General features: G+C 37.0%; 5 protein-coding genes across 6 annotated transcripts in view; 4 read left to right on the top strand and 1 right to left on the bottom strand.

The window, feature by feature from the left end:
* Positions 1–23,918: 23,918 nt before the first annotated feature.
* Positions 23,919–25,106, top strand: LOC110451273 (cell wall protein IFF6-like; the record flags this gene model as incomplete). The annotated part of the gene is made up of 2 exons (XM_021499192.1): positions 23,919–24,025; positions 24,457–25,106. A coding segment is annotated over exon 2 (636 nt), but the record flags the coding sequence as incomplete, so codon positions are not given.
* A 47-nt stretch (positions 25,107–25,153) lies between these two features.
* Positions 25,154–32,696, top strand: LOC110451296 (loricrin-like). 2 transcript variants are annotated; one of them, XM_021499229.1, is made up of 7 exons: positions 25,154–25,278; positions 25,774–25,938; positions 27,953–28,219; positions 28,708–28,926; positions 30,491–30,625; positions 31,127–31,468; positions 32,291–32,696. In XM_021499229.1, the coding sequence occupies exons 1-7, from the start codon at positions 25,176–25,178 to the stop codon at positions 32,383–32,385; spliced, it is 1,326 nt and encodes a 441-aa protein (XP_021354904.1). In that variant the 5' UTR covers positions 25,154–25,175; the 3' UTR covers positions 32,386–32,696. The 2 variants fall into 2 exon arrangements, with proteins under 2 accessions (XP_021354904.1, XP_021354903.1); XM_021499228.1 differs by having other exon boundaries at positions 28,705–28,926.
* Positions 32,697–37,312: 4,616 nt separating this feature from the next.
* On the top strand, positions 37,313–38,615 carry LOC110451291. The gene is made up of 2 exons (XM_021499223.1): positions 37,313–37,651; positions 38,473–38,615. The coding sequence occupies exons 1-2, from the start codon at positions 37,363–37,365 to the stop codon at positions 38,565–38,567; spliced, it is 384 nt and encodes a 127-aa protein (XP_021354898.1). The 5' UTR covers positions 37,313–37,362; the 3' UTR covers positions 38,568–38,615.
* A 4,541-nt stretch (positions 38,616–43,156) lies between these two features.
* LOC110451272 (CD209 antigen-like protein C) lies at positions 43,157–46,356 on the top strand. The gene is made up of 3 exons (XM_021499191.1): positions 43,157–43,237; positions 43,648–43,830; positions 46,130–46,356. Coding segments are annotated over exons 1-3 (411 nt in total). The 5' UTR covers positions 43,157–43,236.
* Positions 46,357–51,854: 5,498 nt separating this feature from the next.
* Positions 51,855–54,836, bottom strand: part of LOC110451271 (fibrocystin-L-like) — a 56,530-nt gene continuing 53,548 nt past the window's right edge. Inside the window, exons 44-47 of the mRNA XM_021499189.1 lie at positions 54,145–54,523; positions 53,667–53,842; positions 53,208–53,346; positions 51,855–52,279 (exon numbers count right to left, since the gene is read on the bottom strand). Coding sequence (XP_021354864.1) covers positions 52,029–52,279; positions 53,208–53,346; positions 53,667–53,842; positions 54,145–54,523 — 945 coding nt within the window. The 3' untranslated portion in view covers positions 51,855–52,028. The remainder of the gene's footprint in view (positions 52,280–53,207; positions 53,347–53,666; positions 53,843–54,144; positions 54,524–54,836) is intronic.

Here is a 54,836-nt window from a genome sequence, read left to right as displayed (position 1 = left end):
AATGTACATGCAGGGGTTACGCACAGAATATATGTTAAAAGTAACAAAAAAAACTCGTTATGATATGACGTGTACGTTTATTGTTGGCCCCTTGAGAGAGCGAATACAACTAGTCACAGTGATTGAGGATTTATTGGTTCACAAGGGCAAATGCTGACATTCGAAACAAATTGTATAAACATGAGACATTAGCAAAAACGAAGTGTTATATCAAAAAGCAAATGACACAAACATACCCAGCCTCCAGCACATATACACGCGTACACAACACGCATGGAGGCACGTCCTTAAATGACCTTAGCTTTTTATAGAAACAACATTGTTATTTTTTTAACAAATAAAACCAAACCAATGATACTAAAACCACCGATCAAAAAGCATCATAAAAGATGTGGGCTATTTTGAGAGCCAACGCGTAGAGATACATAGAAGCATGCGTCATATCAACAGTTAAGGTCATTTAAGCACGTGTCTCATTGTGTGTAGTAAATGCATGCTTGCGTTTGTGTATGCAGGTTTTGTTGGTGTTCTTTACTGCAGGTAGGCCGCAAGAATTGCATGATCGTCAGAGGCGACTAAATTTGGGATGTTATCTTTTCTCTTCTTTCCAAACAACTTTCTTTTTCCTAATGTTTCCCTTGACAATGCTTCACTTTTGGCCTTTAGTACCAGCAATAAAACAGAATATATCGATTAATCAAAAGAAGAATGCGTGACACTATCTACTCCTCCCAATGCAACATTAATGACTGCCGTCTTTTTTGATCTTGTCGATTCGTTAATTACAGCGTTGTTTACCCGATATATTTGTCCTCATATGACAATTGCTCTTGCGAGGACGGCAAACCCCGATCAAAAAGCATCATATATGATGTAGGATATTTTGAGAGCCCAAGCGTAGAGAAACAAAGAAGCATGCGCGAAGCGTGAAACTGGTCGACTGTTATGTTATTAAACTCAACCAAAACTAAAATGTACGTAACTTTAATTTACGTTGAAATATCAGCTTTGGAAAAGGTTTTGTTTAGTTTGGTTTCATTTTGTTTAACGTCCTATTAACAACTAAGGTAATTTAAGCACGTGTCTCATTATGTGTAGTAAATGCATGCTTGCGTATGTGTATGCAGGGGACAGGTTTTGTTGGTATGCTTGTCTGCAGGTAGGCCGTAAGAATTGTACCTGCTGCCCCCATTGTATGATCGTCAGAGGCGACTAAATTTGGGGTCTTATCTTTTCTCATCTTTCCAAATAACTTTCTTCTTCCTAATGTCTCCCTTGACAATGCCTCACATTTGGCCTTTAGTTGAGCGTTCGCCCCTGTGAGGAAGGCTTTGGGTTCTGTTCCCTGTCCGAGACATACCAAAGTCTGTAAAAATGGTAGTTTCTACTCCTGCTTAACGCTCTTTGCAATTTAGGAGTGTGACGACTGGTTCGCCCGTTGTCAGTATAATGTGATCGGGTTGGGTGTCCTGCTGTGTGTCTTCGGCAGTATATTTCAGTGAGGTATCACTATAAAGTCGGCATCAGTTCCGCGCTATCACAAGGAGACAAACACGAACATAATTCATCGCAGCCTCCAAAAACACGCACGCATACACTACACGCATGCATCCTGCACACAGGGGACAATACTAAACCAAACCAAACCTCCTTTAGAGTGCTATAACACTAAAATGCCATGCCGAAGGCACCCAGCACATCATCCCGCCCGGTCACATTATACTGACAACGGGTGAACAAGTTGTTGCCATTCCCCTAAATTCTGAACGTTAAGCAGGGAATAACAACTACAATATTGAAAAACTTTGGTGTGTCCCGGCCTGGGGACAGAACCAATTGTCTTTCTCATCTTGGCATACGCTCAACATTCAAGCTAAAAGTGAGGTGTTACCAAGCAAGGCGCTAAGAAATAAATGGTAGTAAGAAGTAGAAAAAAAGATAAAGATCCCAAATATTGCAATGAGCGCGGCAGATTATTTTTTGTCGGTTTTGAGGGCAAAGCAAATCCCCCATTCTGCAGGGTTCCAACATTAGTCGCCGCCTACGATACACGGTGGGTAACAACGGGCGTATTCTATTCACCTTTGTACAATTTCTTCTACCAAACATGATGCGAAGGTGATGTGGATCAGAATTGATACTCAATAAGGGGATGACCCGCAGAGGGTTTATAGGGGGTCAATTAGTTCAAAACATGTAACAAATATGTTTTTATTCTTTCAGAAACTATATGTTATATTTTGATGAAACTTGGTTGTGATCATCAACCTTTGATTGGGATAAAACTGTTTAGTGGCGGATCCAGAAGGGATCAAAATTGGCTAAAATTAAACAATCTTCTTCGTCAGACCCAGATACGTTGGAATAAAATCCTTTTGATGCTGGTTAGATACACGAGTGGTCTATCAAAATTGTATAATCCAAGTCCCCGGGTTCACCCATTCCCCTCTTTCACTTCCCCCTTGGCAGGTGTAATGTTTACTATGGTTGAAATAGGGAATTCAGTCTTTGAGATATTTCGATATGTTTAGTAGGTAATCATTCAAACTCAGATGGAGTTCTTATCATATGATTGCAGAGTAATTATTCCTCTTTAGGTAATACATTTTAATTGATTGCAGTAGTATTTAACATTTTACAGCTCTTAAATAAAATGTATGTTAGACATTCTCTAAAAGTCAATCCACAGTCAAAACAACATTTCTAAAGAATACGTTTTGACCCTCATCAACTAAGCATTATTTAATAAAAAAAAATGCGGACATCCACTTGTGTGTTTCGCAGAAAAAGTCTTTGGTAGGTGTTGCACTCTGTGGCCAATTATGGCCCCCGCCCATCAGCTCGACTTGGAGTAAAGATTCTGACCCCAACCTCAGACTAATGATTACCACTAACTTGTATCAAATGTGACAGACGGTGTCTGAGGAAGCTGGTTGTTTAGGGGTTGCATGTCCTATCAACATCTAAGGTCGTTGAAGGACGTGCCTCAATATATGCGTTCATGAGTGTATGTGTGTGGGAGGCAGGGTATTTTGGTATAATAGCGCAGATTTGGTTTCTATATAAGGTGTTGTGTGCCCTCTCAACCTATTAACACTGATGTCTTATGATATCATATATTGTAACGATTAATACCACAAACAAACATTCGGTAACTGATTACCTGAACAACAAAATACCAATTCGTTTTTGTAACTGGATAACACGGGAATACAAGCTGGAAGTAATCAACAATGTCAACTGCAACGCAATACAATCGATAAAACTACCAGTATATAATTTTGACAGATCTGTGTAAACCAGTTGAAGAAAGGCGCCTGCGTACAGGTAACGTGCATCTTTTTATTGAAATTCGCATATTGGAAACTTTTAATTTTCAAATGTGAAATACATATTTTAATAACGTTTATTTTGGGTTTTGCTTCAATATGCTGTGTGTTTTTCTTTGTTTTGATTGTCAATATATTCCTAGACACCGCGGTTTACTATTGTATACTACAACGTTCGCTTGTTGTATTTATTTGATTCTAACGATGCTATTGAATCGCAAATACTGGAGAGAAACGTATTACACTCGTATTACGGAACAACTAGCAAATGTTTTAAATGGACTGTGTTTAAACTATTCGCCATAAGTACACTACATGAAACTACCCTAAATACTAGGCCATACATTACCTAAATCACACATAATTACATTTTATGCCAAGAAGACCAACCTCTTTGTCACGCATGCGACAAACCTCTTACAATAAAACATATTATGATTGCTTTCATTGATTTCAAACACATCCGTGACAGATTCTACAATGTACCGTGTTCGAAAAGTGTATTTGATAAGGTTTTGGAGACACAGTAGTCTAGTTGTAGGACGCCGGGCTCGTGACTGAGGGGTTGCGTGTTCGAGTCGCGCCACGTATCTGAGTTGTATCTTTGAGCAAGATACTTTACCCCGCTTTCTCCAGTCAACTCAGCTCTAAACGAGTACGTGGTTGGGCTGTGCTAGAATTGTTAAATGCTAGCTGTTATTGCCGAAATGGTAGCTCCGGCTGTATACTCTAGGGAGTTGAGAAAGGTATTGGCTGAATGCAAAGGCCCTATAACCTCGGATAATAATTTGTGAACCGCTTTGAGACGACCTACGAACTAGGTTGTGATAGAGCGGTATATAAGTACCTCCAATTATTAATTATTATTATTTTGTGCAATTGATATTCGACGATCTGCACTTAATCGATCTAAACAATAAGATTATGTTTGAATTGGTTTAGTATTGTTTAACGTCCTATTTACAGCAATATGTACAGATGTATTTTTCTACAACCAATCCATCGCTGTTGATGGGTTGTTTAACTTATTTTACGCTTATTGGTTTTTTTATGCATTTCCTTTATAGTGGTGTTTGGCTTTAAATGACTGGCATTACCGATGGCCGTAAAACAGCGCAAAATTAATACACTAAATATTGTTAGACAAAGTGGCTGGAATCGGATTTCAAGGACACACCTCCCACTCTCTAACTATTTATCAGTGCTCTGAAGTCTAGTCGTACATGTTACAAAATGCATTTCAAACCAGATATGTTCGTTCTAAATAACAAAATAACATATGGAACAGTAATTCTGCAGGAGTAATGTCTATTCGGGAATTACTATCATGCTTCGAAAAATGAACAAAACACACACAAAGTTGGTTGGAAATGCCAAAATGAATTACACTGCATCATCTCGGCTCAAATACCTGAATAACTCATTCGTCATTTAATTCTTGTAATGGGCTTACCAGAGGTGACTAGGGAAATACCATAGAAAGAAAATCAGAGTAAATAGGGAACAAAGTTTTTCAATGAGTTCAGTCTGTAAATAAATCTATAAAGGACCAAACACAACAGTTATAAAGTGTGCATCATACCCGTGCTGTCAAAAGGAGGCAAGCACAACAACATACCCTGTCTCAAGCACACATACACACATGCACGCATCCACCAACTGCACGGAAGCACGTCTTTATATGACCTTAACTGTTAAAAGGACGTTCACTAAAATAAAACCAAACCGTACGTTTTCCTATCTTTACTGACTTATATTTCCACTCTTAATTTTTACGCTTCGTAATGCCTCTCTTGGGTTCACCTCACATTTAGTAATACTGCAAATTGTGTCCATCTGTGAGAAACGCCATGGGCAATCTCCCCATACCAGAACATAAGAGAATCCTGAAAAATGGTAAAGTGTTATTCCCCGTTCAAGGTTATCATTAGAGTAAGCGAATTGCCAGTATAATGTGAATAGGTGCAGAACTTTGTTTCTGGCATTTCATTTCACCAACATTTTTAAAAATGCATTAATAACATTTAAACGACTTCAGCTGTTAATGGGTCGCACAACACACACGTATACGTTACCCTCATTAGAATGTGACCGGGTGGAATGTTATGTTTGGTGCCTTCGGCATGGTATTTCAAGTGAGCTTATAAAAAACGGCATCAGATTCTTGCTATCTAAAGGAAGCATAAACACCAGCATTACTTGTCTTAATCACACTTGCACGCATACACAACATATTATGAAGGCACGTTGATAGGACTTTAAATCATTTACCAGCAGCAAAGAGGCCCATCTTTCAACTTCTTTACTTAATAAAGCAACAACCGGTCACGCTATTCTTCTCAATAACAGAATAAGAAGTTACTATTGCTCTTTATGCATCCCACGCTATTAGACCACCAGGCAATGTATCATCAATTACTATATATGCATGCGCATTATAACTTCGGATTTCAACTTCATAAGTAATCGCAAATGGGATTTATTCACCTAATACAATATCATGAATACATTTTTTAGGAGAAATGGATTTCCGGGTACCAGTATCTTTGGTGGTATTGGTGTTGTTGGAACTGCCTGCAGGTCAGTACTTTACATTGTATTAAAATAAGTCTGGACGGCGATGGCCGATTGGTTGACGCGTTTGACTGTTTACGATGTCTAGCCTTTCAACACTGTGTTGCGGGTTCGAGGACTTAGTAATAGGGTACTCCAGATAATGCAATGTTCCTCAACTGCAAAATTGGCACGTCCTCATATGATCATAGCTTTTATAGTGACGTAATAGGTAATCAACCAAAACCGAATCTGAATTAACCAACAGTAATTGAGTGTCTTTTTGGGTTTTTTTATTTTAAGTTTTTCGAGTGTTGCATTGATGGCTAATTAGACTGTTTCTAATTTTGTTGTTTGCTCGTAGGCCTTAATCTTATTGTGCTGTTATGATCTTACGACTTTATCTTATGGTGTTGATGGGCTCCCCCGTATTATTGTATTATTTAATCTTGAGTAGTTCGCGCTAAGGACATTATGTTGTGGTGAAAGTGGGCCCATATGACTTTATCCTAGACTATTGGGACTGTTCCTTGCTGTTTTGATGGCTTTCATCTAAACTTGTTGATCAGTTTCTACGAATGTATTTAAGCTTATCTGTTGAGTGTTGAGGGGCTCTTAAAACATATAAAATGGATCTTAAGCCATACGATATCGACTTCTATTATTTATAGCTCCTGAAGTAAAATGTGTATTGAACAAAGATTTCGGCTCGTCAGGCTTAAACGCTCTGTAGTATTGACAAATATTTATTTTTCAGAAAAAAATCCTGATTCAGTCAAAATACGTTAAAATTACCTTTATCAAATGTTACCGTGCTCTTGGACACTTTTGGTGTCGCCAGATTTAGGTGATTCGGTACGGGGATTGAGTGATAAAGTTTCGGCACTTTAAAATTTGGTGTTTTATCATTACTTTGTGTTTAAATTCAATGTTTGTTGACCCGATTAGTTCGTTAGGTTTATCTAAGTGACATGTACATTTTAGACGTTGAAATATTAACGTACATACACGTCGACAGGTCCATGGTCTTAATAATTTACAGCTTTTGAGTTTCCTAGTAATTGTGTCGGTATAGGTTGTTTTTAGATTTAATAGATAGACAGCTTTTGCAATCGTCATACCTTGCTGCACAGGAACAAACACGTATACTTACCTGTGTCTTATCGATCGGTAACTGTGACAGGGACTTCCTGATTAACATTGAAACAAATTATAGGTGAAATAAAATCAAAATTTTAAATTTTTGTGGCGTTTTTATATGAAAACCATGGATTTTCAAAATTAAAAATCTGAGCAAAAACTCTTCCGGAATATTTAAAAAAAATGTATTTGTAATTTAGGTTTTATGTATATATATATATATATATATACATATAGGTGTGTTGTGCAGGATGAATCCACTAAACATGTGTATCTGAGACATGTCCTTTATTTTCAGGGTCAAGCCATTTCTACTTAACACTCCCAAATTGATTCCAAATCCTTCAACACCATAGCAGATTAAATACTGTTATACAACAATGACTATTATGGGCCGGGAAGGCTTTATTGGATTTATACTTTTAACGTCTGGTCCGAAACGTACATTTAAACAGTTGAATAAGATAAGCATTGTTTTGTACATAGTCCAGATAGCTTACGTCCAACCCAATGTAATGATTTTTAATATTTTTTGTTCTTGTATCTTATAAAAATAAAAGTTGTTTATCATTCTTTTTTGTTACTTATAGGTGTACAGAGCACCATATGGAAACGTGACGTGGAATTGAGTAACAATGAGTTCAAATCGTTCCTGTTTAAATCAGTAGTGAGAGTTCTGCAAAAAAGCATTTTGATTTGTACTGTCACACAGCATTGCCTGTTTGCAACATTCAACAGCTTAACATGAGAATGTAAGGTGTACTCATTCCTGGAAGGACCAGTACCAGTAACCAACACGTCATTATGGAAAGGTATTACATGTATGACTAATTGGCGCCCCGCAGATGTAGGTCCCCTATGGCAATCACGGTGTCCATCTGTCTGTCCGTCCACGCTTCAGTGTCTTGAAATTTCTGGTAATATGATGGACTTATCTATTGAACTTTCACGTGCTGATACACTGAAATATAGATGTGAAATACGGGTTTTAAAATTTCGAAGGCCAAGATCAAGGGCATCGTTACTAAAATACACAATGAGGGTACAGTATTTATCACGGAATCCAAAAGACAGATATTTTTTTCAAACCCCTATGCGGCGCTAATCTGTAAACACTTTGTCCACTTCCGGTACTTCTCCATGCAAGATAATTGAAGCGACGGTTGAATAAGTGGTTCGCTTTGCATAATACATCATGGTATTTACATAACTACAAAACTAATATCGTTTTTGTTTGAAAATATTACCAGATAATCGATGAATGGCATCAAAGCTACAGAGAGAGGCGCCGAGACGAAGTTGCCATTGCCTGTCTCCGGATGGATCGTTCATACATTACCCATTGTTATCTATTAAATCATTAAGTCCAGCCTCAATGCATAGCTAGTCAGGAACCATTTACAGTAACGCACTTGTTACTAGATTGTATCGACTTTCAGTCAACTCGAGAAAATATCTATAATAACATTACATGTCTTAAATCTCTTTTTGAAAACATAACTCTTTCTTCAATTTTAGGCTACTAAAAGCTGTTGGTCTTTTAAATAAAACTTGAGTCACCATAGCTACTTTCAATATTCAAATTGACTTTTTTCATTTACCTTTAAGCTTGTTTGATGTTTTTATTTTGTATTTGTTTGACCTATCCTGTGTTGATGGGCAATTAAGCATTAATTATAATGATATCTTACTAGATAGTAGCAGCAAACGACAAATCTGCATTGAAAACCCCATTCGAAATTGCGCTCTGTAATGTTGTCAAGCGTGACGTCATCATAATCTGGCGTCAAAAATTACTATACAAATTCCCGCGCTTTTCTGATGTAGCAATATTTGCGTCGCATGGCGTGAATAAACACAAAGTTTTAATGGTTTTCCCGTCGAACACGATATACATATTTCACTCATATAAAACGACTATGTGGTAGCAACTTAAAAAACCCACAAGACAGATGATATCTTATCCAAAGGTACATTGTCAAAAGAAAAATGTGTAAAAATCGCGACAGACATAAATTATATTTTATGTAGTCTTTTCTCTTTCTCAGTAGATTACGTTATGTGCAGTGAAAATGTACATTTGCGTGCTTTGTGACAAAATAATGCCTTTTACAAACATATTCGAGTAACAAATTCAAGTATGTATAATCCGTTCCCTCGTGGTTGTTGAACTGTAAGTTAGTTATTTAAGAAATGTTTTGGTGTCTAGCAGTTTTGTTGCATTTTCTTGTTTAATTTGATATTGGATATGTAAATGTACAATCGGGGCTCAAAAAAGGTTAAGGTCAAAGTTACTGTTGCTAAAAATAGATCATTTGGAGGGGAGTACGTTTATACACATTGTTGATCTGATAGTGTTTAAGTTAAAGACAAAATTGTCTGATAAACGGAAAATTTCCGCTTTGCCTTGCATCGAATACTATCAGTATAGGTCCTTGCTGATATATATATGTCCTACTGGTATGGTTATTCATTCATTTTTTTCATCTATTATCTTTTTATACATCATTTATAGTTTCATTCGTTCTGATCCATTACCGAATATGTATTATATTTGAATTACAACGAAAGGGGCTTTTTTCATAATGAATTAATTAGATGCCTGGTATAACATGCTGTTCTTGTAAACCACCCTTGTCGATCTGTGCTTGTTAATTGTCGAAAAAATATCCTGAAACGTTCATCGCAAAAAATATCGTATCAAAAAACCGAAATGCTGACTTTAATGGTTTTAATAGTAACCACAATGATCTAATAGGAATAATCTGTTTCCTTGCACAATATGAAAATCCACGTGTTCCATCATACTCATTCGTGAACTTCGTGTATTGTTACAAATCTGTGACATTATTTGGTTTGTGGAGCTTTATATGGTTATTTACATGGTATCGTTCGTGAACTCAACGTCCCTTACCTTTCCAGAACACTAGGTATTATTCTTTTGGACGTTCTCAAAGATCTTCGTGTAATTCTTTGCATTGTTGATATTCGGTATTTTTGTCCACTTTGTGGTTTGTGCTTGGTTTTGTTTACTCAAACTTGTGTTTATGTTTCAGCTTGTCAGCAGTGTTCGGTGGTAAAGAATGGTTCAGGGTTTATCGTCTTTGTCGAGTCTAAGGTGACCCATGACCTGGCTAACAAGATATGTGTTGCCCTGGGGGGACATCTTGCTACACCGGCCTCCATTGGAGAAATAGAACAACTCAATTGGGTCATCCATCATAAATTTGGTAATTCACCTATTGGGTAAAATACACAAATACATATACCTTAGCATAGTCGCACATACCACAAAGTATTTCTAGCTATTTCTAGCTTCACGTGGCAGGAGTGATCATGATGCATTTTCTTTTTTTTTTTATATATATGTGCACTGACATTAAGGAAGTGATAATGGCTTACTGTGTACATGTACACTAGTTAAAATGTGTCTAAGAAATGAATATCAAGTTATTTCTATAATTTAACAGGATAGATATTTTGTTGTTTTGCATTATTTTTTCTTTATCTTGTTTTGTAGTACACGTGCCAAGTTGATGGATAGGTGGTCGTGAAACCGCCAGTGGCTGGGAATGGATGAACGGACGACCACTGAACACTTCGGATGGATACTGGGCTGCCGACAACCCTAGTGGTAACGGAAAATGTTTGCAATTTTGGAAACGAGGCATTGGATACCGGTACGATGATGTTCCTTCCTGACAATCATTACTCTTTCGTTTGTGACCAATCTCCTTGTTGTTTATAGGATTCATACCTTCCCATCTTTAATCGAACAAAGGATAATATCGGGATAGTGATGAGAAGTAAAATAACAAATGGAAGGAAATATGAAATTCATTATATATTACAGCTCATTAACACCAAAAACAACCAGAGCACAAAAACAAGTTCTATTGTAAAAGGAAAATAATGTCCTCAAAGCGATTTCCAATGCAGTTTTATCGAACGGCACACTATTGAACATAATTAAATATATCGATTCAAATATCATATATCAGAAAATAAAAAGAATTAATGAGATCATGAGTAAAACTCTCGTTTTGTCTTCATCAACCTGCATACAGTGTATCAGGAAAATTGCACTATCACAAATATCAACTACAATTACAAAGATACACAATTGCACAGAGTAGTGCATGTTTGTTTTGGAGCTCTTTATGGATCTAGTTTATGCAAAAAAAATTAGTGAGATGACGTGAAAGAAAGACGTTACAAAAGAACTAATGAAAATAACAAGCATCACATACAGTAACATGAAACGCTTTTTAGTTACACAATTCAAATTTGATCTAAGCCCATTCTTAAAAATATACGAATTGACTTGAATAACACTGTTACATGTGATTGTTGTAAAACTTGATATAATAATTAAAAGTGATATTCAAAGTCGCTTAATTATTTCTGTTTGAACAGTTTGGCTATAGTTTGTTAAATGTCCTTCCAACAGGTAAGGCCATTTAAGGACGTGCCTCTATGTATGTATGTGTGCTGGAGGCAGGGTATGTTGGTGTATTGTGATAATGCGGATCTGATGCTGACTAGTCACTGAAGTACCATGCCGAAACTGCAGGAGTCTTGTTCCGCTATACATAGGCTTAAATTATCTTGGCTGTTAAAAGTACAATCAACAAAATTGGAGGCCCATAGGCCCTAACGGTCACCTGAGTTATGAAAAAAACTGATGTTATCGAGGTTTCCAAATGAAAAGGAAATAATTTTGTTACAAAGGTTAACTTGAACTACATGTAATGCAAAACAAGTGTGAAAGATCTGGGTAGTATATACACTATGTACAAATAGTGGTTCTGTCAGTCAGCTGACAGGACATGTCCCTTTAGCTCAGTGGTAGAGTGTTGGCCTCCGGAGCCTGACCTTAGCTGTTAATAGGACGTTAAACAAAATCAAACAAACAAACAAACAAACCGGGGTCGTGGCTTCGATCCCGGCTGGGGCACCTCATCTTTCCACTTCTTTCTTTCCTATAACAGTTGAACGAGCTGTTGGATTTGTTTTCGTTTATTTGAGTAAGGTTACTGGCTAAAAAGAAAACAGCTGTCCTATCAAATATCAAATACATTTATTCAACAATGAAGAGTTTTTGTGTATTGTAATTTACCATTTGGAAGCTTTGCATCTTTTTATACCGAACATAAATTATATACAACTAAATTGCCGTGGGTCATGAAATTTCACAAGTTTGATAAAACACATAAATACCCTTCCATATATGATGAGTATTGGTTTCCAGCCTATCTCAGTCTGGAGAAGATGACTTTTGAAATGTCTAGCTTATGACCCCAATAGGGCTCCGCCCCTCAGCCCCTGGGGATGAGACTGGGTTAAAAATGTCACAGAATCAAACTGTCATCTCATGGTTATGATGTAAATCAAATTTGAATGATTTCCAGTAGAAAATGAATAAAAAATACCCAAAAGTTGCATTTTCCTATATAAACTAAAGTAAATTTCACCTTCTCCCTAGGGGCAAACGTGAAGCTAGAGGGTCATAACATTTTCAATTTTGATCAAGTACCTCTTTCACCTATGAAGAGTATTGGTTTCCAGCATATCTGGACCTGGAGAAGACGATTTTTAAAGTTTAAGCCAATTTGACCCCTTTTAGCCCCGACCCTCAGCCCTTAGTGACGGGCCCGGACCCAAACTGTCAAAGTATCAAACCGTCGTTTCATAGTTATAATGTCTGTCAAGTTTGAATAATTTTCAATTGAAAATGAACCAAACCTACCCAATAGTATCATTTTCCTATTTAAAGTATAGTAAAAATCGACCCCACCCCAGGGGCAAACATGGAGTCTGTGGGTCATGAAATTCACAATTTTGATAAAGCAATCAAGACCCTTCCATCTATGATGAGTATTGTTCCAGCCTATCTCAGCCTGGAGAAGATGACTGTTGAAATTTCTGGCCTTATGACCCGATTGGCTCCGCCCCTCAGCCCCTGGGGAAGAGACAAGGTTAAAAATGTCAAAGTATCAAACTGTCATCTCATGGTTATAATGTAAATCAAGTTGAAGTGATTTCCAGTAGAAAATAAACAAAAAATGCCCAAAAGTTGCCCAAATTTTGATAAAGTACATCAATACCCTTTTCACCAGCATATCTGTGTCTGGAGAAGAAGATTTTTTAAAATTTAGGCCAATTTGACCACTTTTAGCCCCGCTCCTCAGAGCCCCTGGCAATGGGAACCATATTATTCACAATTTTGTTGCATATTTGACCAAGGAAGGTTACTGCAAAATCTTTTTGAAATCGGATGAGCGGTTTCTGAGAAGAAGTCGAAAATGTAAGTTGTTTACGGACGCACGACGGACGACGCACGACGAGAAACAAAAGGCGATTAGAATAGGTCACTTGATACTTTGTCTCTGGTGACCTAATAAAACCAAATCATGCCGACAAAAACACACGCGTTTTGATACGCCATTCAGTGTTAAATGATTTTTGATTGGTTTATAGCTCACCTGGCCCAAAAACCTGGCCCAAAAGGGCCAAGTAAGCTTGTGCCGTGGTGCGGCGTCCGTCGTCAACTTTTTTACTTTAAACAGCTTCTTCTGTATAACCAAATAGAATGCAGGGATGAATGCTACGCAATTTGTTCAAATGAATAACCTTTGCATATTTTCAAGGTCACAGGTGTCAAATATGTTTATGTTGAAGTTTTTTTTTAGTTACTGATTTTGGCTGAAATGCATCAGTGCGGTAATACAGGGTACAGAGGACGTTCACACTATACGCCTTTTTTCATCGGAATGCTTTTACGAAACTGTTATAATAGCACAGAAACATTGTGATACATTTTTAGGTCACCTGAGCTTTAGCTCAAGTGACCTATTGCTATCCGTTTTCGTCCGTCGTCGTCCGTCGTCCGTCGTCATTTAACATTTTACATTTCAAACTTAAAGTCAAGTTCTGCTAGGCCGATTGAACTGAAAGTTGGTAGGAATGATCGCCTCATGGTCCTGACAAAGTGTTGTTATTTTTCGGGTCGATCAGAAATCCAATATGGCCGCCACAGCCGCCATTTTGAAAAACTATTTCAAACTTAAAGTCAAGTTCCGCTAGGCCGATTGAACTGAAAGTTGGTAGGAATGATCAGCTTATGGTCCTGACAAAGTGTTGTTATTTTTCAGGTCGATAAGAAATCCAATATGGCCGCCATGGCTGCCATTTTGAAAAACTATTTCAAACTTAAAGTTAAGTTCTGCTGGGCAGATTGAACTGAAAGTTTGTAGGAATGATCGACTCATGGTCCTGACAAAGTGTTGTTATTATTCGGGTCGTTCAGAAATCCAATATGGCCGCCATGGCCGCCATTTTGAAAAACTATTTCAAACTTAAAGTCAAGTTCTGCTAGGCCGATTGAACTAAAACTTTGTAGGAATGATTGACTCATGGTCCTGACAAAGTGTTGTTATTTTTCGGGTTGATCAGAAATCCAATATGGCCACCACAGCCGCTATTTTGTAAATACCTATTCTAAACTTAAAAACAATTTCTAATAGGCCGATCTCATTTAAAATCGGTCTAGGAATGATCAGCTCATGGTCCTGACAAAGTTAAGTTAACATTATACTTAACTATTTTTTACTCAAATTGGTACATATTTCGACAACAAAAATAAATACTGTAGGACTCAGGTGACCGTTAAGGCCCATGGGCCTCTTGTTAATTAATATTGTAGTATTTCTTGAAATTTTGACCTAAAATAACCACGGGATGCTTTTACGAAACAATTATGAGCTAGTATAACAGTTCGTAAAAGCATTCCGAGGGTTATTTATGGTTAAAGTTTTAAAAAATAATACAATATTGTTTAAAAATTTATCACTATGTTTCTGAGCTATTATAACATATTCGTAGAAGCATTCCGATGGTTATTTTAGGTAAAAAAATATTTAAAAAAATTACAATATCGTTTAAACATTTATCACAAAAAAGGAGAAACCCGCATGCATCATTAAATTGTCGATTCCCTTGCTACTTCAGTTCTATTTGTTGTCGGTAAATATCTGAAGGCGTGCCAAGTTTGTGACATTCACTATGCAGACATCGTCTTCATATTACATTTGAAACTTCCTTGCCTCAGCGTTAATATTGTCTCATTGTTGTTTTTTTGTATCTGTGCCAACACTGTCATGTCAAAGTGTTTATGATGTAGTCAATATTAGTTTGCAGGTTTGTATGTGTTGTTACTATTCCTTGCACTCTTTATATGTGATGTTTAGGTGGGTTTTTTTACCTAGTTGTCCTACCAATTTGTCTAAATTGGTTGTTGTGTTTGTTTTTGTAGGGCATAAATGTACTTTTGTTTCATGTTTGCTTTTTATATAGTAATTGCCTGTTACGTAGTTCGTATATTCGTAAACTATTGATAGGACGTTAAATGTACTAAAACTAAAACCACGTGTTCGTAAACACCTTGTCCGCACCATATCTTCTAAATGGCCAAACCGTCCCTTGAACTACTTAACCAATTTGATTATTATCACCCGGTACATACAAACATTCACGTTTAAACAACACACATACAGGCAAGTCCTTAAATTACCTTAGATGTGGATATTCAACCAACTCACCTGACAAGGAATCACTTCTCCAGGTCAATGTTAACAAGAGTAGATGTATTTTACAGGTATTAAAAGGTCCATATAGTTCAGGTAGGTCCCTATAGGTCCCTATAAGGTCCCTGTAGGTCCCTAAAGGGTTCCTATGTATAGGTCCCTTTATAATAAAAGGTCCCTGTAGGTCCCTTTGTTAGGAATATAAGGTAATAAAAGGTTCCCAATGTGAAGGTCCCTATGTATAGGTCCCTTTATAATAAAAGGGTCCGGTCCCTGTATATAAGGTATCCGGTGTGTAGGTCCCTTTGTTAGGTCAAATATCCCCCATGTGTAGGTCTCTTTTTTAGGGGGTCGGTCTTATTTCCGGTCCCTGAGTGTATGTCCCTTTTTAGGGGTATATATACACATGGAGTGAGGGGAATTTTCGACACATTCAATGGCTCAAGCTCACATCGATCAGATCAAGAAAGAATGAAATAGTTCTTAATCCCTTTTTCTCAAAACTTCTTTTTGTTTGTATTTCGTGTTATATATTAAAGTATTGGATAAAATGTACTTTAATCAGACGGAGGTGTAGGAATATTTTTTCCATTAAAAGGAAAGTATTTGATAACATATACTTTAATCAGACCTCAATAGCTCGATGGTACGACCCGACTATCATTATCAAGATGAATCCGTGTACTAAAATGTACCCGAAGCCATCACACCTGGCCACACTCGATATTTGTTATTCATGAGATGAAAAAAAAGATAAGTGCAAATATTCCGTACCATTCTTATATACTGTAGGACACACATGTTTAAATTTAACATACACAGCCACAATTCTACTCACTTTCTAGATCAACAAGGATGGTGAAGCACGTCCTAAATGTCTAGAAAGGTTCCGACGAGCCATTTTGCTCCTTCACAAATTAGGGCTGCATCGTGATGCAGCGCTACATAAAAAGCTCAAAATATGTGTTCGCAACACACAGAGAGGATATAAATGCTCCCTTTTATGAGAGGGAGCACTCCGAAAAGTGATCAAGTAACGTTCATATACTACACGGTAAGGTTGTTAACTGAATCAAGTACGTGAACCATTTTTGAATACGTCTAACCCTTGAGTGCTCTACTAACTCCAGTATGCACACAACATCATAAATAACTACGTTTTATCGACTTTTTTCATATCGGTCTGTCGTCGATTAACGTCAGAACTCCGGCCCTCGTTAATATGCGGGAAATATGCGACCCGCGCCCGGAGCGCACTTCCAACTGATATTTTAGAAACAAATCGTCACTTTCACACACATGTCGCACATGGATCGAAAGATCTATTCTTTATGCACAAGATGAACATACATAACATGCCCCAAACAACCAATACAATCACTAAAAACATATTTTTTCAAACTTACTCTGTTTTACTCTAGTTTTTTAGAGCCCCGCCTTCTAATGCCACGTGACTAAAATCTCGCCGTCCTACGTCATAACGTTGGGAAATACCTTCGGTAATGCGGGATCTCGTCAAGTCATGTGACATTGCTCATGGCCTAATTTCCATTAAAAACATGGGTTGGTATAGAAAACGTTGGAAAATACTTTTCGAAATGATCTTTGAAACATGTTATTGATACCACCTAGTGCATAAAGAATAGATCTTTCGATCCATGTGCGACATGTGTGTGAAAGTGACGATTTGTTTCTAAAATATCAGTTGGAAGTGCGCTCCGGGCGCGGGTCGCATATTTCCCGCATATTAAAGAGGGCCGGAGTTCTGACGTTAATCGACGACAGACCGATATGAAAAAAGTCGTTAAAACGTCAGAATAATTCGGACTAGAGAAGACCCTATTCTTAAAAGTTGCAGTCGAATAATAAAAAATAACAGTTTTCAAATTTAAACATTTATCTAGTATAGTAAATAAAAAGACAAACATTTTCCTGTACATGATTGATATGTATAATTAGAAAATATCTTAAGCATTGATATAAGCACACTAAAGTATAGATATGAAAACATTGGTATAATCACAGTAAAATAGAGACACACATTACCCTGAATATCATTAATTACATGTATAATTATAACAATAAAAATGTATATTTTAATCATTGATGTTATCACAATAAAAAAAATATAATAAAAAAAACCCATAAATATTTAAACATTATAAAAAAAATTATTAGAACAATTAAGGTACATCACAAAAAAATTGCTTTAACATCACAATAAAACATAACTGAACTAAAAAAATAGATACTTTATATTATTTGTATAAAAATGTAAACATTGATAAAAAAAAACAGATTATCACAATGAAAGTGCATTACAAAAAAAAACTAAAAAAGGGACACATTTTGTATTTAAATAATTACAAAAAATATATTTAATCAAACATTTCCATACACCAGTAAACACTGCAACCTCTTATTGCAGCCGTTTTCTCAACGGGTAGGGGCTCATTTGGGTCTCCACCTCCACCTCCACCTCAACTACAATTAAAAAATAAAAAAACATTTTTAGAAACCCTTTTCAATAAAAAAAAAAAGCTAAATAGAACTTTTCATCTATTCTTGCCAGATAAAATAAGCAGTCTACCTCCAAATCAATTTGACTGTATATATTCTTACCTGGTGATGTGTTGGAGGAGAGGGATGTGGTAGTGGTCAACAGTTCCTCCCTCGAATCTACAAGTTTGAAAGAATAATTAGAAATAATGTTCAGCGTAACACATGGTATTGAAACATGGAACAAAACCTGAGAAATAAAAACATGTTCTACACACCCTGAAATGGATCCTCCTCCTCTTCCGCATCCACCTCGACATTAACACGAGTTTCATCTACAATGTCAAATTTAAATGTAACTTAAATTTTAATTATATACATCAGTAAATATTAATCAATACTTTGTAAATCGTATCATTATTAATGAGCATGTATCATTTAAGAACATCTATATACAATTATAACTTACCTGCTGCTGGAGGTGGTGACGACCTGAGGTGGGACTGGGTCCGGGCCTGGGTTCGGTATAGCATCCATTTCGATCATCTCTAGAAATTAAATATATATTCATTTAAATATACAGTCAAAGGGACAAGGCAAAATGGTCCTTTTTATAGTGGAATCTATTTTCAACAATTTAATCCAAATGTGAAAAGAGTTTAATTACAGTATATATATCTACTCATTTATTATATTTAAACACCAACAAATATATTAAGATTGATTATTTTATTTTTTTTCATAAGTTAGGTGCTCGCTATACACGTATTAATACAGTGATTTGCATTGAGGATTCATAGCATTGTCCATTATATAAGGGTGCCTGCTATGATAGGTTTGAATGTTTACACCTTTCAATAGATATGGGTTTTAAAAATAACAGAAACGAATCATTATCAATTGGGGATATATTTAATTATCGATTGGGGATATATTTAACTATCAATTGGGAATATATTTATAAGAATTTAACAGACACAGTACCTACAATGTACATCTTCATCTTCTTTGTTTGTGACTGTGAATAGAAAACGTACTTATTTACATACAACACAGAGTTATTGTTAATGATCTAGGGGAGACAACTCACATAAAGTATAGGGTTAAATGCATGAATTCATCATTTAACTAACAGAATTCCAAATCGTCGCTGATCATGTATACCCCAAGGCAAAATCGGTATCGTCGCCACCATCTTCTTAAAATCATTCCAACGACAATTCCTATAATAGACGTTAAGTTTCATACATTTCTATTATTCATATTTAAAACAGGGAAATAAGTGACTAAATTATGTACAATTTTGTATTGAGTATCATATCTTATGATAATATGTGACTTGTAATTATTAAGCAGTCATTACAGTTGAGGAGGATTGAATTCGAATATATATAACATATTTGTTTCTCATGGTACCTTCAATTCATGACCTATAAATGTAGTTATGAGATTTTAATGCTAAACTAATTATAAGTACCAGCAGAGAATGCAACCACTATACCAACAGCTAAGTGGATTACATCCATGCACGCGACTGTGGCGGTGGTGGTATCCCAATCGCTACCGGAGGTCGTCATGGCGGAGGGTGGGGTTCCCAATCGCTACCGGAGGTCGTCATGGCGGAGGGTGTGGTATCCATATCGCTACCGCAGGTCGTCATGGCGGAGGGTGTGGTATCCCAATCGCTACCGCAGGTCGTCATGGCGGAGGGTGTGGTATCCCAATCGTTACCGCATGTCGTCATGGCAGAGGGTGTGGTATCCCAATCGCTACCGCAGGTCGTCATGGCGGAGAGTGTGGTTACCAAACCGATACCGGAGGTCGTCATGGCGGAGGGTGTGGTGCTGTCCTAAAGCATATCTTTATGAATTGTGTAATTTATGTTTCTCTTATTCCAACTTAAATAAATTTACAATAGTTTAACTATATGTTGTATTTGAGCACAACAGATATGAATTTCATCCTATTCTTTGTTTTTTCTTTACAATCGATGTTAATTTATCTCTAATTTTATAGAGCATCGGGCCGCGTGTTCACCCATATCAGAGGAAAAACCCAGCAGAATAATTCGATGTGCCAGGACGAGTTTGAGCAGTACCTGGCAAATTTTCAGTGATTTAATAAGAGTTTTTTTTTTACCTCTAATCAATAAGCTAGACAGTTCTTATAGCAATCTGAAAATATTTTATGTAAACATCTTCTTATAAATTTTATTTCATAGCGTGAACGCTCTCATTGTATCGATGTCTCCTTAGCCTTCACATCCAATTTGTTTATCTAAATATGTATCAAAAACGTTTGATTAGATGTGTCATTGATTCTAACGGGGATGTCATTTAAAGAGTTAGATCGTTCTGTGCTTCTAATCTCTGTTTTATCAGTATCTTATTTGGATGTCACGAGGTCGACATCTGTAGATCTGTCATCTTTTGTCAACCCGTTACAGCTATAAATAAACTGTCTGACATTTGAATAAATATTTGTAAAACTACACTTCTGTTTTTTATAATGCCAACCCATTGTTACCGACAACAGGCTCAACAGTCGGAAATAAACCATCTATCATATTTGGCATCTGAAATACATTATTTCCCTTCGTACAGTCGGATATTTTCTTCTGTGATGATAAATGCCGAAGTGACCTTTGGCTTGCTTTCAAATATATCCTTATAAAGTTAAGTATGTTTATCAGTTTGATTTTAATTGATGAAATATAAGTGACCTTTGGTATAACAACTGATTGAAACATGCATTTATCTATTTTTGTTCTTTACAGGTAAAATGGGAACTAAGAGACATCTAACTTTCATGGTGTTCATTTCTTTGAAAATGCTTACAGGTCTGTAAATACCGTTATTATATGACTGGTGCTAAGTCTCAGCCCTGATTGGAGGAGCGACGTCATGTGACGAGTCTGTAAACATGTTACAGACCTCGTTCTATGAATAGAAAAGTGTTACAGACCTCGACCTATAAATAGAAAAGTGGTATAGACCGCTACTACAAATAGGCCTTAGTAATTTCCCAGCAAGTCTGTGATTCTGTTACCAATCATACTACTGAATTCAACTACAAATGAATTATCTCATCAAATTCTGAACTATGTGAATATTGATGATGTCGATTGTGCAAAAAATATTTACTTGAAATTAAATATCACATGAATTGAATTTTAAATTATGTTATTTTGTATTTGAAGTGCGTCACTCTGTGATTCCAAAATGGTCCATGCCATCCGTGTGTTTATGACTTGAACAAATATTAATCTCATTGTAAAATGTCATACAATAAAACAATTGTGGACTTCAGTTTCGGTCTCTCCCTGATTTTACGGACCTGGTCTGAACAATATTCACTTCGGCCTCTGGGAATATTGTTCAGACCAGGTCCGTAAATCAGGGAGAGACCTCACCTGAAGTCCATAATTGTATAATGATTTTAAACTAATATCATTAATCTTGAAGTGCATCGAAATACATGATCAAGATATATTTTGGTAGAAATATAAACTTATTAATTCAAGTTGTGCAAAATGTCTGATAAAGAAGAGCTTCGTGTTTTCATCTCATCGGAGTTTGTAACTAAGTGATTTGTATTGGTATTCGGCAGAAGGTAAATGTGACGGTTAAAAAGTTTATGGTTAGATATAAAACAGATTCGCCAAATATACAGGTTATATTAAAACGCTTTTATGCATATTGGTAAAGAGTTATTGTATTCCTCGCTAATTGCCCAAAGGCAACATGTGGTTGCCGTTGTTATCGGCAGTGGGATGTTGTCTTTTCGTCTTAGTCTGTTTCCCTTTCACGAGACAGCAAACATACCTTACGCCGTGCCAAAATGTGCAACGATCTGTACTCAGACAATAATCCAGCATATTCTATATTTACACAATGCTTTATAATGTCATATGCAATGCCTAGTCATACAGTAGAAGAATTTGAATTCGATAGACGGCCATTTTTAATTATTAGAGTTACGGTTTGTTAGAGCTGTTTTTCTGGAAGTACTGAAGGGAACTTTCTCTCTAATTTTTGTACTTTTTGTTTTTGTATTGTTTAACGGCCCACCGACAGTTGTAGTCAGTCAATGCCAACAATACTGTAAAAAGAGACATTCACGAAAATAAACAAATCAAACCAAAACTTAATAGTTTAAAATATGTAAAGGATAATAAAAAATACATCAATATCGAACAAATTGGCTGAACAATATATCCTTTTTTGCTGTAAAGATCAATAGAGTGTAAATAGTCATATATTATATTGCACAGAAACTGTATCGAATACTTTTTACATAGACGGTACATCATAAAATATGTCACGGATTTGTTTGCAATCAGCGCATCCAATCATAAAGTGTTTGACTGTTAAACGTTGATCACATGCAAGACATGACAAGAGATACCATATAACACACAGACAGCAGGCCATGCCCTGTAAACAGTAACGCATATAAACAACAAAATGACCCTACGATTGATTTGGTTTGGTTTGGTTTAATTTTGTTTAACGTCCTATTAACAGCTAAGGTCATTTAAGGAAGTGCCTCCATGTGTGTAGTGTATGCGTACTTGCGTGTGTGTATGTGGTCTCGACAGGGTATGTTGATGTGCTTGCCTCCTTGTGATAGCGAGGATCTGATGCCGACGTTATATTGCTATCTCACTGAAATACCATGCCGAAAGCACCCAGCACAGCATTCCGCCCGGTCACATTATACTGACAACCTAAATGCTGAACGTTGAGCAGGGAATAACAACTGCCAACGGCCCGAACCAATTGCCTTCCTCACATGGGCAAACGCTCCACATTCAAGCATTCAAACAAACAAAATGCCGAATTATCAACCAAACCACAAATCGAACTCAAAATGGATACAAGGCCGAAATTCCGTCTTTTCGTATTGCAGAGTTATCTGCTCTTGTGAGCAGGTATTGATTGTTACGTCATTTGTTTGTGAGAGTAAAGTCATACATTTTTGAGAAAATGACGTAATTTTCTCACACAAACTAACGAAAAGACGGAATATGAACAAAGGAAAGATTTACACGGAGACCCTTGAAAAAGAAAAAGGAAAATTGACGAGGTGTTCCGGAAGGGTACCCCGACACCCGCCATGTAAATCTCAGTCGAATCCAAAAAATGTCAGGTCCTCACATCGCGAACTCGGGTAGTGACAACTAAGACATTAGAGCGTGCTCTTCGATATAAATAACTTTGTTGCCCCGATATTAAAACTTATCAATATAAGATGATCGCTATTAACCCCGAGCGTTTTTTGTATTCTTTCTACACGTCTTTATCGTTTGACTTAAATATATGTCGTTTTCTGTAATTCCTTTGTTTACAATGCTTTGCATTTTAACATGTTGAGATACTGCGAATATCAATTACAACAACGTTATCCGTGTTTCATAGTTTTAAGCCAGGGAGCGAAGACTTTAACATGAAGGTGGTATAGGTATTATTTTCACATACATACACACATTTCCCTTTCTTCTATTCCCCAGAAGGAGAACGCATAACTAGTATCACCTAAAGTCTTGTTCCAGTCTGATGCAGGTTGTTAGAAAAGAAATTATATAACCAATGCGATTATAACATTACAAATATATTTGAGCGTACGGTAAACAATATCTATATCGAGACGACTGTTATGACCCGGATGCTCAACAGGTCGATAAAGTTTGTTGATAGGTTATCGGTTGTATGGAAACATCATAATTATACCACGACCGTATCTGAAGAGTGACGTCGCGTATCACCGACTGTGACGTCACAAGCAGATGTCCGAGGCCAAGGTGTGTAAACACCTGATGTTCAACTTTTCACTATTAGACCGATTGAGGTTAAGTTATTTCGGCAAAGGTGGATCACTAATATTTGTGGAAAGTACAAGAATCCACAAAACGGAAAGGTCAGTATACGTTTTAATTCAAAAGTAAAATGTTATAATCTGTGGTTTAATTTTAACAATATGATATTAAGCAGGATTAACCTTTCTTGACTATAATATCTTCAATACGATTCTTTAGTTTGGAGATATGTAATATCAAATTTTCCTTTTATGCACAAACAATGTACGTACTAATTGTGTCGCAACGTTTCAAGTCCGACTCGTCCCTTTGTCTAGCAATTACGTCAGTGTTTCTTGGCTGCAATGGTATTTCACTTAATTTGTATATATAACAGCAACCTTTTGTCATCTAAATTACAGGAACGTGACATTAACATGTCTTATCTCGAATTACATTGAGTTAACACGTTGCTGGATCCTAAAGCACTATCCAAACCATTTATCATACAACAAAGCAAGTAGTAACAAAGTTACCATTTTTTCCGTCACAGGTAAATACTGCAGCATGGATTCGAAGAAAACTATATCCATGGTTTTAACCCTGATTTTAACTGGATGTAGTTGTCAATCCTATGAGTACGATAGACATACGGACATCAACTTAAGTCAGCGTCCCGCCAGCCCCTACGCTTCTGCCGTTAGCGGTTTAGATTCTAAATCAGGTTCCGAATATGGAGCAAACTCCCCTTTCGCCATTGCCGGAAGTGGATCACCCAGTGTAGTAATGGGTGGATATGGATTGAGCGGGGGTTTTGTGGATAGAAACAGTGTTAGGAGAGGCAGCCTCAATTCCATAGGGAAGAGTGGAAGTAGAAACGGAGGAGTTGTAAACAAAGATACCATGGATGGTATGATGATAACAGGTGGCTCTGGTGCAGGTATGCCTAATTCAATTAGTTCCGGAAACTCAAGGAGTGTCAGGGGTGGAACTGGTATGGGGACAGGTGGATCGGGTTCAGGTATGCCAAGTCCATTTAGTTCCGGAAACTCAGGGAGTGCCATGGGCGGATCTGGTATGGGAACAGGTGGATCGGGTACAGGAATGCCAAGTCCATTTAGTTCCGGAAACTCAGGGAGTGCCATGGGTGGAACTGGTATAGGAGCAGTTGGATCTGGTTCAGGTTCAGGAATACCAAGTCCATTTAGTTCCGGCAACTCGGGGAGTATCATGGGCGGATCTGGTATGGGTACAGGTGGCTCTGGTGCAGGAATGCCTAGTCCATTTAGTACCGGAAACAAAGGAGGTACCGGAAATGGACAGGGACCTTTCACCATGTCGTCTTCTGGAAGTGGTGGAATAGTGGACGGAAGCGGTACGTCGTTGAATATCCAGACTGACAAACTCATATTAACATATCCTTTCTGCTAATTTTGAAGCTGCTATGTAGATGATTTGATTTGCTTCCGTATATTTTTATTTAGCTAACTATTATATAAATGGAATTCGGAGTGCCGTAAATTGAACGATAGATATAATAAGGATCCCACCTCGTTTCTTGCGTAAGTCGGGGAAGATGCAGTCTTGGTTCATATCGTTGTCGCCAAGTAGATGTTTCCTATGCTGTTCACATATATTGTGTTAATTTAAATCAATACGCTAATAAAATATAATGCGATAATGCGATAAAAGGGAGTGCACTGAAATAAGTACATTTACAGTTTTTTAATTTTACGGGGATGGCAAGTTAACCACTGGTACTACAAATCAGAGGGTATGAGTTATGCCAGATTTGGTAAATTTCATGAAACATCATCGAAGTTGAAGTCATTTGAAATGAGAAGGAATGTAACTTACCTGTACATTGTAGGCATGCCGAGTTCGTTGTCCACGTCACCAGCGTCCGGTGGCGGGCCTGGTAGTATGGCTGGAGGAACATTCGCCACAGACATGATGGGAAGCGGCGGTCCCGGGGGTTTCGCTGGAGGGTCATTCGACCTCGGACTCGGAAGTAGCGGCCCAGGTGGTCTCGAAGGTATTTTTAACCCCCTGGTGCATGTACCATCCTCAACAACGTAATAAAAAATATTCATGGTAAAGGTACTATATTAAAATAAATTATTCGCCCCTTCTAGGTGTAAACTAGAGTAGATTGCAGAGAGGAAGTTGTCCTCCTGCGACTGCGCATAGGCCATACATGTACTTACATCTCTCATAGCTAAATTTTACAAAGAAGATAACTAACCTTATTGTAACGCAGGCAACCAACCAATTACAGTCAAATATGTCATGATTGAATGCGCTGATTTAAAAACAGATTAAAATGTACTGTCTATGAACAGTTAATTTGATAAGTTTCTTTGCAATTAATACATGATTATTTACACTCAATCAATTTTACGTTTCAAATATGTGACAGATTTTATAATGTACCCTCTATGAAACGGTTTACTTGATAGTTTCTGTGTGCAATCAATCTATAATTATTTACATTCAATTAATCTCTTTAATAAGATATCATATACTTTATAAACAATTCGTTTGCTATTGATATATTTTGACATCTTTACACATTTTAACCTTTTGTTTCTGGTATTTATGTATTCAGTTTTTTTGTGAATTTCTATTATTTACATTGTTGTTTGGCCCTAAATGACCGAAACTGTCGATGCGCCGTAAAACAATACAAAATACAAATACAAATTTAATCAATCTTTACCAGAAGAGAGGGTATATCTTACAACCAGTTCGTTGGCTATTTATGTACAATGTATCAGTACCTTTTTTTTAAATTTTAAACCTATTTATTCTAAGTATGATTTAATATTTTGTGTGAATGTCAATATTCAGTGTTGTTTGGCCCTAGATGACATGCATTTGTCGAAGGGCCGTTAAACAATCCAAAAAAAAGATAACACTCATAATTCTTACAGAAACGACATGTTACCTGGGGGCTCGTGTGAAATATTTGCTCCAATGATACCACTGCGTGCCGTTGTAATCTTTCCTGCACTGGACCTCCCTACAATAGCATGGTCCTTAATCACCTTGTGTCGAATTTCTGTTTAACTCAGAAACCATAAGAGCTGGTACCAATAAATTACAGTAAATACATATTAAGATTTGCTTCCATTGTGGTAGGCCCCGGAAAAAGTTGAGGCCATATGACAATGGTGTCAGTCCTCCGAAGTCAATTTCACGGAATTATTACTGACTAGCGTCATCTGGAAAAACAACATCAAATAGAGGAAGTAGGAGGAGAACAATAAAGATGGGTATACAACGTGTTGCCACGGAGGCTGCAGACAGGTTTCGGTCTCTTTGATGTTTCTTAAACGTTGTTTTTGACACACAAGATTCCGGATTTCAAGTCAAGTTATTTGGCGGTCACGTGGGGTTTGTCTAGTTCTGTTGTGAAGGTAAATCAGTGTTACATACCAACTGAATCGAGCGGGAAAAAATGGTAATTGTTGACGAAAAAGCCGAAGTTTCCAATCTATCATGAATTTTATATATACTGACTATAACCAACTCGTCAGACATGCAGTCGGGGTCAGCTTTTCTTCACATTGTTGTAACATCTGTCAAATTATCGATGTTCACCGGAAGTACACACTGACCCGTGAAGAGACACGTGACATACATATGTAAATTCTGGTCAAATCAGGGAAAGAAAGGTATCTTTAAAAATAAAAATACAACAAAGCTGTTGTAGGGAATCCCAACATCATCTATTTATAAAACCACGCAGTGGGATACATCCGGGTGTCGGTATTATTCCTAGACAAAGGAGACAAAACGGATAAATCCTTCTTTACCATGGATTTAGTGGAAATTAAACTGTAATCTACCACAAATTACACAGTTTTGAAATCATTAGGACGATATGTCTAAGAATTATTTTTGTGAACTTGCTAGTAGAACAATTGTGTTGTATATTGATAGACATGTCGATACTACACATCACTTGCAACTCGCCGCCAGAACTGTCTTCCTTTGTTTGCCGTACATCGTTGCCTGTTATAATAGATAACTTTTATTGGCAATAGGTGGGACATTTGACGTTGGTGGAGGCTCCGGTCTGAGCGGCGATAGTGACAACAGTCTTTACGACACCACACACTACCAAGATATGCTTCAAGAACAGTTCCACGGCGACATGTACGAGCCGGGACTTACCGGAACCCCATTCTCTGGAGATTCTGCCACATCCGCTGAACAGGACAATGTTGTTGACTATAATAAAAACCCGTATTATAGTCTTGGGTCGTATGCCGTATCATCTGGGTCAGGATGGGATGGATCGTCCACGCAAGGTAAAGCATGGTTTCCAGGCAAAGTGAAACTCGTAAGTCATCCGACTAAACCAATCATATGTAATACAATGTAATATTATTTCAACATGATGTATCTACCTTTGATTTGCCCTAATGATCCATTCTGTGTTGATGGACCGTTTAGACCAAATGATAAAAATATTATCAGAAATAATCTCCTTTCATCATTAAGCAAACCCAGCTTTTATCTGCGGTCTTAAGTAGCCGGGTTTCATTAGCAAACATGGGGAGCTTGGTTTCCTCTGCGGACTACAGGAGTAAGGATATTTAAATTAACGTTATGACGCTGTATACTGTCGGTAGCGACTTTGGTCAGTGACGTTCAGGTTAATATGACGGGGCAAGTTGCATTAATGAATTACAAATTTCCATTCGAACAGAACCTTTATAGAACGTCTGCGTGTCTTAAATTCAAGAAATTATTTAAGTTGAGATACATACATGATACTTGGGCATGTTGGTAGCAGGAGTGGTGAATGCCGGGAAGGGAACGGGCGCCAACCCCTTCGACACAAACAGTTACTCAACCGACTCAAAGGGACCATTCACAGCCTCAAATTCCAATTCAGGAAGTAGTTTCTCCGGTGGAAGTAGTTTCTCCGGCGGAAGTAGTTTCTCCGGCGGAAGTAGTTTCTCTGGCGGGAGTAGTTACTCAACCGGAATGAGCGGGGAAGCTCAGTACACAGGTAAACAAATTAAGCACCAGGGTCCCTATATATGTAGTACAGGAGTAAGCAGGTAAGGCCAGGCTACAATTTAGACCACCAGGTGACCAATGACCTGACTGGAGACATGCTTTCATTGACATAAGGAGGTTAATCCCCTATTGTTTAGGGCAGTGAAATCAGAGGTGTTTCGGCAACACCGTTAAGCCTAGAGTTAATGACAAAGTTGGCTAAGGGAAGCCATAGAAAACATTGGTTCAACTTTTCAATGACAAAATTCACATATGAAATGGAGAAAAATCTTCAAATGATCAGATTGGGGTTTTTTTTACACAGAAAAAAGGGTGTTGCCCAGGCAACAAGGCAACTAGGGCAACACCCCTGCATCCGCCACTAAGCAAATTTCCGTTGGTAAACACTACTTAAACATTAGGACTTAAGAAACGGGGCGCCCGGCACAGTGGCCGAGTGGTTAAGACGTCATATCGTCCAGGATCACTAGCTCTATACCACTTGGTTGTGGGTTCGAGGCCAATGTGGGACAATCGCTAGGTATTGGCCGCAGGTCAGTGATTTTCCACCGGGTACTCTGGGTTTCCTCAACCACCAAAACCTGTCACGTCCTTAACTGACCATAACTGTTAATAGGACGTAAAACACCTACAATCCTTAGAAATAGCTACGTACAATGTTCATGATTCCATATCAGACAGGTGACAAATGTGATGGTTTCAAACCAATCACGTATATTTGAATACAAGAAAATACCGGAGTGTTAACAAAACCACAACTCAAACTCAAGATCAAATCAACTTAACTTGGAAAAAAGGAAAGATTTACTTAGAGTCCCTTGAAACTATGGACAGAGACTCAGACCAGCAAGAATGATAGGCGTGTTCTGGTTCAATGACGATACCCGCCATGAAATTCGTTGTTTAATCAAATTAACGGTATGTTATAGAGATCACCAGAATAGTAACGTTGAAATGGAAAGGTTCATAATAAAAGCAGTCATTATTCATATTACACACAGAATTGAGAGTAATCCCCAGTTAGAAAACGATGGCAACCTTGCCCTAGAATTTATCTCTGGAAATATGACGTTGTATAAGCATTTTACTTGAGGCCGTGAAATCACGTAGACTGGAGATTTGGTTAGTTCGGTTTGTGTTTTTTATCGTCCTATCACTGACTAAGTGCAATTAAGGACGTGCATGCGTGTATGTGGTCTCGAGGCAGGGTCTGTAAGTGGAATTGCGTCTTTGTGATAGCGCGGATCTGATACCGAATTTATAGTGTTATCTCACTTAAATACCATGCCGAAGGCACCTAGCACAGCATTCCACCTTGTCACATTATACTGGCAACGGGTGAACCAGTTGTTGTCAGAGATGGATGAAGCAAGGTTTACTTGCACACCCGATTTCTTAGCAATTTAATAACAAATGCGCCCCTACCATTTCTTTTCTCCTTTACCATGGCCACTTATTTAAAAACAACATTATGCAGCTTTTGAATTGTTGATATTTTGAACTATTTGATATGACTGTACGACATGAAATGTCCTGTTACCTTTAACACGCAGACACAATGATGACTGGCGAAGCGGGTGTTGGTGCTGGCCCCCTTTCTTCCTTGTTTGCAAACTCCGTCCAATCAGCGGGAAGGTCGGGGTCTTACGGATCTTCATACAGTTCTGGAGCAGGTTACGGAACAGCAGGTATAGGGTTAATACACAGACCACTCCACTGAATGACACAAGGCTATTTCTTAATTAGAGAATGAATCAGAGCTTGACAAACCATTCCTTGTTTACAACTCCTGCAATTGCTTTGTTCCTTTATTTGTTTTGTTTAAGGTGGGGTAGCACTATAAAGTCGACACCAGTTAAACAGACGCTTGTGTCCCCAAGTAGAGGGTACAAAAGCAAATCCCCAATTCTGCAGGGGGTTCACACATTAGCCGCCTCTTACGATACAGTATATGGTTAACAGCAGGTGTATTCTTGGATAGCTTGTTACTGACTATTTTTTCCGTCGTATTCGAACACTCGTATCAACTCATCACAATGCAATGCACTCCTTTACTAATATTATATTTACACATGTTTTTGTGCGAGTCACCAGTTGCAATGCTCGGGTAACGTGCTTTTCTCAGTAGCCTCTTTTTATTAGTAGTAACATGTAAGTAGTAACAAATGATCCATCATTTTATATAACAGCCACATCAGACGAGCAGCGTTACATATCTCCCTTTACTGGGTCCTACAACGACATGGTAACCAACCCACTATCACCGCACAGCAACGACCAATCAAACTACGGGGGTCCTCAAGGAGGTTCGATCAATTATGGGAGCCCGCAGGGGAACTCCAACAGTTCTCCTTTTAACGTCAAACAGGGGTTCAGTTCTTCTACGTCAAGTATGGGATTCGGAGGCTCGAGAAGTCCTGGTGGAAACCCTGCGAGTCAACAAGGCTCGAGCTTGGGGTTAACCCTCTCCCGTCAGGACCCCTCCCACCAGGGCGGCGCCTCCTATAATATGCCATACAGCCATTTACGGGGTAAGTGTTACCGAGATGACGTCAGGTGTTTAGTGTGACATCTACAGTTGGTAATTTGTCTCTCGCTACCTTGTTGACTTACTCCTATGTTATTTTTTGTTCGTTTTGTTTTTGTTCTTTTTTATCGAAAATTAATTTATATAAGAACTATCACATTGTATTCCTTTTATATAAGAACTATCACATTGTATTCATACCACGAATTCGGTGATAGGAAACCCTCTCAGACCATAACCAACCCTTGCAATCTTGTACAATACCCTATGTTGTAGTCTTCTTCTTTTTCGGTTTTAAAAGTGCTATTCCCCGTCAATAGGTTATCACCAAGTTTAGGACACAAGGCTCGGATGACACGTACCTTACTCGGCCTTAAAACGTTTTCTAACTATATTGTTTACTGTGTAGCCTTTTTAAGGCTTTTGATATATTGGTTGCCTTTTTCTGAATTGGTGCAGTAAAGACTTGCTGTGTTCCACGCTTTCATTTGAAATTATTTCAAAATCAAGGCTTTCATTTGAAAACATTCCAAACCAAGCGTATGCTTACTGTAAAACACACACAAATAAACGCTATATATAATTTATCCCCGGATAAAAACAGAGGGGTTCATAAGGGCAATTGGAAGAGGAAATATAGTAATTCTGCAATAACCTACTTATAAATAAATATTACCATTTGTAACCTTTAGTTGCTTTTAATGTGTGTAATGTATTTTTTTGGCGCTCTAGATCCAAAATGACATAGTGTCGAGGGGCCGTTAACCCTTAAAAAAACAAACAAAGGGTCACTTTGAATAATCCCAACTCTTTTGTTCTTTTACAGGAAGGAGGACATCATACGGCCTGAATTCATTATTGCCGAGAAGATCAACTAATCCATTTAATACATCCCGACAAAATCGACGTCTATACTTCTAACATTCATATATATGTGTCTGTTTGTAGTATTATGATTGTTCGCGTATCTTTCTTAGACATGTGTATGGTCTTTAATACATTCAATAAAGATTGAAATGATATTAAAGTATAGCATCAATGATCCAATAACATAAACTCCAATCACAGCAGGTAAACAGTATGGGTTATTGTAAAGGAACTTGTGTAAGTAAAACAACTGGTTCCGTCAAACATCTGTAATTAATTATATTTTATTATATTCAGGTACATTTAATGCATATTTCGATTATGTTTGGAATCATTCATCGTTTAGATTTTAAATCAAATCATTCAAAAAGGAAGGAAGTAACAAAAAATAAAATGCAAATCAAAGATAACCGAAATGTATCTTACATTCCTTTATTACTATCAAAGCATGGAGATACGCTACGTAAAGTACGTGATACTGACTTACTCTGTAATAATGAGCTTGTGATTAGTGACATACCCAATGATACAAAGTCTTATCACTAGTTTAACCCTGGAGAAACACTGTTCCCGTCAAATTACCGCTGAACCGACATATCACTTTCACGATTACTTGCAATAAAATGTCCGACCAAAACAATGGAGCGAAACGTTAACAACAGAACTATTTGGTTCGTTAAGACAAATCATATGTGTGACCTCAACAAGAAATGTTGATTATTCTTACTTCGGTGAGATGGAAATTGTCCACGGCGACTTAATTATAATGTACTGCACACTTTCTGTGGAATCAAGATATCTTTCATGGTCAAAACGTTCTTGCACGGAAAACAATTGACTATAAATAAAGCACTTACTTGACCTTTGCACTTAATGTCACAGTGACATCATTATTTCGCAGTGCATTAGTGGGAGAATAAGGTACATTACACGTTTCAATTATACATTTTTCACTATTTCGAAGTTGCGGAAAAATATTTCGCCGGAAACGTTTTTCTTTTTTGTGAAGGTGACCGAACTATATAGTTCACTGCACAACTCCTCTGGTTTCAAGTCTTCGCAGTTCAAAGGTTCCGACACAGACAATATTATATAAAGAAGCATCAATAAAAAAAAATTGTACCAATACGATAGAACTTTCTTCATTCGATGGGGAGACACAATTAGAAAAAACTGTTGCTGACAACCCGTAACTAGAATCCAGACAATAAACCAATTCATTGTGGTATACACTATGTCAGTAAACCTTCAAACCACTTGATAGAGAAAATGAATTTTATTCTGTTTGTTGGTGAATTTCCTCGCAACAGCCGGGGTCATACGAGAACGGAAGCCTAGGGAAACACCAACGGGGAGAGAAAGAAGATAGGAAAAAAGGAATTAGACAGGAAACGGAAAAGTGTTGCGTATATTTTGTTTATTTCATCTTATTATTTCTCATAAAGGTCCCGCCAGGCATGGATTACTTTTCAGAAACCATTTATCAAAGCTATAGTTAAAAACAGTCTCCATCACTTAGTTACAAATTTTTGGCAGTGATACGGGAACCCATGAAAGACAAGATCGAATGTGGCAAAACCTGACTTCCAAAATTGTATTTTAGAGATTTTGTTATAGATCGAATGATGTTATAGTTAGTGGGAAATATGGGATTCGGGTTTATTTCCATCTCATGTGTATGTTTGTGGCTATTAAGCAAATTGGTGAAAATACCGGTTACAATTTACATGACCTACAGATGTAACATGGGAAAAGAGAACACTTTCCCTGATCTGACTTTAAAACACCTGTTCAAAGAAATTAAAACAACAGTTGTAACTGTAAGAACAACAGCACACCTACCTGTTCATCTGTACATTTCTGTAGTATTATAACGGATATAACGACAACGCTACGAATGCTGACACTAAGCACTTGATTAATTATGTGTTTCATTAGTTTGTACTTCGTGTATTGTTATTAATAATATGCGTGTTTCATGATCAATTCCGCAATCAATCACAGAATCAGACACCTATAGCATTACTGTTTCAACGAAAAGAATCTAAAAAAGGCTTTAGTAAATTACTTTGGTTATCCATTTCCAGTAAATAAAAAAAAATGAATATTCTACATCAACTTCATGCTTTACTGGGAATAGCTGATGGGACAACTTATAACGTGTCCTTCGTATACACTGATATTCATGTTTCAACTGCAAGTTTCCCCATAAGCATAACCAGAAGAAATTGCGTTCTTGGAGCTAAGACCGCGATTGATCAGCGTCATTTTAAACTTTCCCTCCCGCTTCGAATACAATGAGACAACCGTTAGAAGCAAACCTTTTGGTGACGTTATGCTGTTCCAGGAATCTCATTTGCACTGACGACATAGAGTCGTTAATATTGAAAATATAAGGGGAATATCTGTATTATGTCAATAATAACTAAAAACTTATGTAAATAAAGATTGAACGGTGTGTTTTCAATGTTCATGCTTCATACATATTTCACGAAGACCCAGCAGAAACTTGGAGAAAATGCCGTTCAATCCGTATAAATGCTTCCCTTATTTGAATTTATGAAAATTACATCGAAATGTTCATGTTAAGATTTTAAGTTGGATAAACAACAACTCTCTATTATGTTTAAGAATTTTGGGACTAATTACCAAACAAAACTGACCAATGATATACTATTAACTCCACCGTGGAGGAAAAAAATGTTATTAATGCATTACCTCTTTGCACACTAATTTGAAGACAAATATTTGTTAAGTCGTGGCATTTTGTAGCATTACATATGTATCGTTGAGTTTCACATCTTACAGCTAAAATTTATATCTCCAAATCAACACAAGCGGTATTAGATATCCGGTTCCCAGTATTGGTAAAACAACTGTGTCAGGGTACCGTGTCAGTAACGAAGCCGTGATTTAAACGAATGACGTGTGACGTAAACCCGATATCTACATACAGTGTTTGATTAGTTGTATATACAAACAAATTACATAACACTTGTTAATCAGTGGACACCGTACTCAGCGGTGTCGGAATGAAAATCAATCAACTGCTTCAACAGAATCCCACTTGTAGTACTAAATTGATAAGTTATATTTGATTTAATAATGGAATTAATTGATTGAAATTAAAAGCAAAACGGCATGTTATGTAATAAACATGTATCATCAACATAAATATACCGATACTAATGTATCAGTCTGACAGAGTGATGACCAGTAGGTGGTAGTGACAAGTCAGTTACCATGTATGCAAGTATAATGTTGTCAATTTTCGTGCGCATTGCTTTGTTTCGAGGTAAGTAAGTATTCTCTATATAACTTTGATTTTGAGGATTTATTTTTGTGCTTAAAGACTTCGTCATACTACATTAACCATTAATTCAAATCAGTAGCATAATTGTTATGTAGATGTATGCACTTATATAACTTTGATTATTTTTTCAAGGAAGTCATAGTTGCGTTGTCTTTGCCTCGATAGACATGAAGAACTGACTTTATACATTTTTTTGGTTAATATTGAAATCAGTTCTTCTAATATGTTTACGAATTGGAAGACATCACACACTTCCGCCAAACTTAACGAAATTTTATAACAGTCCTGATGTCTGTTAAATATGATTTTTTTATGACAAAAGAGTTTAAATTAATTTACCGTCATTTGTCAACAACTTAAGAGTAATATTCCCAATGTATAAAAAGCTTAAGTACTAGATTGGTCATAAGGGTTCGATGAAATAAGGCGGTATCATGACAGATCTATTTTGTTTAATTGAATCATTCAAACGAAGGAGACTTATTTTTTCTGCATTTCTTAATCTTTCAAATTTATTTTTTCGACAAATGGCCCCCTTTTGCGTATCCTGTTCAACCGATTTGTCTGTTTTTAAATGTAACATGTTCGGGTATAAATCCTGGCGGAACTGCAAATGTTTATGCAGACCTTGCAAGGCTTTTCCATGGCCTGCTTTCATAATTTCATAAGCGAACAACTCTGGTCCAACCGGTTCAACCGCTTGGATCGTGATAAACAAGTGCGGCCCTATAGTTTCCGGGCGTATTCGTTGTGACCACTGGCTGGATAAACTGTGCTGTATAATGTTTAGATGTGTGTAATGCATTTAATTTTCTGATCGGTTATCAAACATGGCCTCCAAGGCCTGTGACTTATTGATACATTTGAGGGTATACGTAAAGGTGATGTTAGTGGTCCCTAGGGTTCTATGCCAGATTTTGCTCAAACGTAGTAAAATGTGTGAGAGTGTAGTATCTCATTGAATGCTCTAATGTACCACTTGCGACTATCTGAGCAGTTGTGGGATTAATTCAACGGTCCTTGATAGCTAAAACATGTTTTTCTTGTTAATTATTTACTATCTACTTTTACTTTTAAGTTGAATTTTATCTTTAACTTCTTCGTTGGTTTGCTGTCAGTTCCTTAAACATGTTTTATCGACGTTATATTGGCCCTTTTGAATTGATGGGCTGATAGGAATATATCAATAATCATAGTTTATACAATAATTAGTTTCAAAGGTTATCGTGCAATAGTTGACATACAAAATCTGTATCGCTTTCAGTTGCTCTGTCTTCGGGCCAATACCTGAAGAGGAACCCCCTCTTTAACAACCTCCTCCCTAACCGAGCTGTCCTGTCGCGTCACGCAGTCGTGTCTCTTGTTGACTGCGCAGCGCTCTGTGCCAAGACAAGCACGTGCGTGTCGATCTTTTTCGAGAAAAACACCAACCTGTGTCACGCACATGATCGTTATATACAGAGAACAATAGACGGATACAATGTTCCGAATGTTTGGTATTACACAAGTACGTGACAACCTTATAATATTGATGATATAGTGTTCCGAATGTCTGGTATTACACAAGTAAGTAATAACCTTATAATATTGATAATATAATGTTCCGAATGATTGTTAGTAGTAACATGTAAGTAGTAACAAATGATCAATCATTTTATATAACAGCCACATCAGACGAGCAGCGTTACATATCTCCCTTTACTGGGTCCTACAACGACATGGTAACCAACCCGCTATCACCGCACAGCAACGACCAATCAAACTACGGGGGTCCTCAAGGAGGCTCGATCAACTATGGGAGCCCGCAGGGGAACTCCAACAGTTCTCCTTTTAACGTCAAACAGGGGTTCAGTTCTTCTACGTCAAGTATGGGATTCGGAGGCTCGAGAAGTCCTGGTGGAAACCCTGCGAGTCAACAAGGCTCGAGCTTGGGGTTAACCCTCTCCCGTCAGGACCCCTCCCACCAGGGTGGCGCCTCCTATAATATGCCATACAGCCATTTACGGGGTAAGTGTTACCGAGATGACGTCAGGTGTTTAGTGTGACATCTAAAGTTGGTAATTTGTCTCTCGCTACCTTGTTGACTTACTCCTATGTTGTTTTTTGTTCGTTTTGTTTTTGTTCTTTTTTATCGAAAATTAATTTATATAAGAACTATCACATTGTATTCCTTTTATATAAGAACTATCACATTGTATTCGTACCACGAATTCGGTGATAGAAACCCTCTCAGACCATAACCAACCCTTGCAATCTTGTACAGTACCCTATATTGTAGTCTTCTCCTTTTTCGGTTTCAAAAGTGCTATTCCCAGTCAATAGGTTATCACCAAGTTTAGGACACAAGGCTCGGATGACACGAACCTTACTCGCCCTAAAAACGTTTTCTAACTATATTGTTTACTGTGTAGCCTTTTTTAAGGCTTTTGATGTCTTGGTTGCCTTTTTTCTGAATTGGTGCAGTAAAGATTTGCTGTGTTCCACGCTTTCATTTGAAATTATTTCAAAATCAAGGCTTTCATTTGAAAACATTTCAAAACCAAGCGTATGCTTACTGTAAAACACACACAAATAAACGCCATACATAATTTATTCACGGATAAAGACAGAGGTTCATAAGGGCAATTGGAAAAGGAAATATAGTGTTTCCGCAATAACCTACTTATAAATAAATATTACCATTTGTAACCTTTAGTTGCTTTTAATGTGTGTAACGTCTATTTTTGGCGCTCTAGACCCGAAATGACATAGTTTCGAGGGGCCGTTAACCCTTAACAAACAAACAAAGGGTCACCTTGAATAATCGCAACTCCTTTGTTCTTTTACAGGAAGGAGGACATCATACGGTCTGAATTCATTATTGCCGAGAAGATCAACCAATCCATTTAATACATCTCGACAAAATCGACGTCTATACTTCTAACATTCATATATATGTGTATGTTTGTAGTATTATGATTGTTCGCGTATCTTTCTTAGACATGTATATAGTCTTTAATACATTCAATAAAGATTGAAATGATATTAAAGTATAGCATTAATGATCCAATAACATAAACTCCAATCACAGCAGGTAAACAGTATGGGTTATTGTAAGGAATTTGTGTAAGTAAAACAACTGGTTCCGTCAAACATCTGTAATTAATTATATTTTATTATATTCAGGTACATTTAATGCATATTTCGATTATGTTTGGAATCATCCATCTTTTAGATTTTAAATAAAATCATTCAAGTAGGCAGAAAGTAACAAAAAATTAAAATTTAACCAGAGATAACCGAAATGTATCTTACATTCCTTTATTACTATCAAAGCATGGAGATACGCTACGTAAAGTACGTGATACTGAATAACTCTGTAATAATGAACTTTTGATTAGTGACATACCCAATGATACAAAGTCTTATCACTAGTTTAACCCTGGAGAAACACTGTTCCCATCAAATTACCGCTGAACCGACATATCACTTTCACGATTACTTGCAATAAAATTTCCGACCAAAACAATGGAGCGAAACGTTAACAACAGAACTATTTGGTTCGTTAAGACAAATCATATGTGTGACCTCAACAAGAAATGTTGATTATTCTTACTTCGGTGAGATGGAAATTGTCCACGGCGACTTAATTATAATGTACTGCACACTTTCTGTGGATTACACAAGAACACTTTGAAGTTTAATCAAGATATCTTTAATTGGTCAAAACGTTATTGCACGGAAAACAATTGACTATAAATAAAGCACTTACTTGACCTTTGAACTTAATGTCACAGTGACATCATTATTTCGCAGTGCATTAGTGGGAGAATAAGGTACATTACACGTTTCAATTACACATTTTTCACTATTTCGAAGTTGCGGAAAAATATTTCGCCGGGAACTTTTTTGTTAACTTTGATTTCGAAGTGAAGGTGACCGAACTATATAGTTCACTGCACAACTCCTCTGTTTTCAAGTCTTCGCAGTTCAAAGGTTCCGACGCAGACAATATTATATAAGAAGCATCAATAAAAGAAACATTGTACCAATACGATATAACTTTCTTCATTCGATGGGGAGACACAATTAGAAAAAACTGTTGCTGACAACCCGTAACTAGAATCCAGACAATAAACCAATTCATTGTGGTATACACTATGTCAGTAAACCTTCAAACCACTTGATAGAGAAAATGAATTTTATTCTGTTTGTTGATGAATTTCCTCGCAACAGCCGGGGTCATACGAGAACGGAAGCCTAGGGAAACACCAACGGGGAGAGAAAGAAGATAGGAAAAAAGGAATTAGACAGGAAACGGAAAAGTGTTGCATATATTTTGTTTATTTCATCTTATTATTTCTCATAAAGATTTTGTTATAAGTCGAATGATGTTATAGTTAGTGGGAAATATGGGATTCGGGTTTATTTCCATCTCATGTGTATGTTTGTGGCTATTAAGCAAATTGGTGAAAAATACCGGTCACAATTTACATGACCTACAGATGTAACATGGGAAAAGAACTCTTTCCCTGATCTGACTTTAAAACACCTGTTCAAAGAAATTAAAACAACAGTTGTAACTGTAAGAACAACAGCACATCTACCTGTTCATCTGTACACTCCTGTAGTATTATAACGGATATAACGACAACGCTACGAATGCTGACACTAAGCACTAAATCAATGCTGTGTTTCATTAGTTTGTACTTCGTGTATTGTTATTAATGATATGCTTGTTTTAATTCCGGAATCAATCACAGAATCATACACCTATAGCATTACTGTTTCAACGAAAGAAATCTTCAGGAAATGTTAGTAATTACTTTGGTTATCCATTTCCAGTAAATTAAAAAAATGAATATTCTACATCAACTTCATGCTTTACTGGGAATAGCTGATGGGACAACTTATAACGTGTCCTTCGTATACACTGATATTCATGTTTCAACTGCAAGTTCCTCCATAAGCATAACCAGAAGAAATTGCGTTCATGGAGCTATGACCGCGATTGATCAGCGTCATTTTGAACTTTCCCTCCCGCTTCGAATAAAATGAGACAACCGTTAGAAGCAAACCTTTTGGTGACGTTATGCTGTTCCAGGAATCTCGTTTGCACTGACGACATAGACTCGTTAATATCGAAAATATAAGGGGAATATCTGTATTATGTCAATAATAACTAAAAACTTATGTAAATAAAGATTGAACGGTGTGTTTTCAATGTTCATGCTTCATACATATTTCACGAAGACCCAGCAGAAACTTCAATCCGTATAAATGCTTCTCTTATTTGAATTTATGAAAATTACATCGAAATGTTCATGTTAAGATTTTAAGTTGGATAAACAACAACTCTCTATTATGTTTAAGAATTTTGGGACTTATTACCAAACAAAACTGACCAATGATATACTATTAACTCCACCGTGGAGGAAAAAAATGTTATTAATGCATTACCTCTTTGCACACTAATTTGAAGACAAATATTTTATAAGTCGTGGCATTTTGTAGCATTATATATGTATCGTTGAGTTTCACATCTTACAGCTAAAATTTATATCTCCAAATCAACACAAGCGGTAAAAGGATATCCGGCTCCCAGTATTGGTAAAACAACTGTGTCAGGGTATACGCTCCTTGTCAGTAACGAAGCCGTGATTTAAACGAATGACGTGTGACGTAAACCTGATATCTACATACAGTGTTTGATTAGTTGTATATACAAACAAATTACATAACACTTGTTAATCAGTGGACACCGAGCTCAGCGGTGTAGGAATGAAAATCAATCAACTGCTTCAACAGAATTCCACTTGTAGTACTAAATTGATTTAATAATGGAATTAATCGATTGAAATTAAAAGCAAAACGGCATGTTATGTAATAAACATGTATCATCAACATAAATATACCGATACTAATGTATCAGTCTGACAGAGTGATGACCAGTAGGTGGTAGTGACAAGTCAGTTACCATGTATGCAAGTATAATGTTGTCAATTTTCGTGCGCATTGCTTTGTTTCGAGGTAAGTAAGTATTCTCTATATAACTTTGATTTTGAGGATTTATTTTTGTGCTTAAAGACTTCGTCATACTACATTAACCATTAATTCAAATCAGTAGCATAATTGTTATGTAGATGTATGCACTTATATAACTTTGATTATTTTTTCAAGGAAGTCATAGTTGCGTTGTCTTTGCCTCGATAGACATGAAGAACTGACTTTATACATTTTTTTGGTTAATATTGAAATCAGTTCTTCTAATATGTTTACGAATTGGAAGACATCACACACTTCCGCCAAACTTAACGAAATTTTATAACAGTCCTGATGTCTGTTAAATATGATTTTTTTATGACAAAAGAGTTTAAATTAATTTACCGTCATTTGTCAACAACTTAAGAGTAATATTCCCAATGTATAAAAAGCTTAAGTACTAGATTGGTCATAAGGGTTCGATAAAATAAGGCGGTATCATGACAGATCTTTTTTGTTTAATTGAATCATTCAAACGAAGGAGACTTATTTTTTCTGCATTTCTTAATCTTTCAAATTTATTTTTTCGACAAATGGCCCCCTTTTGCGTATCCTGTTCAACCGATTTGTCTGTTTTTAAATGTAACATGTTCGGGTATAAATCCTGGCGGAACTGCAAATGTTTATGCAGACCTTGCAAGGCTTTTCCATGGCCTGCTTTCATAATTTCATAAGCGAACAACTCTGGTCCAACCGGTTCAACCGCTTGGATCGTGATAAACAAGTGCGGCCCTATAGTTTCCGGGCGTATTCGTTGTGACCACTGGCTGGATAAACTGTGCTGTATAATGTTTAGATGTGTGTAATGCATTTAATTTTCTGATCGGTTATCAAACATGGCCTCCAAGGCCTGTGACTTATTGATACATTTGAGGGTATACGTAAAGGTGATGTTAGTGGTCCCTAGGGTTCTATGCCAGATTTTGCTCAAACGTAGTAAAATGTGTGAGAGTGTAGTATCTCATTGAATGCTCTAATGTACCACTTGCGACTATCTGAGCAGTTGTGGGATTAATTCAACGGTCCTTGATAGCTAAAACATGTTTTTCTTGTTAATTATTTACTATCTACTTTTACTTTTAAGTTGAATTTTATCTTTAACTTCTTCGTTGGTTTGCTGTCAGTTCCTTAAACATGTTTTATCGACGTTATATTGGCCCTTTTGAATTGATGGGCTGATAGGAATATATCAATAATCATAGTTTATACAATAATTAGTTTCAAAGGTTATCGTGCAATAGTTGACATACAAAATCTGTATCGCTTTCAGTTGCTCTGTCTTCGGGCCAATACCTGAAGAGGAACCCCCTCTTTAACAACCTCCTCCCTAACCGAGCTGTCCTGTCGCGTCACGCAGTCGTGTCTCTTGTTGACTGCGCAGCGCTCTGTGCCAAGACAAGCACGTGCGTGTCGATCTTTTTCGAGAAAAACACCAACCTGTGTCACGCACATGATCGTTATATACAGAGAACAATAGACGGATACAATGTTCCGAATGTTTGGTATTACACAAGTACGTGACAACCTTATAATATTGATGATATAGTGTTCCGAATGTCTGGTATTACACAAGTAAGTAATAACCTTATAATATTGATAATATAATGTTCCGAATGATTGATATTACACAAGTAAGTGTTAATCTTATAATATCAACTTTAGAAAATGGACGATGTAGTGTTCCGAATGATTGGTGTTACACAAGCAAGTGTCAAGCTTATAATATTGATAACATATTGTTCCGATTGTTAAAAACGTTCAAATATTGACCTACCGTACCCTCCTTGAGACTGTGAAAGGGCAGTAAAGAAATACAATTTGAACTATCAAACAATTGCCTGGGGCGAGACACGTACATGTACATTTTGTTAAGAGGTTATTACATTTTCACTTGGTACACTCCATTGAATAACTATCAGTTCGCCGGTACAATGCTTACCACGTGTCAAACAATGAAACAATAATACTGTTCTGATCAACAGTGGATGTTGCCATGGTCAACGGTTTTGACTGCACCAAATTTACCGGAAGTTGCCTCAAATTGCTGTTCGTGCCCCAAAGCTGGGACGATGCTGCTGCCGTCTGTGAATCGCTCAACAGTCGGCTGGTGATGGTAGACGACATTACTGAAAACAACATTCTACAAAAGCTGTTGACAGACAATGGTATAATATATGTGTACATGTAGTCTTTTTGTGTCTCCTGCAAAGCAAATGTGACATATTGGGATCCTTTCGTCGGCGTCACTGGCGGTCGTACAAACTTTTTCCTTGGAATAAATGTTAAAGGAATGCTTTCATTTTCATCAAACTCTCTACAAATGCATAAAATATGATTTCCCTGAAAATTGACATGGCTGCCACGGTAATCTGATCAGCGGCCATCTTTGACTTTACGAAATGTCACGTGATTTTAGTGCGATAACCATCGACGAAATGCTTTGATTTTCACGAAACATTTTACACATACCTATCTAACAATTTCCGCTCAGGTTCGGTTTACTGATGAGTCCTAAACTTTCTTTATCTTTCGGCATGAACAAGCTATTTCAAAGGTGTTTCAATACTTCTCATTTTTAATGGTCAATTGTTGACAGCCATTCATAAAATATATGACTCTACGATGTTTTACCTTCCTTCCCGTGGCCAAGACATACTAGAGTCTGTAAAAATGGTAGTTTTTACTCCTGCTTAACGCTCAGCAATTTAGGAGTGGGACGACTGGTTCGCCCGTTGCTAGTTTATGTGACCGGGTGGGGTGTCCTGCTGGGTGTCTTCGTGTGCAATATGCATGTTTCAGTGTGGTAGCACTATGAAGTCGGCATCAGTTCCGCGCTATCACAAGGAGACAAACACGAATATATCGCAGCTTCCCAAAACACACACGCAAACACTACACACATGCATATTGCACACAGGGGAGGCCGTCATTAAATGACCATAGCTGTTGATAGGACGTTAAACATTACTAAACCAAACCAAACCAATCCGTCATCTAACTACTTCTGTGTATCTTCTGATATCCGTCCGTCATTATTTTTGTGTCAATTGAACTTTACATCCTCCGACGAAAGAGTTACAGTAAGACGTCCCGGGATAGACTGCGTTCTTAACAAAGGGCGATAAATCTAATTTGCAACATTTCTTCAAGAATTCATAGATTTAAATAAATCAAACTCGTGGCTGTCTTGTATAAAATAACTATATTTATTTTACAAAACTTACGAAACAAGTTATTTTAACTTATACTAATCACTCTTGTTGGCCCGGATGTTAGCACGCGGGTGGGTCCTATAATGTGAAAGAAAACCGGAGCATCTGGAAAACCCATGTGGTCGGTGACCCACACACCTTTTCGCGTCCGACCGGGGAATTGAACCCAGGCCGTCTTGGCGACAGACAAGTGCGTTATCCACTGCACCACCAGGTCCTGAATGGTTAAAATGGCTATTGCTAGTTGTTTACAGTTTTCATAACCTTCGTGTTTTTCGTAAAGTACATGTTTTAACATCATTAGAATACGAAATCAGAAAGCAATTATTGAAACATCTAGTCAGTCGACACAGAACGCACAACAAAGTGAAAATGTAGGGCACCATATCATCACGTCGTCCATTTATGACTCATCACTAAAGGTCAAAGGTCAAAGAGCTGACGACCTGTGACGACTACCCGTACTACCTATATTTGCGTGTTCTTCAAGAATATTTGTCCCACTGCGGACAAAGTACTAGAAAAAACAACTGTAGTATTTCGTACATCATTATTTTTCCACTAATTTCGTTTTGATTTATTCCGGGCACGAGAATTACCGTTAGTAACTAGAACACAAGTATAGTGATCAGTGCTCCAGAGTTCTAATCCTGGTCCACTGTCTTCGCTTTTTTCCACTCAAAACAGTATGTGTTTTTACAATTTGTTTTCATACAGTTGTTTCATAAATGCTTTATCAAAGTGTAGTTTTGCCGAAAATAAACGTGTTCAAGGAATGATTTCTTGTTTTTGGCAGTGGTACATGGATCTCTAGGAGTATCTAATTCGAGAAAATCCGTAGTTCGTGAGTTGTTGACTTTCTGTAGTGTTTTAAGGACTTGTTTTGAACACCTGGTATGTTTTAATACTTTAAACCTATACACTTTAAAGTTATATACTTTTAATATCTGATCATTGTGCTGTGTACTTTTAAACTTTTACTGTTCAGTTTATTTCTTGTGAACTTAATTGTCGATTTTTTATTGTCCCATATTGCTGTTGTCAGGCCCGATTTGACTTCACCGTTGCGGGCAGTTAACTCATTCACCCCTGAAGACACATTTGAACTCTTCCGATTCAAAGGTTGGAATAGTTCATTATGAAATTTCAGGGGTGAATGAGTTAAGCAATACACTAACTAATCTATGAACTTTGTTGTTGACTTGCCGTTACGACCAAGAAAGAGCTCAAACAAATGACAATTGTTGTTTAGGTATGAGTGCCGTCTGGCTCGGTGTGTCGGATGTGGACCACGAGGGTTTTATGGTGGACATCGATGGCGAGGAATTAGGATACCAGAACTTCTATTACTCCCAGCCAGACGACGGATCTAAATGTGTAACACACGATTGTGTTATCATGTCTGGTAGTCTTGGTTACCAGTGGGACGACATACTGTGTAGCAGCCTTCAGTACGCTTGTTGTGAAATTATAGTATAGTGACTTTATATGATAGTGCATCTTGCGCAAGAATAGGTCCTCTACATCAGCGTTCCTTGTCCGCGATGCTTTCAGCATAATTGCTGCCTTCGGCTGTCTTTAGCCGAGTGGACTATTGGTTTTATATAATAGCTATATTTTCAATTATAGTATATCAATTCTATCTTCTTGTAATATGATGTATATGTACATGTAACTGTTCTGTTTCACTGTGTCTTGAAAAAGGAGCGGATCGCTCCGAAAATTTGAAAACCTAAACTTGTCCACACTGTTGGAATTACTTCTTTGCCCAATATATATGTATGCATATATATAGTCTGTCAAATAATAGTCAGTGTACATAATGTATGTGTTATATCATCGTATGAAAATAAAGGACATGTTAGTCCATATAAAATGTTTTTTAACAAATGTACGTAAAATCACAGGGACCTGGGTCCGTATTCATGAAACCGTTCTTATGCTCAAACATGGATTTTGTGCTCGATCCCAATTTCTTGTTCTAGTTATAAATTGATAACTTGATATACTTGAAGCCGAATACTTTTTTCATTGTTTACATTGGACTGTTTGATCGTTTGGCATGCTTTTAGCCAGTTCCAAGAATACTGTTTTGAGCACAGAATCCATGCTTGAACATGAGCACGTTTTCGTGCATACGGACCCATTCATTTAATTATTCTCATGCTGAAGCATGGATTTTGTGCTCCAACCATCTTTCTTGTAACTCACTTAAATCATGTCAATAGATCGAAGACTCAAATGTAAACATTGAAAACAGTATTCGGTTTTAAGTCTCTTTAAATATGTTTCCATATCATTAACAAAATAAGATTTTATTTCTAATTTATAGACGGAACAAGAAATTAGGCTCCAGCACAAAATCTATGTTTGAGCATGAGAACGGTTTCATGAATACGGGCCTTGATAATTTGTTACAGCTAGTTTTGGACTTAAAATAAGGTGTTCAAAGCACGGAATTATATTAGAAGTCTTTACCATGGCTTTTCATGCTAATCCCAGGGATGGAGAGGAGCTACCACAGGAATCGAACCATGTACCTGACAATACTGACATCTAAGTCCGTAGTTCAAAGTAACTTTACACGTTTTAGCAGTTGTGATAAACTTTTTCGGTAAGTATCATTAATCCTTTTTGGCGGGTTGGGGTAGCGGCATTTTTAACGAAAGTTGATATAAACCCCTAAAACGAGTAAAATTACTCCGAGCACCTTAGTATGGATCCAAATATAGCCGTAACAAATTAGCAGGTCCCTGTGCTTGAAATATGTGGTGTAACAGAAGAATTTCGTTTGTCAATGCCTCCTCTAAGGAACCTTGGACCTCCGGATATCCAACAATATTTAAGCCACCATATATAGTTATCTTGTGGAAATGACAGTGTTGATGCTGACCAATCAGCGCTTGATATGCTGGTTGATAAATTACAGATCGTGCTCATGTTGGCACTTGGCCTCAATTTTGTATATGCATTGTATATACATTGTATATACTTGTCAACACTGTTGGAATTACTTCTTTGCCCCACATTGTATATACATTGTATATACTTGTCCACACTGTTGGAATTACATCTTTGCCCCACATTGCATATACATTGTATATACTTGTCCACACTGTTGGAATTACTTCTTTGCCCCACATTGTATATACATTGTATATACTTGTCCACACTGTTGGAATTACATCTTTGCCCCCCATTGCATATACATTGTATATACTTGTCCACACTGTTGGAATTACTCCTTTGCCCCACATTGTATATACATTGTATATACATTGTATATACTTGTCCACACTGTTGGAATTACATCTTTGCCCCACATTGCATATACATTGTGTATACTTGTCCACACTGTTGGAATTACTTCTTTTCCCCACATTGTATATACATTGTATATACTTGTCCACACTGTTGGAATTACATCTTTGCCCCCCATTGCATATACATTGTATATACTTGTCCACACTGTTGGAATTACTCCTTTGCCCCACATTGTATATACATTGTATATACATTGTATATACTTGTCCACACTGTTGGAATTACATCTTTGCCCCCCATTGCATATACATTGTATATACTTGTCCACACTGTTGGAATTACATCTATGCCCCACATTGCATATACATTGTATATACTTGTCCACACTGTTGGAATTACATCTTTGCCCCCCATTGCATATACATTGTATATACTTGTCCACACTGTTGGAATTTCTTCTTTGCCCCACATTGTATATATATATATATATATAGCTTTTTGAGATGTAGATCTTACATGTATGTTAATACTACACTCATTATAGGGTGACAGTGCCTAGGGTTACCCCAAGGGTATCACTGTCACCGTGGCGAAATTTATACATCCTACATACATGCCAACTATTTCAAGTTCCGTTAAAACTGAATGACATTTAAATAAGTTATCAGGTGGAAACCAAAGTTTGTGCAAACGGACAGATGATCCAATATCATAATGTATCCCATCACAAATTGTGATATGCATATTAATACAAACCACATCCTTCTAGATCTCAGTGGTTTTACTATTATTTATCTTCTTTCATATAGCCATATTTAGATACCAAAGTATCCATGATCACTAAGTAATAGTGCGAACACAAACAGTTCCTTGCTAAAGGCTGTTTAAATGCAATAAAAGATGAAAACAACATTTTATCAAAAATTTCTTTAATATATGTCATGATATCAATAACTAAATATAAATGAATAAAAAAAAAGAACACGCAAGGCGGAACCTAATACGCCCGTCCAATGCCAATCTAACATCCTTAAATTCCTCTTATGAATTGTTGTATCTAAAAGTATGAAAATATGGAAATGTAAGCAGAAGAAACGACATTTGTACTGTATTATACAGTAAAGTTGAGATCCATTCCTGGAATGTGGTGAGAGCAGAATATGTACCCTACCTGTCCAACCTAAGCTGACGGATTATATATATCTCAATTATTGTTGGCAGATTTTGCTATTAGACAAAGTGTAAATATTGAGCAAGTCTGATCAGAATCTGGACATGTTTCAACCAACCAGAGCACAGTATGCTTATGAAATATGCACAAAGTTTGCTTAATTTCGAACGTAACCGTTATAAAATGTACATGCATAGGAAGAGGCTTATCAATTTTGCATGGAGCTTGCTCAGGTTCGAACATGAATGTGAATACAAAGTTTCATTAAAACCGAACGTTGTGTAAGCAAGCTACATTTGTATCTTGCGGAAAACAAAGTGTGGATGGTCCGACACTCCCCAGACTATAATATAGGTCCCATCAGTATTTGTGACAAACGAATAATAAACAGCTCTCCAAAGTTACCTATGTAGCATAACAGTTACATACAATAATCATAAAATGAAATCTCCTATTAATGACTTATCATAGATCGTCTTAATAACTCAATATAGATAATCTTTCCTTAAAAGAACAAAAATTGAATATATATGAATCTGTGAAATTTAAAATGAAGCTCTCTCTTTCCATTCAGGACCAGCTCAGCAGGGAAGTTTGTCTTTCAAATATCACAGTATATCTTCAAGATACACGTAAAATGCTTTATTTTGATTTTACAATTACCAATGGATATTTTGTGTACAATATCACTACATGTAACACTTACACTAAAGATAATGCCAGATTTAACTCAATCCACATGCAGAGTTATGGGGGAGAAATGAAATGCACAGGTTTTGCAAGTACACCAAGAAACTATAATGAAAATAAATTAGATATAGAAATCATAAAGTAAAAGTATAAAAATAACAAAGCATATATACTGAACACCATACATCGGTCAAGTATAAACATGGATGGTTTCTGGGGACATAACGCAAATATGTGTGTAGTGAAATTGATGAAATAGCGGAGCAGAATTGTGATATCTGAAAAATGTAACGCCCTTCTTTGACCATATATACAGTATTATGTACCATAACATTTATCATAGCTGTCAACCCTCCCTCATTGGGAGAGAGACTCCCTCATTCTGACCAGTATTTACCACTATCCCTTGAAACCCCCTAATTCAAGTCCAAACTCGCACAAACTCAAAATCTATATCCTGTGATCGCATTATCTCCTAGTTACTACATATACAGTGTGTGTGTAATGATCGTTACAGGTGTGTCTGAATCAAATGAATGAGTTTTGGAGTTTATTTTGATACATAAAAGGGAAAGATAAATCGAACAAAGCTGTTTCAGTCCATTTCACACACTTTCTCCCTCATTGGAAATGTGGAATGAGCGAGATCTCCATCAATGGAGGTGTCAGAGGTTGACAACTGTGTTAGCTATATACTGTACTGTCTCTACATTACTGTACAACAAAGGTCCACAAGGCTTAGTTGTCACAAGCTAGGGTTTCATTGCCACATTCAACGGCTTAGTTGGTCCAAGCAGAAGATGCTTATACCCTTTCAGGTCTTATTGTCTCTATTCATTTACAAACTCTCTGGCAATTTACCCCCGATCGGAAACAGGAATTATATCTTCCAAAAAGAAACATGGTTTTCAAGATGTAATATCCTAGTGTTGTGGGAGAAAAAGGTCCCCAAACTTGTTATGGTTGATTATCATGTTTATCCAACTCTCGTTAGTTAACTTTCAAAATGCAAAAGTCACTCGGTAAACTGTATGTATCTTTATACAAAGTGAAAATTTACTAACTTGATTTAAACTAGAAAATGTCTGTAAGGCATAAATGCCCCCACTGCCATGCAAAATTAGTTTCAGTGTTCTATAAAAAGTTACAACCACTTTGATCTTGATACCCTGAAACATGCACACACACACAAAGTTGATTTTAATATTCATGTGTTTTTTCTGTATATTATTACCATCCTGAAACACAAGGATGTCAGAGGTATACCCATATTTAACCTTTATATAAAGTTTGACCAAAATCCGTGAAAGAATGAAGTTGCTAAGTGTTTAAATTGAATCAGTTGATGATTTTCTATATAAAGCAAGTGTGACCTTGGCCTTGACCTTGGAACCCTGAAACACAAGGATGTCAGAGGTATACCCATACTTGACATTTACATAAAGTTTGACCAAAATCTGTGAAAGAATGAAGTTGCTAAGTGTTTAAATTGAATCAGTTGATGATTTTCTATATATAGCAAGTGTGACCTTAGCCTTGACCTTGGAACTGTGAAATACAACGATGTCTGAAATATACCCATACTTGACCTTTGTATAATGTTTGACCAAAATCCGTGAAAGAATGAAGTTGCTAAGTGTTTAAATTGAATCAGTTGATGATTTTCTATATATAGCAAGTGTGACCTTGGCCTTGACCTTGGAACTGTGAAATACAACGATGTCTGAAATATACCCATACTTGACCTTTGTATAATGTTTGACCAAAACCTGTCAAACAATGAAGTTGCTAAGTGTTTACATTGAATCAGGACGGGACGGGACGGACATTGGCAACACTATATCCCCCCCATTTTATGGCGGGAGCATAATAAACATGATAACCAACCACCATTTGTTGGGAAACCGTATATATTCTAAAAAGCATGGGCGCCCCAAATATCAAAACACATGCCAAAAGTGACGTATGTATCAACACCATATTTGATGGGAAGAGTCCAAATATCTGTGTAAACAGTTGGAAAGAGTTAGTGGAAGCTGAACTTTTTGGCTGTTTTGGGCCTCTCCCGGAAACTGTTTCCGATTGGGGGCATCTGTCTCTCTGGGAAGTAGTCACGGAAACCCATGAATGTGTCCTGGCGGAAGAGCTGGTCGGGAGGATCGTCTATATAGGTGGGGTCTGGGGAGAACAGGAAGGTTCCCGGGGGGCCGGGCGGTTTCTCCGTAATAGGCTCCTCCATTTCTTCCTCGTCTAACATTTGGCTTACTTGGGTTATTTCTGTGAATTAAATACAAGTATTTTAACATTTTTACAGAAACTGTTCATGACTTTCTACGGAGCTAATATTGACATCTACCACAGTGTCAAACACACTTATGTTGTATGGAGTCAGTTTACAAACAATATCACAAAATCAAACATGTTCTATGCAGTTATCGTAATTCCAAAATAACTCAATAATATTTTTGTAATTGTATTACATATTAAATTTTATAGTGCTGCCACAGGTTATAAAGCAAGTCAATATATTTTTAATTGTACTTTAAACTACCTAGACAGTTTCTATTATTGGGCCTCAGGAAGTTTGTGCAAATCAAAACAATCTCTGGGTCCAGACAGTTTCTTCATGATTCAGATAGTTACAAGAAAAATGTGGTCCAGACCGTTTATATCTAGTGCTAACCCATGCAATCCATAGGGATTTTCATGACCATTTTGATGATGATGTAGGCGTAGGGGCGGTGCTACAGTAGGTACACAAGGAAGGTAAGTCATATACTCTTAGTTGAGCACATTTGAATTAGAAAATTTAACACCAAATTATCCTGTGTGTAATATTCGGAACAACTGCTGATGGGAGAAACTAATCTCTCGACACCGTCTTGACATTTTGTGATTCTGACAGCATACTATTATGACGTCAAAGATTCAAAAAGTCTTTGTGATGTTATGCATTTTGCACGTCTTTACCTCCAAAGAAGCAAGATGGACGTTACATAAATCAATTGTAGACTTTCACCCTTGAAGAAGACCAGACTTAAAGTCGCATTCATTCTATTTATTTATTTTATCTTTTTTCCCTTGGAAATCATCTGTTGTTTGTTATAATTATGTTCACTTGTGGCTATGAATACAGACCAGACAGACTATTTTTGGTTGATACTATAAACAGGATACAGTTAAATCAAGATAATGTTGGACTCACTCAGTCGATGTAATTTTTCCTTGGCTTTGATACAGTATATGGCGACTCCGATGACGAGCAGAACAATTAATACGATGAGGACACCTAAGATAATACCCAGCATAGATGATGATGACTCTGCTTCTATCTCTCCAGCATCCTATGACAAAATAAAAGTAGTCTAGCGTCACATACAGTCACTTGTAACCTTAGTACATTAATAATTAATAAATAATAATAATTTGAGGTTATTATATACCACTTTATCACAATCTAGTTCGTAGGCATGACTCTTGCTTCAACATTCAAGGTCAAAAAATAAATCACAGGAATAACATTCTTATTTGCATATGATGAAATAATGAGGTGTGATTATCAAAGAAGAACAACTCTGATATAATATATTGAATTGTATGTATGTATACAATTTCCTGTATGTTATAAAATCTTTCCTGATTCAAAAAAAGAAACTGAAGTTACCTGCGGGAAACAGTTGCTCGGCTCAGAGCCGCCCACAGTCACATATTTATCTAACGTGGCTGTTGTTCCATTGAAAGAAAAGCTTAACGATGAACTGATATTCTGACACAGCATATCCAGGAACTCGTCCATCGTTGTGTTGGTTCCGGTCAAGACAAACGACACAATAACGCTCCCTGTAACACAAATGACACAATAACTATCCATGTAATACAAACAATACAATAACACACCCTGTAACATAAACGACAAAATATGTTCCCTGCAAAATAAGACAGTTATATTATCTGTACTAAAAGATATTCAGAGGGCACACCTTTACATCTCACCTGGATGTTTTATTTAAGGGATCATGTTAAAATATTTTACTGCATATTTTTTAAAATTATGTTTGTATGGGGAGAGGGGTATAATAATTAGGATTCAATTGTCAACAACATCACAGACTGTCTCCAGTGAGCCACTGTATTAGATTTACCTGGAGAAGATGTGCAGTTCGACAGAGTTATCGCATTGTTCATCTGCATCATACTGTTACATGTAGCTCTCGCAAAAGCAGTAGTCCCATAGACACTGTAGTCAAGGTTGTACTTAACAGACCCTATATTTGCATGAGTCGTGCTCATTTTCATGTTGACCCACTCAATAGATTCCTCCTGTTCCACAGTGAAACTGTAATCTGCAGGACTTGATGTGACGTTAATGATTAACACAAAAATTCCGGCTGTATTTAGGACAAGAGCATCAAAGGTAGCCAAGCCAGTGATGTGGTCGAAGGTCACGTTCACTGTGCCTGTGAGTGACCCTGAGAATTCGTAGGTGTCACTGACTCTGACCTCAGCCGTCCAGGTGTGCCCCTGATAATGGAGACAAAGAAAGTTATAATTAACAGGAAATGTACATTGTAAGTATTTTTGAAAATCTATAGTACCACTGCATGTCTCTTTTGTCAACTGGAGAAACAGCTCACGATGATATAATACCCACAATATATTATCTGGGTATTCCTTGGTACCCCTTCCCTCCCCGAAAAAAAGGATTTGAATAAGTGATAAAGTATCTATTTATATCTCCTCCCCCCCCCCCTGCTCCCAAAAAATAAGTTGAATTACCGGTAATGATAAAGTATCTATTTACATCTCCTCCCCCCCCAAAAAATAAAATTGAATT

This window comes from Mizuhopecten yessoensis, unplaced genomic scaffold (assembly GCF_002113885.1).
Source record: "Mizuhopecten yessoensis strain PY_sf001 unplaced genomic scaffold, ASM211388v2 scaffold5913, whole genome shotgun sequence".
In the NCBI taxonomy this organism is placed as follows: domain Eukaryota; kingdom Metazoa; phylum Mollusca; class Bivalvia; order Pectinida; family Pectinidae; genus Mizuhopecten; species Mizuhopecten yessoensis.
Note: the sequence above shows the minus strand (reverse complement) of the source record. Positions and strands in the feature narration are given on the sequence as shown.

What these genes read in the sequence shown, in the direction of transcription:
- LOC110451296 (XM_021499228.1), top strand. Translation starts at nt 25,176, where the DNA reads ATGCCTAGTCCATTTAGTACCGGAAACAAAGGAGGTACCGGAAATGGA. An exon ending in GGATGGATCGTCCACGCAAG is followed by an intron (nt 28,220 to 28,704) that starts GTAAAGCATGGT and finishes GCATGTTGGTAG; the next exon opens with CAGGAGTGGTGAATGCCGGG. An exon ending in AGCAGGTTACGGAACAGCAG is followed by an intron (nt 30,626 to 31,126) that starts GTATAGGGTTAA and finishes TTTATATAACAG; the next exon opens with CCACATCAGACGAGCAGCGT.
- LOC110451272 (XM_021499191.1), top strand. An exon ending in AAAGCTGTTGACAGACAATG is followed by an intron (nt 43,831 to 46,129) that starts GTATAATATATG and finishes ATTGTTGTTTAG; the next exon opens with GTATGAGTGCCGTCTGGCTC.
- LOC110451291 (XM_021499223.1), top strand. Translation starts at nt 37,363, where the DNA reads ATGGTAACCAACCCGCTATCACCGCACAGCAACGACCAATCAAACTAC. An exon ending in GCCATACAGCCATTTACGGG is followed by an intron (nt 37,652 to 38,472) that starts GTAAGTGTTACC and finishes GTTCTTTTACAG; the next exon opens with GAAGGAGGACATCATACGGT.